The following is a 72,089-nucleotide window of genomic DNA, read 5'->3' on the forward strand; positions in this document are numbered from 1 at the left end:
TTTAGCTCTGCTGCTCAGTAAGCGTTCGTAGTTTCCTATCTCTCAGTTGCCTATGAGAGAGGTTCCTCTGACATTTGTCCGAAAAGTTGAGGTTCCAGCTGACACCGCAGCAGGTACTGCTGCTTACGACATTCCTGCACATTATGTATCACAGTTTGTTCACATCCCGTTCTCAAAACAGGAAGTGAACACCATCAGACAATCCATCCCAGATATTAGATAGAATCCAACAGGGTTCTATAAAGAGATAGAATCTGTCTTACAGTCGTCAGCGATACAGATTTGTTATTTCCTGTGCTCCTATTCATTGATTTTTGGAAACAAATTAGGACTGTAGATGATGCAGTAGGTTTAGGGGACACATGGGATAATATGGTTAGACAAGATAGAGATAGACCAGCTCGTGAGAGACCGCCACAGGTAATACTGACTTTCCCTGATAGAATAGTGACAAAACTAAAAGCCATAATCCCTGAGAGAAGGCTTGTCTGGGACAAACTTACTGCTTGTGTCCAAGGAAAGTCTGAGGGTGCTACCAAATTCTTTAATCAGTTTGAACAAGTGTTTTCAGATTTCAGTGGACAAGATTTGAGCACAGAGTCTGGAAAACGACTATTTGTAGACAAATTTGTGCGTGGATTGCTACATGACATCCAGTCGTAAATTATGACCTCTGAGAGCGCTTGGCAAGCTAAGTCTTAGTCTGAAGTATTGCATATGGCTCAGTATTATGAAAACCAAGTCAATAATGAAAAAAGAGAGGATCGAAAAGAGAAAGGGAGACCTGAAAACTAAAGTTCTATTGCAACAGATTGTTAGAGGTCCTAGAGGGGGTAGTACACAGTTTATGGGACAGTATGCTCCACAGGGTAATGTACCGTTGGGTCCTGTACATGCGAACCAATGTACCTATTGCAAACAAGAGGGTCATTGGCGAGCACAATGCCCGATCCTCCAACAGAGGTTAAATAATACATTTGGTACCATGGGTAGACGATCCAGAGGCCGCCCTGTGTCAGAGGGTCCTGGTAGAAGGCAGTTTTCTCAGAATTCACAACCCTTTTCACGAGACATTCAGTCACCGAGTGTGGATAATAGAAACATTTTTGATCATCCTTCTACTGCATATCTCTCTGAAGACCATCCCTTTGATAATATATTGTTTCGCTAGGATTGCCCGAAGCAGGGTTTGGAACCAACACCTATTGCCGTTAATCAGAAAGGTCCCTACATTGAAATGATAGTGGGAAATAGGAAACATCTATTCTTGCTAGATACAGGAGCACAGAAGTGTTCCATTGACCATTCAGGGGTTCCAAACATTCCACTGTCAGGGCAAACTAATGTTTCTGTAGGGTTTTCTGATACACCAGTGGTTAGTCCGGTTTCTTCGCCGGGACCAATTTACACTGGGTCCATTCATGGATCACTGTCCGTTTCTTTTGACAATGAACTGTGGAGAGAATTTGTTGGGGTTGAATCTGTTGAAAGAATTAAATGCTGTAATTCATTGTTCTTCGGACGGAGTGCATTTGACGATTTCACCACAGCAACTTTCTGCCTCACTGTTCCTGACTAGACCTTTGCCACCAAAATTTAGTGATGTTCCGGAGTGTTTATGGGCGATTGATGACAATGATGTCAGTGTTCTACAAATTGAGCCTGTTAAAATCATTTTTAAACACGGAGTAAAGTTGCCACGTATTCCTCATTATAAGTCTCCGATTTTGTACACCGTGGGGTAATTGAAGAAATTGCAGGTAGTTTGTGCAATAGTGCAATAGTCTGATTTTGCCTGTGTTTAAGAAAGGAGATAATGCAATTCCTTTTCGTTTTCTCATTGATTTATGTGCTATTAATAAGATTGTTGCTCCACAATTTCCTATTGTGCCTGATGTAACAATGATATTAACTATGATCCCAGCTTCTTCTACTCATTTTAGTGTCATAGATCTTAAGAATGCTTTTTTTAGCATTCCTATACACAAGAATAGCAGATACCTCTTCGCGTTCACCTTAGGGGTACGCTCGTAAAGTCAGAGCATTTATAGAAGGGCTTTGAAAGAGCAGCTTGATACACTCGAGTTGCCTACCACTTGTACATTGCTTCAAAATGTGGATGATCTTCTTTTAGCTACTGACTCAGAGAGTGCCTGTAAGGAGGGCACCGTGTTGTTGCTTATTCACCTAGCAAAACATGGACATAAAGCTTCACTGAAAACTTTTCAATATTGTCGACAGGAGGTCGCCTATTTAGGCTATCTCCTGTCAAAGGAGGGAAGAAGGTTGACGCCTGAACGGATTAAAATCATTTCTAGCATGTCTGTCCCAAATACACAGAAGGAAGTCAGAGCCTTGATAGGAATGGCTTCTTACTGTAGGCAGTGGATGCCCAATTTTTCGCTAGTGATTAAACCAATGTTGGCTTTGACAAAGAAGGCCATTTCTTTGCCATTGCCGTGGAAATTGGAACACCTGAAAGCGTTTGATCTGTTCAAGATTGCACTGTGTTCAGCACCAGTTTTGGGCACACCAAATTATGAAAAGGCCTTTGAGTTGTATGTGCATGAACGTTAATGAATTGCAGTCTGTTCAAGTACATAGTAACCGGGTTAAATCCCTGAGATAAAGATAGTTCTTATTATCTTAACATTAGTTGTTGTCTCATTTTGAGCTGTTTGGTAGCATTGCTTCTTATTTGTTTTTGTCATGCCATATCGACTTTAGTAACTTGCGCTGACTGGGCTGTCTATAGTTGCCTGTCTGAATACGTATCAACGCTCTTTACGAGCAATGTGCAGACTATCTGCTTTTCATACCACGTAACTGCAAAGAACAATCGCAGTATGAAAAAGAATGTGATTTGCTTTCGTCAAGATTTAAACAAAGAGGATACAAAATAAAACACATCAACCAAGCATTGGACAAAGCGTCAGCGATGAAGCAGTCAGAAATCCTATACAAAAAACAAGTTAGAGAACCACAATCTGAAAATGTCAGTTTCATCACATCATAATGCTATGACCACTCCAAGATCAGACAGATATTAAACCGAAACTGGCATCTTTTACAACTTGACCGACACCTAACAGCTTTTACGTACTCGAACAGACTGTAATTCATTCAGTATAGCATAGCAAGTAAACAGGTAACATTTATTTCAAAAATAGCAAATGGTGTTGCGTTTACAGAAAACATTTGTTTTTTATATATATGTTTTTTTTGTATTCTTCAAACCCAGTTTTAATTTAAGGTTAGTGGGACACGCCCTTGTTGACACATACCATATACAGTCAAGTAATACACAAATCATCATTAGCAATTGAAATTGACTAACAACATATATGGTGTCGATCTAAATGTAACAATCATGTTGAGAAATTTTGTAAGCTAGCTATCTCCAATGCGAGTTACAAACATGTGAATAATTAAGATATAAGATTGCAAAAATGTTTGAAATGACCAATAATCAGAAATAACATTTAATATTCATGATTATTATTTTTTCTTTGTGCATATCTCTTTCCAAAAAATCCTCCCCGTCACCCATCCTTTGTTTTCTCCGAATTGTGATATTAACAATATATTATTATTTTCAGTTGGCTTAATACGAAACAAAAATGTTTATCATTTATTTACACTTTGATTATTTAACATGTTTATTTTGCTATGTTTAATGTGACCAATGATCTAATAGCACTGGTTTGAAAAAGGCACTTCAGTGTTGCCGAAACACGTGTTACCAGAATGGCACATGTAAATAAAACTCAATCTTGAAGATACTGTGTGACTTAAGTTGGCGCATTTGTACGAAGGAGAGTTCCAACACTATTAGATTTGAGGAAGTCCTCCTTCCAGTCCTTCCATTGTGGCATGAAGATGGCAGGACCCGGGATGTTGGCCATCACTTGGAGAAATGCTGCAGGAGAAGCCATCTGTAACCACAATTCACTACAGCCAATGTCCGCAAAAAACCCACAAGCATGTGAACTCTCCAACACTCTGCAAACTCCAAATCTCCACTTCCCCACTCGGTTGTCCCTGAGCTTCTGCGCTCCCAGCACCACCATCCCAGTTGCCAGGCAACGTCTCCAACGTGCAAAGAGGAAGGCACGCTCAGTGCAAGCCAACATCATGGGCAGTAACCCCGGTCGCTAGGTGACCAAATGCATGAGGTTACGTGCAGCGGCTCACAAATATCCTGTTGCTGAAGCTGTGGCTTTTCTTTCCACGCTCTAGAGTCTTCAGCCTACATTCAAGCAGCAACATTCCAGCCTGTCAGGGGAGCAATATTAGCCCACATGCTTCAAAGCTATATAACAATCTGCATGTATTTTCTATTAAAATCAGTCAACGTGCTCAGTTTAAAAAAAAAGCCTTGTGCCCTCCTGGACCGCCTTTAACCTCCCCTAGATGGGCCTCCCCTAGATGGGCCTCCCCTAGATGGGCCAGCACCACAGTTTGAAGACCACTCAATGTTCACACTCAGTGTGTCCTGTTCCTTGTGTGTAGTGAGTTTAGTTTCACTTATGAAATTGTTCCCCATCCAAGGAGAAAAATTGCTGATATTTCACACAATGTTAACAGGGGAGTGGTGTACGAGAATGAACAAAAAGCTTGCAAGGTGAGCCCCAAGTGGTTTGGAAAGCAAAGATCGGTATCAAGACCCAAGACATAGAAGTTTGTTGGGAAAAATTATTAAAAGGACAGCATCTGCTTTTTCACCTGCTCATATGACAATTACAGCCCTTTTTAATAAGGTGAAATCCTGGATGTCCAACGTTGACAGGAGGCAGGTTATATGCTACGTATCCTTTAATGAAGACACCAGAATCACACAGGTAACCAGGTATAGTTGGTTATAAAGAGGACAGAGGCACCAGACATCCACAGAGTGAGGAGGACAGCTGATCTGAAACGCACACACACAGAACACTTCTGAAGGACAATGCAGCAGCTAGATACCCAAGGTTCCAATCACCCACTTGCAGACAGGGAGGACAGGACATAAAACAACCTCCTTATTTACACTTTCAAGAAGGAATAAATCTGAACAACATAACATTCTCGGGAAAGGCACAACCTGCTAAGTGTTCAAGATGTAACATGTTTCAGGATGATGCAGTGTTCGTTGTGTGGCTCTCTTGAGTGTTCAGCAGCAGTGCCGCATTCAAGGTGCTGATTGAATGTTGTCCAGATCTCCTATGTTTGTTACATAAAATAACTGTATAGTCACTAACAAGGTTTATGGGGGTCAATGTTGTTATAACATATTAATAAAGCTGACTATGTTATCATGACAACGTATCTGCACATAGGAGATGCAATGGTGCTGCCTTTGATCCCAGATGTGGCTAGTTACATTGTGTCATGTGACTGCTCTTTTCAACATATCTGTGATTCAGTCATTTGAAAACGGTCATGCGTAGCCATTTCTGCTAGTTTGAAGGTTGCTTACTTTAATCAATTTCAAATGCTTACATCTTGTGTCACCGCTTTAGCTTCACTTTCTACGCTCTCTGAGAATGTCCAATATGCTGATTCAATGTGTAATTAATAATCTTTGATATTTGGTTTAAGGAAAGTTTTATCATTGGATAAGAGGACTAGCGTGTGTTCTCTTTGGGGTGGTGCCTCCACCTTAAGACATTGGAGCTCATTTTCAAGTGTTGTAACGTAAATGGAAAGGGTAAAAGCCATGCATAAGACTTCTATGCATTAAAATTACCCCACACCTCATTCATTTGTGTGGTGGAAAGTAGTTCTGAATCTGTGAGTAACTTTGGATGTAAAGGAGAAGTGCTTGAAGTGAACTGGCCACCGACAATTCTGAAAGATTGAGAGAGATATAGCCCCAAAGAGTTTGTTTTATGTAGGGGATTTCCACCTTGTGCTCACTACCATGATGAAAAGGATGCCCCAGTAAATGTGAGGTCCAAATAAATGTGTGCATGCAAAGAACATTTTGCAGCAGAATAAAAGCGAATCCCACAAACTGAGACCATTGCTGAGGCCTTTTAATTGAATATAGAGGCTGACTGGTTGCTGCTAGGGACATGCCCAAAAATGTGTGGAGGTTTGAACTGTGCCAAATGTAAAAGACAAGGCCCAGAACTTTGGAGTGCAGCCACATGTAATGGCTTGTCTCCCAAGCACAGAGAAAGGACATTGGGGGTTAACAGTGCCTGATTTGCGTTTACTGAGTGCATGCAATATTAGTTAGTTTGGCTAAAATATTATGAAATATGATGAAAATAAATGAAGCATCATTTAAAGTCCTATATTATCCTGACATGCACGTACTTCACTCTGAATACCACTGTAATTTTTACATTGACCTGAAACATTGCCATGACATATTTCTTGATGCAGCTTGTTGATTTGAACTAACAACAAATTCCCCTTCCTAAAAGCAAACCCCAGTTCAGGAATTCACAACACCAAACATGAGGCCACACAAGCTCTGGTCTATCCTGCTGAAAGGGTTTTACACATTCAGTTTATGGACACTGACATATGGCTGGCCTAATGGTACAGCTTCATAGAAACCTGTCACAAATGTCATGCACATGCCCCTTATAAAATCCATTAGATGAAGTAATGTGATACTTTATCTGATTTCCATGCAAAATAAACCTTGCCTTGACATGTATTCCTGTCAGGATGGAGAGAATGCAGGGGATGCATCAACTGTAACCTCTCTGGGCCAAAGTTAGTGTTTCTTAATTTAGAAACTGAATAGAAAGCAAATGGATGGCATTTGAAATAAAAAGTGTGATCATTAAAAAAAAAAAAATTGTGACAGAAGCTTTTAGAAACATGAGTCTAAATGCAACACATACATAGAAAATAAAGTGTCTAACCCATGTAAAACTTTCCTTTGGTGTAATGGACACATTTGGAAATAAATAAGAAAAAGGATTATCTTTTAAAATATTTAACACACAGCAATGTTCTACATCTTCAAGGGTGCATTCTGATATAAAGATTATAGTGAACCAAGATCCAATAAACATGCACTTTCAGATCCAGAGTTATTTGACATCAATGCTTCTCCATAACATGAGAAGTGAAATCCATGTCTCTCCTTTGCAGTCATGGGAGTGAAAGCCACACCTCAGTCATAAGCTCAGGGGATGAGACAAAGATATAAAAGAGTATGGACACAGAATTGAGGGATATATATTGGGAGAGTAATATTGAAGAATATTCTTGATACCATCGGAAATGGAGATGGCCGGAGAGCAGAGCTGAAACCATTACGATAACTATCCTATGCAAGCTGGAGAAGGAAGCCCTTCTAGAGGGAGACTGATTGTCAGACTTGCAGCTGAGATTCCACAAAATGAAAAAAACAAGTTTGAAATGTAAATAGAACCCTAAGATAACTCCAAATGGTCCCTATAAACTGTCCATTTTAAATATGGAAATAGAGGGCTGGCGATTAAAGGGAATCCCAAATGTGACAAAGACCCAGATGCAGTGTTCGTTAAAATGCGCTGTGTCTCCTAGTTACAATGAGTATAAAGTGAGATGTAATTTCCATAAAATATGCATTTTGCATTCAGAGGTACAACTGAAAGAAAATTATATTTTGTTGCAACTTAAATGCAGAAGTATTTCGATCAAATTAAGCACCATTAAATAAAATGATTGGCTCAGGCAGGCATGAAAATACACAGTTCACAACTCTAAGAGTCTAGTGAATGGCGAAACATATTTTTTGTCTTGGACCTCCTTGCAACAGCTCTCTTTAACACACATTCAACATCTTTATATCATATGTGCAAATGGTCTTATTTTCTCAAATTCCTTTGCACTACTACTTATGCTAGGACAATTTCTTATTCAGACAAGCTATTTCTTGGGCAATCTATCGTGCAATGAATCTTATTGATTTATTATGCTTGTGGTTTTAGTCACAGAAAGATCTTTTTTGTCAGTCTTTTATAGCTTGTGATACCGACTGATAGTCTTCGAATTGCTTTATCATTGGTGATTTTCACTTAGTCATCCATTCTTTCATCATTCACACTGCACCCTACATGTTTTATTCCTCATCTCAACTCTCATACTATTAGCCAGGAAATTCTGCAGGGGAAAATACAACACAAAAAATTGCTTCCAATTAATGCTTGTCCTCAATATTGGCCTGTCCCTTCTATTTCGACTCTGGGTCAAACTCTGGATGATGGTCTGCGAAAAACAAGTTAAAAAGACGGTTCATTTAGTAACCAGTCTTTAAATGTGGTTAAACTTGCACATACTTCATACACCTTAATTGTATTTCAGATGGGTTGATTAGTCCCTATCACATTCCTATTTCCTATCTTACATCCTTCTCATCTTGTTTAGCAACCTGTCACACTATGATATAGTCATGACTCTCTCTTATGATCCCCAATTAAACCTGAGGAATCTATTCATTAACAATCTCTTTGTCATATTTACCTCTGGGGTGTCTCGGGGTGAATCTCCCTTTCCACTCTTATTCATGCCGGTTCTTAGTATGGGATGTGGCGTCTTATGGTTTCAGATCTCTTTCTATTACCACATTCCTGTTTGCCTGTGTTTTTATAAGGAGAAAGGGTATCACATACTGTTCTATTCAAATATTAATAGAAACAATCAGTTTATTTTTCTTTTCCGTTATTTTCCCTTACCTTGTTTATGATCGATCCTTAAACATGGTATTTACATCTGGTTGTTATATTCGCACCCGTTTTGTTTTTCTTTTTTTTATAATTTTTCTATTGTGTTAGCCCTTTGATAATTCTTCGGTTCTTCTGCGGATAGTATATTGACACCCTGTTAAGGCGAAATATTTCAATTTTAGTTTTTTACCCAAAAAACTTGACTACTCCTCATCTAGTCACTAGTATCTTGACATGCTTTCTCTCTTCTCTCTTCTTTCTTCTCTCTTACCTCCACTGGGTATGTTTGTCGTTTTCATCCGTCTCCTGGTCAGTTTCTCATGTTCGAGAGTTTCTGCTCCTGAATTCTGTTTTCTCACCAGGTTCTGTCCCTTGTTTTGTCGTCCGCGTCCTCAGTATTGCGTTTCTGAGTTAATGTCTTTCGCGAGGAACCACATTGGGGAAAATAAGTCCTTACGTCCGTCAGCGTTCTCTTTCCGCATTCGCCTTTACTGCTTACTGCAATCCGTCTTCCCAACCTACACAGGCCAGAGTGGAGTCATGACACACTAATGGCTGTGATATCATGCAAACATTGCTGCCGGTCTAGTCATAAATGATATGTGTGTGAAAACAAAAATTAGCACAGATAATTCATCCTAGTCTCAGAACATTGTGCAAAGTGTTAAAGCCATGAAGTCCCTTATCATGAAGTACATAGGCAGACGTATGTGTAATGTGGCAGAGAAAGGGTGATTTAACATTGTACATTTTACTGCAGAAAGTTACATTTCCATACCAATCGTTTTAGAGCTGAATGCAAATTAATTGGAATAGTTTGAAAACAACACATATATGTAAATTGTAGGCTGCATATGCACGTGTTCAGAGAAAGTGGTAAATACATATTCTGAGAAGATTGCACACACATGCGTTCAGATACTACAAATCCAATGAGAGCATTATTTTCTGTATCGAAGCCTGTAGGAGTCATAGACAAGTTCGACATTGCCTACATTTAAATGACCTACACATTGCCAATACATGCGCAATACATTCACAATCCCATACTTATACAGGGGAGCTAAGCTGAATGACTCTATGTTTCTAAATATCAATTGTTCAAGTACATTTTTTTCTCATACCATATTTCTCTTGATACTGGAAAAAAAATAGTATTTTTGAAGAGTTTGAAATTCACATGTGTCCATAAGTGCATCTGCTTGCCGAAAAGCATCAATGTTATAATGTTGATGAAATATTTTGTCTAATTAGAAGCCGTCATAGAAATAGAGGCATGAAAAACCAGTAGTGAGATTCATGTTGATGGGGCAAATTCCATTTGCTTGACTAAGTCTTTACAAATACATAACATTGTAGGGATGTCCTTGGTATAAAGCTGGAGGCTACCTTTGGTTAAACTGGCATTATCACATTTCCAGCTTTGAGAGAAATACTGTTTTTCTTGCCCAGAATAATGATGTCCGAGTGTGTGTCAGGGGGCATGAAACTTATTTTGCCACTTTATCTGACCGTATAAATCAATAAATAAAATCTATGAAATATTTATACAGATTATAAATAACGATACTGCCTTTTCTGTCTGCCATGCAAATACTCCAGCATTTATGCCAGCATTGATTTTCATGCTTGCACAAATACTGTGGATTCCTATTGAATGTGTCTGTTTTTAACAGTACAAACCTGGCAGGTTCCATATGAATCGATTGTAAATGCTGGCTGCCATGCACAGAGGGCAGGTGTCATTTCCTGAACTTTCAGAGAGGAGTACAGAATGGTGCAACAAAGGGGGATTTGCCACCATTTTACACTCCACTTTTGCATTTGGACATTTTAAGGAAGGCATTGTATCAAACAGTGAAGACAGACACACGTAATCACAGTTAAAGGGTGTTTATTGAACTTCAATGGGTTGGTTGTATGCTTATCTAAACCTAAATCTAAGGATGTTAGCCAGCTACGACCATCAAATAGTAATAACACAGTCCTAGTGGAGTATTTGCCAAAATAAAAGGGCCTATACTAATAAACTGATTGTCAATCCTTACTTCGAAATACAAATGCTGTGGGACAACAATGTATGCAAAAAGAAAAGTGTTAACAAAAATGATATGTCAGGATAGTTGAGCAGTTCCTTTCCCCATGTTTTCAGCACGGGACAAGGCGGCACGCTTGAGCTTCACACACCGTCTGGCTTCTGTGACATGAGGATATAGTGCAAATCATAGGTATCAGGGCCTTCTGTGCCAAAGTCTCTTTCCAAATAAAAGTTCTGTTATTGTAGAGTGCCTGATGTAACAAAACAAACACAAAAGTTCCTTTCTTGTCAGGATTTTCACGTTCAGAATTCACATTCACAATTTGTCTCTTTTATTTGGGCTCGGACCCCTTAAACACAATGTTGACAATGAGTCTCCCTTGTTCGGGCTCAGACTCCTTATTTCACATTCACAATTGTTCTCCCTTATTTGGTCTCAGACTCCTTGTTTCACATTCACAATTGGTCTCCCTCACTGGGCTCGGACCCCTTATTCACAATGTTCACAATAGGTCTCCCTCGGACCAGGGCTCAGAGTCATGCAATGATTCTTAGACCTGCAATCCTACTGTTTCACTGTGGAACACCGAAAAGGTATAGATCAGGGGAATTTTGATTTCCTTTGCAGGTTTTGCTTTGAAACAGATGCAGCTATGTCGCATAGGGGTCGGGTATGTGAGAAACCAGGTGTCTCACCTGCTATCCCCCGGGGAGCTGTCATCCAGGTGGCCAGGACACGGCCATCGCTTCTGTATTCCGTTCCTGTGGGTGGACTAATGCAGGAGGAACACCTGCGTGAGGGGTCTTCAGGGAGTGGGACACCGGATGGTGAGATCCGGTATCCCCTTCCCTTGAAAACCTTTACCCTATTGTACAAGGTAGGATACTTAGAAATGAAACCATCCTTTCACAACAGGAACACTTCCTCACGAACATCTCACTATGAGAGAAAATGGACTAACACCCAAGCCGTAAACCTGATATGTCCCAATAAAATGATCAGGCAGGGTCAGGCAATTACTGACCATCACACACATCTGACTTCAATTACACTTCCCCACACAGATAAAAGGCAGAGCACGAGAGCACACTCTGTGAGAGGCAAAGCACATGAGGAAACAGCAGTTCCAAGATGGCAGTTTAACATAACTAGAAAGACGCCAAAACAGAATGGGATTGCAAGGAGGGAAGTGCCACTTTGAGACAAGTTTATTTTCAGAGGTAGGTAAGAGGACTAATACCATTTGTCCTACTGAAAAGGATGATACATTTACCTTCTTGTCATAGGTGTACTTCTGTTGGGCTTCAGCTTTTTCTATGAGTGTAGACTAGATTCTGAACAAGTTTCATATGCTCTCGCATTCGGGTAGCTGTATTGTTAGAGGGTAATAGGTGCCTCTTCCCTCTCTTCCCATGTCTCCTGGAGATTGTTTAAGACATCTGTTGGTTCTCTAGCGTAAAGTAGTACAAAAGGAGAGAAGCTGGTGGATGCCCCAGGGGTATTTCTTACTGCAAATAGGGCTCAGGGGATGATGCTATCCAGTCCTTTCCATCCTTATCAACCAATTTTCTCAAAATCATCTTAAGGGTTTTGCTAAATCTCTCTACCAATCTGTCTGTTTGGGTGTGGTAAACTGAGGTTCTTAAGGAGGAAATATGCAGTAATTCCTTAACCTCACTTATGAGTTTGCTCATAAAATTGGATCCCTGATCCGTTAGAATTTCCTTTGGGAAACCAACCCTAGAAAAGAATGGTAGAGTTTTACATTTTTTTTTAGTTGTATTTGTTTGCATGGTGAACTCCTCTGGGTATTAGGTAGCGTAATCCATGATTACGAGAACATACTTATTACCCAGTCAAGAGGTTTACAAATTCCAATGATATCCATCCCAATTCAGGAGAAAGGGACTTGTATGATTGGTAAGGGGTTTAGAGGGGCAGGTAAGGGAATATGTGCGCTGATTTTCTGACCTAGTTCACATGTCTGGATAAAGTTTTTCATGTCAGCTTGGATACCTGGCCAGACGAATTTCCCACTGATGTGAGCTTGAGTTTTAGACTGTCCTAAATGTCCCCCTGTCAAATGAGAATGTGCAATCTCTAACATGATCTTATGGTAGGTTTTGGGGATTACTAATTGAGTTTTACTTAGGCCTTCTCTGGAGGTTTCCTTTCTATATAGTAATCCGTGTTTCAGGAAGAAAAATGGTCTTCCTTTTTCTAATCCTGCTCCCTCAGGAATCACTTATAAGAAAGCCCCTGCGAGTGATGGATCATTTCACTTGGTGAAGGCTAGATCTGGAAGGTTGGTAGGTTCTATTTTCCCCTTTTGCCTCCGTCATGGGTGGTTCATCAGCCTCTCCAAAGCCTAAGCTACATCTAACAGATTTTTCTGGTTCACTGTCTTCCTTAAAACAAGGAAATATAACCTGCTCAAGAATTCCCTGTGCAATTGTATTCCCACAATGTTTTTCAAATGAAGTTTCCCCATGGTTCTGTAGGAGAACCTTTATGTCTTCCTGAAAGTCGGAATCTATGGTATCTGCTAGGACATCCAGACCCAGGGTAGGCCAGATTCTGGGGCCAATCTTATGTAACACCCCTCAGGGGGTTATTAGGAATAAGTCTGTGGGAATCATCTCTCTGTTCCCTGAAGGGATAGTAGCCTCTCTGCTGTTACAGAATATCAAAGCCTATGGATTCTTTTGTGGCGGTATGGGGATCTGAGGCTCTGTGACTATGTTTCTGGAATTGTAAGGTCCCCCATGTGTCTCAATTGAGTCGCCTCCCACTCCTGACACCTCATGTAAGGAAGGCATGGTATCAAACAGTGCAGACAGACACAAGTCAGTTCAATGGTGTTTATTTAACTTCAATGGGTTGGTTGAACACCTATCTAAACCTAAATCTAAGAATCTGAGCAGCTACAACCAACACATAATAATAACGCAGTCCTAGTGGAGTCTTTGTCAAAATAAAAGGGCCTATACTAATACACCTATTGCCAATCCTTATTCTAAATACAAATGGTGTGGGACAACAATGTATGCAAACAGAGAAGTGTTCAATAAATGATATGTCAGGATAGTTGAACAGTTAGCTTCCTTTCCCCATGTTTTCACCACGGGACAAGGCAGCGTGCTCCTGCTTTGCATGCCCTCCGGCTTCTCAAACACGAGGATATAGTGCAAATCATAGGTGTCAGGGCCTTCTATGCCAAAGTCTCTTTCCAAATAAAAGGTCTCTTATTTTAGAGGGCCTGATGTAACAAAAAAAACACCAAAGTTCCTTTCTTGTCAGGATTTTCCCATTCACAATTGGTCTCCCTCATTTGGGCTTGGACTCTTTATTTCACATTCCCAATTGGTCTCCCTTGTTCAGGCTTGGACCCCTTGTTTCATATTCACAATTGGTCTCCCCAGTTCGGGCTCAGACCCCTTGTTTCACATTCACAATTGGGTTCCCTGGTTCGGGCTCAGACTCCTTATTCACAGTGTTCACAGTGGGTCTCTCACATTTGGGCTCGGACCTCTTTGTTTCACAAATTGAAGACTTTCAATTGTCCAAAGGGTTTTGCTTAAACCATAGCAGGTCCAGTTAGATTCACTTTATTCTTTATTCTCGATTTTTTACTTTCTTTTCTGCCACTTCTTGGCTGGATACCTCACAGAGACCTTTGATTGAGTACACTTGTGGTGCCGGACCACTCTGTTACTGGTATTTTATCTTTTTTCCTTCATGTTCAAACATTCACCAGCAATTAAGCTTTCCTTGTGTCTTTCATCACACGTGTTATTCACAGTTCATACGTGTGCTGTTTATACAATGTTGCCGCTTGCATCCTTGACTTCAACACAAACCGGTCTTTGATTGGTCTCCCCAATTCACCAGCTGTGTTGATATCTTTTCGCTGCTTTGTATTTGTAGCCAAGGATGGTACCAAGGCATGTTTTGCTCCTCCCCGACTCCCTGAGCCATGTAAGAGGGCCCCGGGTATCTCTGACACACAATGCAGGATCCTTCAGTCTGGTTTCCTGGCCTTACACTCTATAATCTGAAGGATTTAAAAAAGTCACGGTTTCTTGCTGGAAAGGCCAAGTGTATCTCCCTCCTTGAACATACTTCTAGGTTTGCTGTCTTTCTCCCCTCATTCGGCTGCCATCCAGAAAACACTATTTCTTTGTGTGCTCTTGTGCTCTGTCTTTTTTATCCGTGTGGGGAAGTTTCATGGAAGTCAGGTGTGAGGGGTTACCAGTAATTGCCTGGCCTTGCTTGACCTTAGTAGTGGAACATTTCAGCATTTCAGGTACAATGCTCGGATGTGAGTCTGTTTTCTCCCAGAGCAGGCTGTCCGTGTGAAAGTGTTCATGAAGGGAATGGGGGTGGGGGTTAAAAATCCCAAGTACCCTACCGGGTAGGATGGGGTGAAGGTGTTACCTGGAAGGGGATACCGCATCTCGCCATCAGGTGTCCCACTCCCACTCACCGAAGACCCCTCACCCAGGTATTCCACCCGCACTGGTCCACCCCCAGGGTCTGGATCCAAAGGCGATGATCTTGCCCTTGCCACCTGAGAAAGAGATCCCTGGGGGCTAGCCGGTGAGACACCTTCTGGTTTCTCACAGCATGCAAATGTTGAAAATTACCTGGAGGGGACCTGCTTACACAAAAGTGCCAAAAGATAAGGTTTCTTCCACATAAGCTGCACAGACTTGCAAAATGAGCACCACTGTGTTTTCTAAAGGTTCCTACGTATTTGCCACTTTTATGGTTTATTATTGTTCATCTTCTAAGTGTTATGCCACCCGAATTATACACAACTGTCCAAAGGCTGTCCAAATGTTGCCAAGTTCCTTTCTACAATTTAGGGTGTGGTGCTTACTTAGCCTGCCAGTGGTGCACTGCTGAAACTACAAATGTGACTTGTAACCAGGGTCTGGTAGTAAGCTGTGTGCTCTGTAAGGTCCTACAGTTCTAGAAGTAATAAGGGTTTAGCATTGCTATATTGGGGCAAACTTCAATGTCCCCCAATTTCCCAAAATGTTGCCCATCTTCCACGACTTACCATTTAGTAGTAGCTTAACTTGTGCAGTAGTAACCACTGTCAGGGTGGACTTTAGATTCACCGTGCTCTGTTTTTTGCTCTAGACGGGACATATGTGTAAGCGTGACGTGAATTAACAAAAAACAAATGAACAGGGTCACTGAACCCAATGCATACACTTCTATTAGTTATCACATGATGTTTTACTTTTTCCAAAAGATTTAATATACAACATAAATTGTATCTAAATTAAAACATAATTTCAGGACACTCATCAATTCATAAAAAGTATCTACAAATGAAAAATTGGTGTTCACCCAAGAAAAATACCTTGGATCACAATACAGGACATATACATAATCTGTGAAGGATAAGGTAGGGACAAATGTACAAATTCAGTGCGATGTAGTTAATTACACAACTTGAACAGTGTATAAGTTAGACACTGGGACAAAGAGTCAAATTGTTGACACAATTGTGTTTTGGCCATGTCTAGCTGTACTATGTAGCTGCTGTTATATAGGCCTTCATCAGGATGATAGTAATTGTGGTGGGAGGGTCCTGTTCACTCTGTCGAAGAATAAACAGAGACATGTGTGTCAGGAGTGCATGCAGGTTTACAGAGAACATTGTATTATTTATAAAGAGCAATTCATGCTTTTATTAAATTTTAAAAAAAACGAAATATCTCACTACTGAGATCCAACCATGGGTAGAACAGGTCCGTAACCAGGAGCCCTCTTTTCTGATAGCGTGACGTGACTGGCAGATATTTGTATGTAGGTGTGTTTACAAAGGAAGTGTGTGTTGTGTCTTGAATGCGTTCCCTGAGTGACTGAGATAATAGTGTGTCTCTTTTGTCGGATTCCTACATTACGTTCATTTCAGCCGTTTGAAAGCGCCACGTTCGACAAATCGGAGAGAATAGTCTCCTGATAAGACTGTCTACTGAAGCAGCGCAGTCTGCAATCTGATATCAGCACGTGCCTAACATTTGGACAGGGCACCTCTTTTAAATGTCACTGTGCTGCTTAGTAAGCATTTGCCAAAGTGTTTCCCTGAAAATGTACCGAATGACTGAGCCAGTTTTGATGTTCTAGTTATATCAACCCAAAGGCACATCATTTTTGCAACCGAGAACCCAACACGTCTTGTGGAAGAGCACAAGACGACATTGGGGTTTGGTGACCCTTTTTTCCAGCATTATTTAACAATACATAATCCAGCTGTGGAGACAGAAGGTGACAGGTGTGCTATTTATAACCTTTCGCATTTCGCAGTTCATAATATTTTGCAGATCATCATACTATCCTAGGGTGACCAGACGTCCGGATTTTTCCGGGACAGTCTGGGGAAATCACCTGACGTCCCGAGGTCCCGGGAGTTTTTTTTTATTTTATAAACCCCGTCTGGGTTTCGGCTATTGTCCTTTTGTTTGCCGGGACCCAATATCAAAATCCGGAAATCCCAGCGCAACTCTTTTTGCACGAATGTGGGCAGGAAATGCTTTTTTCATGCCCCCATTTCCTCCCCCTTCCCCTCCCGGCACTCTCCTCCAATGAGAGGAGTGTGCATGTTAGCACACCCCCTCCCCGCCCCCCGCAACAGGCCAGCGACATAGAAGTAGCACTAAAGTTGTATGTTTATTTACTTTAGTCCTAATTCTATTTCGATGGCCCGTCCGGGTTTTAAAAAAAAAATCTGGTCACCCTATACTATCCAGAATAGGATTGTTTTCCAGCTTGTGGCTATATGTGCAACTTTGCAGGCTACCAGTGCTGAGAACTTAATGTGGATTCAACTTCATGGACACCGGTACATTCGAATGAAGCAACAGATTATAGGAGAAGCATGTTGATATGTTGAGGTGAACTATGACTTGCCTACAAATTGGCAATGTCAAACTACACCACGTGTACATGTAATAGTAGAGCAGTGAAGACCCCAGAGAAAAGCAAGCAGGCCAATGATCTGCAGGTGGTGGGCCTGGCTGACTCCCGAAATGGCACCGGCACATGAATAGATGTAACCTCGCCATGTCTTCTGGAAGGTCATTCCTCTGCAGGCCCAGCTCCAGCAGGGGGGCCAGGAGGCCAGGCCCCCCAGAGCCAGACCATGTCAGTGGTGTTATACATCACTGGTAGCCGAGGGAGTGGGGGGTGGATGTCCCTCTAAACATTTAGCAGCCACCTCAGAGCCATCATTCTGAGAGGCTGAATTGCAGGAGGCCTGGCCGGGATTTGTTGTCTTGCCCTAGACAATGATTTATGCCCCACAGCAATAAACGTACAAATGACCAGGGAGATGGACACCTCCAAGTGATGTAACACACTTATTCAAACAGGCTACCTACAACTATTTCCTGAAACCTAAAATCACAATTTCCGTTTCTGTAATTTAAAGTATGTTTATTTTTGGGGGGAATATGGTGTTTTTTCACATCATGCTTAATAAAATGGTTAACTATATCAAACAATAAATGACAGATAAAGTTTCTTGAACACAGATTCTGCAGAAGGTGCGTCAACTGACTGGTGGCCCTTACAAATTACATTCAAAGTATATATTATGCTGCATTAACTACTTGAGTATAAGTGAAAAGGTAAGGTTGGTAGTAACAAAAATGTAATTCTGGAGGATAGAGTGCAGTAAAATCAAAAAGTGATAAATGCAAGGCTTTGAATTAAACATTACCACTACCGTTGCTCTTTGCAACATTCCATGCCACAATTCTGTACTATATCTGTGAGATTAGAGAAGGGGATAAGCCGTTAGCAAATTACTTTTGGTGCTGCCACCAAAAGGTGCAGTTCAATCTCAATTGCTAGGCCGTGTTCTGTCTGCACTGGAATTCAAGCAAACACATAATTTTATAGGCCCTGTGGTCTAGCAGTTTAGGAAGAGCTTCTAACATTAGTGACAGGGCCAAGGCTGATATGCAAACAATGGTATGGAAGGCTAGCCAGAGCAATGACAGAGGTTCTAATTAATTCATAGACTTTTTACCTATTAGGTACAACCAGAACGCATGCTGTGGAACACAGATAGGTGTCTAGTCATTTACACACCTAACAACTAGCCATGGCTATGTCAATGCAACACCACCAAAACCTAACTTTTCTAGAACTCTTTGAGCAAGCTCTATCACAAAGTAACACCAAACATGATGCTGTATAGGGCCTACCAGTGTTATATCTAGGAATTCCTTTGAGTATTTAATTACTTAATTGCCACTGTAAATTAGCTACTGGTGTAGTAAAATTCGATTAATGTGCGTCTTCAACCAGTTAATTTTATAAGCAATATATTTGTCAATGCCTCTGTGACTTGCACTGACGTCCTGTCTTAAACAAGCAATCACAAAGTTAGCAGTTTTGGTTTGCGTATAGGTATTGGCAGACATTTGACAGGCAATGCCATCATTTGCCCAGTTACAGGCACCATTTTCCAGCTGTTCCCATCTCATGGCCAGGTGGTACCCTTATGGCAGTGCCCGGCGAGTGCCTAATTAAAAGCCCAAGCTTTGTCTTTGCCAATGCATGTTGGTTTCCGTTTCTCTCCCTAAATCAATGGGCCTCATTCCGAGTTTGGAGGTATAAATCTGCCATAAGCGGCATGCCGGTATGAATGTGTCCGAGTAGCCCTGATGCTGCAAACAGTGGCTGATTACGAGTCCACGTGCACGCGCGCACCGGCATGAAGTACTGCCATGCTGGTAATGTCCCACAAACCCCCTGATAGCGACATCATGAAATGTGCTGATACTTCCTCCTCCATCGACATCCCCTAAATAACGGTACCACTAATACCATTAGCGTTTTTACTGGAACCGGAAGTAATGTCATCACGCAGGAACGGGAAGTGCACTGGCAGCAATCTTCAAAAAAACAATCCATTGCAATCCTCTGCAGACAGGACCTGTGCAGGCAAAATCCCAAACACTCCTGGAAGAAGATGTCCACAGCTACACAATAAGCCGCAGCTCGCTTGCATAAACTGAGATTTAGCGATCAGAAGCTAAGTATGTTATCCGACACGCTAGTGGAGCAGGCCAACATAGTATTGTGTGCTGACCTGAGGCGTCCAGCACAGCTAAGAAAAAAACAGATATGGGAGGATGTAGCGAGGAAGGTGAGTGTGGTTGGCACCACCGCACTCAACGTCAGGGACTGCAAGAAGTGGTGGGACGACCTGCGAGTACACAATATGTTGTTGGCCAATCGCAGCCAGGGGCTGGCAACAGGTGGCGGTGCACACTCCCCCATAAAGTTAACAAGGTGGGAAGAGACCTGCAGCTCGACAATTGATATGGAGGCCATCGAAGGAGTAGGCGGAGCAGAGTATGGAGTCCCATCATGAGTGACCCTTTGCACACAACACAAGTCCCCACGAACACCTGACATCCAAAGCACAATGTTGTCCAACAAATGTGAATCTGATGAGAGCCACTACATGGCCCATCATACACACATTCACATATCCCGGTCTAGATGCTGGTCCCACCACTGTCCCATCAAAATGCATGCTGCACGCCGCTCCTATACCTAATACACAACCGATACACAGATTAACAGCACATGTCACACAGCACGCAAGCCACAACACACCTGTAGGCCACACAGCAGACACCATGCACAGTCCCGGACACCAGCCAAAATGTCCAGGGGTCAGGACGATGGCACCGGGCCATCCACATCCAGGGGCTCAAGGATGATCCAAGTGCCACACAAGGCACACACCAGTGCCCAACCAGCTGCACAGCCCCCAACACATGACCAGAAAACACCTGCCCCTGCACCCCTGGAGACACATGTCTCACAGGATGAGCCCACATCTGTGGAGTACGAGCATGGCAGCTCACAGTTGGCAGCCACTAGTTCTGTTGGGGAGGCAGGTGCATCCGCACCACATAGTGTCGATGAGGATGATGGGCATGTAGAGTACATCCATGATGGGAGCATCTTGTCGGGGAATGTTGTAGGAATGCCCAGCCTGCAGGACACCCCACAGGTCACCCCACAGGGCACCCCTCAGCATGAGCCTGAAGGCGAGTGCAGACATGAAGAGTGGGCTCCATCAGAGGACAGCCCCGTATTGGCCACATCAACACCAGCCAATGAACCATCACCTCCACCGCAATATGGGACCTCGATGGACGTTTGTCAAGGATGGAGGGCCGCCAACAGGAAATGCATGAACTTGTAAAGCAATGTTGCTGATGGGGAGGCAACACGCCGTGCCATGAGGGACAACACTGTGGACATCATCAGGCCGTTAACAGAACACCATGGAGCAGCAGCGTCCAGTGGCATCTGAGCCACAGTCATCAACCTCGTCGACTGCCACGCCTGCCAGCTCCATGCAGACCAGCTCTGTGTGCAGGTTCCTGCGCAGCATGCAGTGCACTGACACACAACCCACTCCTCCGAGGAGGGGGCAGCAGTAGCAGGGGTATCCTGCACGTGTTCACTGGCAGTGCATCTGGACACATGTTGTGCACTTGATGTGTGGGGGTGTTGGGGCGGAAGGGGGAGAGGGGAAGCTGGAGGGGCTGTGTGGGGGTGTTGCGGGGGGAGGGGACAGAGGGGAAGGGGGAGAGTGGAGGGGGTTTGTGGGGGTGTAGGGGGAAGGGGAGGGTGAAGTGGGTGTGTGGGGATGTTAGGGGGGAGGGGGAAGGGGGAGGCTGGAGGCTGGAGGGGGTGTGTGGGGGTATTAGGGGGGAGGGTGGAGGGGAGAGAGGGTCTGTTGGGGGTGGAGGGTGCATTCATGTTCTAAATACCATCTGCACAGTACACCTGTTGTGTTAAAAAAATCACATGACTGGACATTGCTTCTTCAGCGTGTGTCAATTTAGTGAATGACAGTGTACAGTGCAAAATCATCCCCAAACCCAGTGCCCATATTTCCCCTGTCAGGGTGCCCAGGGTTCCACATCCATGTCACCCTCTGCAGCCTAGTGCATCAGAAACTATGGTTTATCAATGATTGGCGCACAGCACATACCTCATGTGCGTCGCGGCCTGGTCATTGTGCTACATATTTTCCTTCCTCATCTTCTTCTTCACCTGGTGGTGGCTGGTCCATGTCAGGTGGCAGAGGAACGTTCTGCCAGATGCACATGTTGTGCAGCATGGCACATACCATGATGATCTTGCCCACCTTCTCAGGACCGTAAATGAGTGTGCCACCCGACCTGCTGAGGCAGCTAAACCGTGCCTTCAGCAGGCCAAAGGTCTGCTCTATGACCACACAAGTGCATGTATGGGGACAATTGTAGTCCTCTTTGTGCTGTTCTATGGATTGCTAACAGGGGTGAGGAGCCACGGCTTCAGGGGATAGCCAGCATCACCTGCATGGGAGCACAATAAGGTATGTGTAAGGGTATTTCTTCTGTTCCATTTGTGCTCAGCCTGTACATTGTTCATGCTCATGTGCAGTATAGCATGAATGGCAGCGATTGACTTCATATCTGCGCAACTATCTGCCCTGTACACAACTTGGCACTCCATGGTGCTGGTCTTGCGTGATGTACACGACTTAGGGGCCTTGACATTGGAATCATCAACCACCCAGATGGAGTGACAAGGTCCATGATGTAGTCACATGTGCGGGTTGTGTGGCAGGGGATGAGGCCAAATGCATGTTGGGCAATGTTTGATGCATTAGGCTAATGCCCAACGTGATACAGCTTGTTTAGTCTATCATGCTTATGGATAATTGTTGACACCATGCACACGTCCCTCGACGTCTTCACACCAGTCACAATGGCACAATATGATTGTTGGTAGGGTCCCCAAGTGTAGAGATGGGTCCCTTGGATGTTGCAGGATATCGACTTGTATGCTGGTACTCATGTGCTGTGGTTGATTCCCCCATATTTCGCACCCATGTAAGTGTTGTTCAATACTTAATGGCTCTAATTTGAGGCATCCTTGTCACATGTGTTTTCTCATTTGTATTCATCTGCACATGTTGCCATGGTGTTATGCAGTGTTACTGTCGGTGAGGGGCACTGACAGGGGATTTCCCTGAGGGGGAAATCATACTGCACACTCATGGAAGCATGACCTGCAAGGTGCTTCGATGCGGTCATGTGTATTCAGCTTTGTGACTCCATGATGGTGCATTGTGATGCTGTGGGTACAGGCGGGTGATGTGCAGAGGACAGATTCAGGGCTGTGTACTGATTGTGAGTCTGACATTTACACATTGGTGTGCGGGCCAAATATGTCGGCCTACATTTTCTGTGTCATGCATCTTATTTGTATGATTATAGGCACGTTGTTTGTCAGCATGGACAGTATCCAGACACCCCATTGAGGACACCCCCATGGCCCAGAGGGCAGACAGGTTGCATATGAATGCCACCCCTCTCCCCACGACACACTCCCATGGCCCAGAGGGCAGATAGGTTGCATATGCATGTCCCCCCTCCCACGATACACTCCCATGGCCCAGAGGGCAGACTCATGCAGCAGCCACGCACGTTGTGCAGCATCTCCTTCCATATAGCGGGGTAGCAAGGAGTTCCGCAGCACCTTTGCATCATGCGTGGACCCTGGGTATCTGGCAAAGCAATGTGTTATCATCTTTCTGGTATCAAACACCATCTGCACATTGATGGAGTGGTATAGCTTCTGATTGCGGTACACCACCTCCACGGCATGCAGGACTACCAACTCCACGTGGGTGCAGTCGAGGGCATTAATGACATTGGGCATGCCTGCCAGTGGATGAAATGCTATTTTGGTGTCATTCACTTCCTGTTCTGTCCATGGTAGGGATATATGGGCCCTTGCGTGCTTTAGGAGTGCATCCAGCACTTGGTTTAGCACACCGGAGAAACATGGCTGCGAGATGCCATGCAGCTGCCCCACTGTGTGCTGGTAGGTGCCTGTGGCCAGGAAGTGGAGCACAGACACCACCTTCAGCAGAGGGGGGATGGTGGTGCGGATGTTGAACAGGCTGAGCAAGTCTTCATGTATTAGATCCACTATGGTGGTGATGGTGTCCTGTCCAGGCGGTACAGTGTGTGGATCTGTGCTGGCGTTAAATTGAATGGACTGGCCCTTATGCGAGGGATTGGTGGCTGACTGCAGGGAATCACTGCCTGCACTGGTGGGATTTGCTGGGGTGGTCTCACCCTCCTTCTCCTCCTGCGTCTCCTCTGTAATCCCTGCTGTACTGCCTGCTCATGGACTAGCAGTGCAGGCATGTCCTCCAGCTCCAGTATCGTGATTGCAAGTGGAATCATTTTGGTCTTGGAAGCGGTGTGGTGTGTTTGTGTGCTCCTTTTGCGCAGGGCCAGGCTCCATTGCCTCCACCTGTGTTGATTGTTCGCACCTGTGGCAGTTTGAAACACAGCAGTTTGCTATGTACGGGTGATCCACGATGCCGGTATTGCCGGCATCATGGTGGCCCTTCTTACCGGCTTATGGATGCCAGTATGTGCATGTCCGTGCGACTCGTAATGTCGTCTTCCTTGTGGCATGTCAGTGTTACTGGCACGGTGCCCAGGCACAAGTGTGCACACCAATATGGTAGTGCACGGCCAGAGCGGGTCCCTGTCGATGCCGGTAGTACCAGCTTCTAGGGTCGTAATACACTGGTCCGGTAATGGATGCCGGTATTGCCTTACTGGTACCATTATTACCAGGGTGCCAACCTTGTAATGAGGCCCAATGTGTATGCCCAGATGTGGGGGTCTTGCTTGCTACGCCTAGGGAATCAAGCTGCACCGCACTGAGCAGGTCCAACAAGGCCCTACCTGAAAATGATAAGGTTAAGTTGCCAAGTTTCAGATCTTCTCATGCATACTTACCAGTGGGGCTCCGACCTAAATAGAATGTATCTTTGGAAGCCTAGTCTACTCTGCCAGAACGTTTCATGATTCAAACTGATACATACTGACTTGATAACCTCATTCTGTTTGAGTAACATTACAGAGTTTGCATGCAAACAGAATATGTCATGTGTGTTGTGGGATTTGTTTGTAAAGTATGATGTAAATCCTGGGTGCTGGGTGTTTAGGCAGTGCCGGAAATGAAGCATGAACACCAATAAAATAAAAAAAAGAAGAGTGTTTTCTATAATGTTGCTGGCAAAGTATAAAAGGTGTACATCTTTTATAACCAAAAAGCAATATTTAAATATTTTCTACAGCGTGCAATCAGAGGTGGATTTAACTTTTGGACAAGAGACACGTGCCAATGTGCCCCCTGCTCTACTCGCTCTCCTCAAATACAAACAGCAGGGCTGATCAGGCACTACCAGTGAGATCTTATCTTGTTAACATGTCTCAGAGACTGATTATTTACAACAGGAAGTGATTAGAGATGAGAAAAGGTAAAATGGCAGGGACCATTGATGTGGCACTTTAAAAAAATATATATATCTGGGGTATTAAGAAACTCTTTAAGTGTGATTGTTGGGTGATTAGTAAGTAAGGGGATATAGAACAAACTGTGTGAAACAATAACCTTGTCATGCATGTCATTTCACTTTGTGTCTGCATGAGATTTTTTGTACATTCTCATTAATTTCTACGCTGGAGCTTGTAGGCTTCCATTCAGGATGGGGAAAATAAAGCTACAGTCATAGGGGATCATTTTCCAGGACAAGCGGAGTGGAAGAAGTGGTGCTAAAAGCATTTAGCTCCACATTTTATGAGTTGCAGGATTTTGTATGATTTGACAGGTGAAGTTGTAGAGCAGATTGGACTTAACAAGATCCCCCTGCCAAATCCAATTGATATTCCACCAGCATGTATTTTTACATTGGTGGAAAACCAATAGATTCCTATGGGATCTGCCTGATTTTTACACCTGGTAAAAGCATGAGAGTCCAAAGGAATCCATTGTGGATGGCTCCCAGAATCGTTAATTTTGGAAGTGATTTACACATTTCCAGACACATAGTGGTAAAGTAAAGAGGAAAGGTGATTTTCGCCTGTGTTTTGCTCTTTACTTTTCTAGTACTTGATGGAAACAATTAAAATTAATGAATGTCCCCTTTTGCAAAAAATGGCAAACAGGAGAATTCTGATCTGTGCAATTTAGGATTCGAAACAAAATGCCCCCTTAATCTTTTCATCAACATGTTTCTACAATGAAGAATACATTGTCAGGTTGGCTTATCATGTGATTTGTGCATTTTAAAGTAATCTGTATCCATTTTAGTATTGTTTTAGGTATTCAAAGCCAAACCTCGACACATAGGTGTACCAACTTGAGCTCAGAAGATGTGTGGTCAAGTATCTAAATTTCAGGCTAAGCTCAAATGATGGCTTTACCACTTGACCAAAGTGTGTGATCCTGGGCATATTCTTTTATTTCACTATGCCTTACCTGTTAAAATTAGGTGCCCCGAGAAGTGATTCAAGTTCGCATTATAAGCTATTCCAAAAAGTCTCACTCATGGTTTAATAGATGGGCAGCACAAGCATTAGAACACACACACATCTAACTTTGAAAATATCCGGGCAACATTTATTGAACACAATTGTGTCATTCAATACCTAATCAAAGTAAACACATCAAACAAAGAGTCATCATGGACAATTGTATATTATAACCAGTATTTAAACTTGTTTGTACCAGACAACAATGTACACCAGGTGCGATACCAGGAGGCTGCAAACCCCTCAACCAGCAATGTCTGCCTCCTGATGCAGCCTTTACAGCCCTAGCACTCCCTTGCACTCTCAACTCAATCTCAATTAAAATGTGGAGCAGAAATGCAACAAAAAAGAACACTTTGTGTTTAAAAGATAATTTTGGACATGAACCATTGATGGGAGACATTCAGAATGGGAGTTCTGTAGGGGTTCATTTGGAAAAGATGGGGGGTTGTGGAATGGGTGGGAGAAGGGAGGATTGTACACATGTGTATGTTATTGGAGGATATGTTGTTGTGCTCAAAATATTGTTAAGATCAACAAGACTACCTGTATTGTTTGGACATGGTATGTTTTGTTCTTAAAATTAAAAGAAGTTTGAAAAAAATTTGATTTTGTAGGAAACAAAATCTCCTATTCCTTGCTTCAGTATTCTGGGTGGGTGGTTTATCTTTCACAACAAGTTGGAGGGACCTTAAGGATCTCCTCCGGGGCCTGCTGGGAGTAGCCACATTGTTCAGGAAGGTATTGTTGGGGAGACACCATCTGGCATGGTCCAAATACAGGAGGCATCACCCTCAATTTCCCAAGCCAGGCCAGGAAAGGCATACTCGGTGCTGGTGTGAACAGGTGGAAGGGGAGGTAAATGGGAACAGTGGTTAGGGGAGCTGAACGAAGGTGACTGGACGGTGAAAGGTGAAGGAGGACCAAATATAACAGGAAGAGGAGAGCAGATGGGAAGAGAAGATAGGTAGATTAATGTTGGAACACTATTTTCCTTGCTTCTCTTTTGCTATGTACTGTTTTTTATAGAGCGGTGCAAATGTATGTTTGCAGATCTGGGAAGACATTTTTTGCTGGATGACGGATCTGGGAAATCTGGATCAACGACAGCACTTTGTTTACAGTACTCCTAGACCTACCCCTAATGGAATGTGGGCCCCCCTGATCACAACCGTGGCCCACCCAGATGAAAAATCCTGCAGCAGGGCCTGTTCCTCTGCCACAATCCTTGCTCCTATTCAAAGTGATACCTGTATTTGTACTAAATATGTTTTTGATAAAATGTGCTGGCAGTGTGTGTGTGTGGGTGTGTGAGAGTGTGTGTGTGTGTGTGTGTGCGCACGCGCGAGAGAGAGAGAGAGAGAGAGCAGAGGAGGACATCTTGTAGGTAATGGCATATGTGGAATTTCTTTGCTGTGCTTACTCACATATTGGGTCTCTTTTCTGCATAATGCCTTGGTTTGGGTGCACGCAGTTCTTCTATTCCTCTGCACAGAGGATGAAATTAAAGGGAACATTAATGAGACTATCAAATCAGAGCCACCTGTTATTTTCCTTCTCTGTGATGCTCACTTATTTTTATTTTGGAATCGTCCTCCACACTCTCCCTCTCTCTGTTGTCTCATCTTTATTTAGAATTGTTCTCATATTGCCCCTTTCTTCATTCATTGTTTTATGTGCCACCCCACCCCCAGTCCCTCACATTGTCATCTATGTTTCCAATTCTGCACATTGTGATGTCTTGGGATTCCATTCCAATAAATCAATCAATCAATCAAATCAACTGCATTCGGCAGTTAAAAGCCATCAAAGGTCATAAAACAATTATAACTACAAATAGGAATAAAATACAGAATAACAATCATGATCAGACATGTTTTAAAAATATTTAAAAAAATAAAGCTACATGTCAAAGAACAAATGTGCTTTTAAAAATAGGGAGAGTGTGCTTGCAGCCCTAGTACCATCCTTAGACTCACATCAGAACAGGAGATCGTAAATTCATTATTCTATGATATTAATCAGTCAGTTGCCCTAAGACACAGTGTTCTTAGACATAGCCAAGCCTGATGGACACATTTGGCTACACAAACCACTGTGGAGCAATCTGTAGCGCTTTTGCAAAATTCCAATGCATCCTGCAACATACGTATGTCTGCTTCCCTGAGAAGCGGTCCCAAATACCGTACTGCCATTGGTTTCAGAACATCACATAGTATCAAAAAATGCACAGGCGTCGCCTCGGATAAACCACAAAGACGGAACACACCCGACCGTTCCAGGGTCCATGACTTTGTAAAACATGTGTAGAGGAGGTCCCAAATAAAGCCTGCACTCCAATCGCCCATATTGCAGTACCAGGAACGTTCACACCAAGATATGTAATGTATGATGAGCAAATGAACCAGCAGAGAGCCGCAGTAGGGCTTTGTCCAGTACCTATCAGAAGAACAGTACCTATTGAAGTACCAATACCAAGGAAACCATGGACAGTAAAGTATCCATTGAGAAAACCATATCAACAAATGAAACGTAATGAAGATCGCCTGAGTACAGTCCCTGAAGAAACCAAAAAGTTCTTAATGGAAGATGAATGGTGACGTCACAAGAACCTAAACCTGACTCACATGTAGAAGAAATGACGAGCAGAGAATGACATAAAGGGACAAAACATTATGAAGAAGGATATCGTGAACTTGGAGTGTGAAGGTCATGTCAAATGAAAGAAGCTTAAGCTGTAAGCATGCCAAAGATATTTGACCAGTTTACACGTGTACATACACTTGGAACCGCAAGAAAGCTAAGAGAATCGTGCGGCTTGCTATGCTTAGTAGAGGGATAGTGCGGCAAGTGCCATACACATATCTACTGCAAATAAAGCACATTATATGGAGTATACTTCCACTTTGCACAAAAAGCAGAATCAACAAAATTACTAAGGCCATTCGAGAAAGGTTTCACAGTCAACGAAATCAGGAGCTGAGCAGCAGAAACGAAACTCAGCAGAGGCAACTCGTGCCTAAGGAACCAAGGTCGTATCCATCAAAATGAATCAGCAGTAGCTACAATTAACTGAAGCAAGGACCAGAATATACTGCTTTGAAGGGGCAAGATAAGAAGGTGAAGGCAGGTGGTGGGTGAACATAAAATCAAATACACAAATTGTTGAGGAAAAGGTAAATCCACGGTGTCTGAATCACATGACCAGCTGAACGAACAGAAGGCCCCCACACCCACGCATGGCCGTGAGCCAGGAGAAGATATCGAGGCAGAAGATGCCAAGAAGAAGTCTCAAGGCCAACCACTGTGAAATAATTGACACATAGCCACTAAAGTAATGATTGATTGGAAGAAGGCCGGGTGAATTGAGGGGCACCCTGCATCTGGCCGACCATTCAGCGAGCTTCTAAGCAAAGTGAAAAAGTATGCATGGGGTTGGTGCCAACCCAATCACAGTGGATCAAGTAATCTAAGGACCTATAGTTAGTAGAACCAATGGGATGTCGTACTTTAATTGACGTCTGCAGTAGTCATTTTATTAAGGAAGGGCTTAGATGCCCACCTGACAGTGTTGTCCCAATCCCCTCACTCCGTTACCATATACAAATATAGTACCTATAGTAAAGTTACCTTTTCTTTTATGAAGTTCATTAGAGTTGAAGCGAGAAGGAAAATCATGCCATTGCTGATATTCATAACTCCCCGTTTTTGTACTTGTCATTAATCAGACTCCCTTTGCCAAACTGTTGAGTAGTACTTATCGATTGGTGTCGGAGTAATAAATCTGCACCACCATCCATCTCACGGGTGCCGCTATCTTGTCTTAAAGTACTTCTGAGCAAACCCCGACTTTATGCGCCGGTTGGGGGTCTCGGAGCACAATTGTTAGCAGAGATTGATGGTTATCGATTATTGATTAGAATAAGACACCCATTGACCGTCGACATAAAGTAACTCTAGGTCCTCGGCAATATCACGAGTCCTTGGCCATTCGGCTGAGTAGACTGTGAAGCTCCCCGTAGACAGTGGTGGAATAAAAATAGAAATCTGCAGAACAAGGTCTGAAGGGACCCGTGTTACTCACATAACACCTTCCCACTCCTACGGTCAGCTGAGCGGGAGAAAAGCTAGAGAAGGCAGTGACGGAGGCAGTGATCCCAAGGATCCAGAGAGGAAACATGCGAACGGTGAGTGAAAAAGACTAATGCTTTGGCATGCAGAACAAGTAAGGGAAAAGGTAACAGAGGCACCTGAGAAAAGAGAGAGGGTACCGGGGGGGACACCCGAGAAGAGAGAGGATCTGCATATTCCTACGCTTTTTATACAAGCGGCTAGAAGAAACTTGTATCCAGAGTCCCAAATAAAATGGAACGAATAGGCCAACACAGCGATTAAAGGCGCAGTGAAAGGGATAAGTTTAAACTCCATGTTGGGGTAATTTTAGAGGCAGAGATACATGTTACCAGCTGGAGTTCGTCTAGTCTGTTAACGTCTGTTTTATGTGTTGATTGTTGTGACGTCATAGGATGAAAAGTTTTCCTTTGAGGAACTAGCATAAAAACGGTGCGATTAGATATCTGGCAGGTTGTAGAAGGTAACCTGATGTTTATTGAGTAAAATAGAAGAGATAACATTTTGTGGAAAAATCCGGTTTGGAGCTTGCAGTGATTGGTGCTCACTCATATTGTTGAAATTGTTTTAGCCACATGAAGCTTTGACAAGTATTATATAAGGGTAAATAGAACAGATTTGAGCATGGAGGACATAACTCTATTAGCATACCTGTGCAAACAGTTGACGAAACATGCACCTAAGCTAAAAAAATACAGTGCGGAGTGGGTTAAGGGAACCGCCCACAAAATGTTTATGCCTTGGCCACAGGGCGGGTCATAATCTAAAGCAGTTTTGCAACATATGACGACATACTTGCACGCCACAAACATGAGATAAAAGTTAGACAAACGCCTAGCTAGTCTAGAATTGTGGAAAATGTATCAACAAGACAAGGAAGAGGACCCGCCATCAGACTGGATACTTAATGTATGCACAGAGGGGGTGAGACGCCCACAGCGTCACACGCCCTATCTGAAATGTAAATTGAAAACAATAAGGAAGAAGGGTTATACCCGCTCAGGGAACTTAAAGCAGCAACAGGGTATAGCAACCCAGCGTATGAGTCAACTACGCAAAGTACTGATGAAAATCAATATAAGTATAGAGATAATATCACCTCCAAAGTCCCATGGAACAAGGAGAGATGCGACGACGAGAGATGAGACCAGACACAGGCAAGTACATCTCCTGACAAGGTGAGAGAAGGTAAAAGATGTAAAAGAAGAGAGGATATAACTGATGAGATAGCACTCGCACAAACAAATGGATGGAAGGGCAGATTTTATTGAAACTCGATGGCAAAGGCATTGATGACGCAAAACGAAAGGAGAGATTAGACGATGTACAGAGGAAGGAGAAGGAAAAAGGAAAAGGATTAAGAGATGAGAGAATAAGGAAAAAAGATAGACAGAGACGAGAACAGTTATATCGTGAAGAGCAAGAAAGGCATCTCGATCGTAAACAGAGAGCAGCCAATGATCAGGACAGACAGGAGCAGCAAAGATTAGAGGAAGAACAAAGAATACGAGAAAAAAGAATAAAGATACGAAGGGATGAGGAAATCGAAAGGGCAAATGAGCAAAGAGACGCAAAGAAAGAGGAAGAAGATAGGGTCAGAGAAGAGGCGAGGAAGTGCAGAGAATTTGATGACGATGTAGAACATAAGCAAAGACAGGGGGCACCTGATCTTGAATATCTGGAAAGAGAGGTTAAAAAACCTGATCCAGTGGTAGAATGGGAGGACATAGGAGGACATAGAATACTATTCAGTACCAGGAACGTCTAGGGCACATATTGAGGATGACTTTGACACCAGAATCATCGGAAAGATGATTGATAGAATATATGATGAAATGGGGCTAGAACAAGTAACCCAAGGGGAGGGGGAAGATGAGCTCCTGGAGAGCACTCAGTTTTACGACCCTGAGGATGTTTCCCAAATTAGTAGGAATATAGAACTGTCCCTAGATTGGAAATAAGCAAGAACAAAGATGACGCAAGAAGTTGCATGAGTTGGGGGCAGACAATGTCTGACACAGAAAGAGAGGAGCGTGAAGAAAAGGAGAAAGAGAGAAAATGCGAAAGGCAATTCTCAAGGGGAAAAGGGATAAGATGGTCAGACACTAGTGAGTCTGCACCAAGGGCATCAGATTGAGATACACCGTCAGACTTACACAGCGAAGTATCTCACGGTCAGAGGGGGGTGTCTCCACCACCCTATGTGGGCCGGTTTAGGACATTGCCAGGCAGGCAATGATGCAGGAATATTACCCCTGCGATAGACATGAGAACAATGAGAGAAGAGAGAGAGGGCTATGCATCCCAATTTCCATTGCTCGATAAAGGAGGTGCAAGACCACAATATATTCCATGGCCTCACATGGATCGAGAAAACCTGAAAAACAAGCTTCCAATGTTGACATTGGGAGCCAGAAAATGGACATACGAGCTAGAAAAAATGATGGGAGGGAACACGTTAGCTATAGGAGATATCAAGGGTCTCTTAATTGCCATACTTGGTGAGAGAGCAAGCGATGTGTGGACTCGGGCAGGCTACCATGGTGTGACAACAGTTAATACCACACATGACGGAGCTCCATTTAACAATTGCAGATTTGCATTTTGGAAACCACTGCGAGTGCTATACCCAGATACTTCCGACATGGGAGCTACCATGACACATAAAATTAAGGAGAAGATCAGAAGATCTGTTACTTTACATACAGAATTTTCAAGACGCGTGGTTTCTCGAGATTCGTGAATCTTGGGGAAAATCTATACCCGTGTTCTACCATATATTGTGCCAAGGGCTGCCAGGGCCATTACAGAAACAGCTCAAGAAATTGGTAGGAATCGAGGCCAAGCCATGGTCAGAAATACAGTTGATCATCACACACTATTGCAGGCTTCTGCAAGAAAAGAATCACAAAAAAGAAGCTGCATGAAAGGGTGAAGAGGCAAAATAAGTGCAGAAGAAATTATCAAAATATGCTCTTGAAGGAGCAATGATAACTAGCGCAGACAGCTCGAGCATGCAACATGCCAATTATCCACAGCAGAATAATCAGTTTTAATGGGTTTTACCCCGGGGGAAGAGGATTTAGAGGAATAGTGTGGCATAGTAATCAGGGAGGTTTCCAAAATAATCAAGGAGGTTTTCAAAATATGCCAAAATGGCAATCAAGATATGTCAAATGGGCAAGTAATTCGACCACCGCCAGTATGTTGGTTGTGTGGGATGACAGTGCATTTAGCGCACACATGCAGAAATCAAGGCATGATGCAAAATGGCCAAGGAATAGGATCAGGCATGGTGAATCCACCTGCATTTGTACAGCAGGGAGTTGCACAGAATCACATGGTGCAACAGCAAACGCCAGGAACACAGCAAAGCCCACAACCTCAAAATGTAGTGAGTTTTCCACAAGGACAGTCCCAATAGTCAATGATGCAACTATCACAGACAGTGAGTACAGGACAGGTTGCGAACCCTGGAGTAAGGGGTAACACTGGTAATGGGGGAAGTCCATTCGCACAAAGTGGGACAAACCTATATATGGACTAGGACAGCTCACTGGGAACCGTGATGTGTTCTATCCTATCAGTGACACCAGACCCTCACTGGGCACCAAGGAGGGCTGTCGTTATAGGGGATAAAATATATTACTTCCTCGTTGACACGGGTGCAACTCATTTGTGTATATGTGAAGGCAAGTTTTCCTTGTCCAGCGATGCCATAAATATTCAGAGTTTCACAAGAGCTGCAAGTCGTGTTCCTTTTACAAACGCACTTCCAGTCTCTATAGGAGAATGTGAAATGAATGTGCCTCTATTATGTTCACGACAAACCCTGGTAAACATTTTGGGTCGAGATCTAATGACAAGGTTAAATATGACAATCTCGTTCAGGGAGGAGGGCATAGTATGTTCAACTCCTGGAATGCATTATTCAAACGTATGCAAAATTATTGGAGCGTACGCAGCACGCACAGCAATGAGGGCTGTACCAATAGAGCACAAAATATTCACATACGGAATACGTGTGCTAATGGCAGGGCTGCCAGGCCTTACGGACAAAATCATGAGGATTCCAGGTGAATTTCCATTCAGGCCAAGAATACCTATGCATGAGGAAAAGGGAAAAGTATTTTTTGTTGGTGATAAACACAACTGCAGTACGAGGGAAAATGGCTTTGATTGATGGTTATGACGATGAAGGCCGACAATGGTGAACAGTAATGGCAATTGAAGAAGGATACCGATTGACTGACGTCATGGATGACAATCTATTTGATGAGCAAGCAGATATGGGAGAGACGGTAGTTGAAGTGAGCCTTACCTATTGGGTGAGAATGATCAAAAGAGAAGTGCCTCAGATAATGATGTTAGCACGGAACCGTCCCGAATATTTTGATGACGACATGGCCCAAGTGCCTTTCTCAGTATGGACTACAGGCCCCTATGATGGTAGGCTTATTCAAAGGAGTCGGAGAGGCTGAAAATCAAACTGAAGCCAGGAGCAATTTTACCAAAAGCACGGCAATACCCCATGTCCGGGGAGGCAGATGAAGGGATTTTTAAGACAATTTCGGCTATGATGGAGCAAGGCATCTTAGTGACATCAGAGTCGTCATGCAATACCACGGTTTACCCTATCATAAAATCAAAGGGAGAATCTTGGAGAATATTTCCAGATCTAAGGCTGATAAATGATATTATTGGGGTGAGTTCCTTTTAGTCCTGAACCCGGCTACAATTCTATGTAATATACCTGTTGAGGCAAAATATTTCACGGTGATTGACTTGAAAAATGCATTTTTCTCAATCCCGTTGCACCGTGACTCACAAGATCTGACATCATTCACGTTCAGACAGATGTGTCTAAAAAGCACGAGGCTACCCCATGGGTTTTGTGAGTCTCCTTCTATCTGCAACAGAGTCCTGCAGATGGACATGAGCACTATTGCATTAGACAGTGTTGTCCTGCAATATGTGGATGACATCTAAATTTGCAGCACGACAGAGGAAACATGCAGACACAATTCTGTTCAGCTATTGACTATACTGGCTGAGTAAGGATATAAGGTTGACAAAGAAAAGCTACAATATTGTCAACAAGAGGTGCAATACATAGGTCAGCTGATCTCTCACGAGGGCAAAAAAGTTACCCTAGAAACAGCTGAAGCCATACTAAACACAGCCGAGCCACACACGGTAAAGCAAATGCAGGGTTTTTAAGGCCTGTGCAATTATGTCCAGGCTTCGACTACAGCTCTTACTCCAGTACTTTGGTTCAGGCCCTAGAGAAGGCACAAGTGACAAAGGAAAAGATTGAATGGTCTGAGATCATGGAGGAAGGATTTGCTGAACTCAAAAAAACAATTTGCACAGCACCACTTTTAGGAATCCCCAATTATGTACAGGAATTTTACCTGTTCTGAAACACAAATGGCAGCGCTATGAGAGCAATACTCACACAGAGAACCACATTGGGGTACAAGCCCTTGGAATACTACAGTGGAAATTTGGACCCAGTAATGAGAGGCCATTTCCTGTGTGAATGAAGTTTAGCTACCACAGCGTTCACCATTGACAAAGCTACTACCATTTTAATGGGATGCTCCATGACTTTGTACATCAAGCACTTGCTATTTGCTATTCTAGAGAAAGCAAAGGGCACACTGACATCTCAGAGAGCTTCTGCTTATGAAGTGATCATATCAAATCCATCAATTAAAATTGTCCTATGTAAGATAGTGAACCCCGTTATGTTCATAGCAGAGTCAGTCACTGAAGGAGAACCAATACATGACTGTGCAAATTATGAAGAATTTTATGATGAAATTCCCAGAGTGAAAGAAAATGCATTAGCAGAAGGAGAAAGTGTCTTCATTGATGGTTCTTCGAGAATCAATCAAAGCGATGGGCAAAGATATACAGGCGTCACTGTAATGAAACACACCGCTAATGGAGAATTTTGAGTACTCCTTAGTGCACAAATACCATCTCATTGTTCAGCACAAGCTGCAGAATTATTGGCGTTAATACTCGTGATTGAGAATCACATGGACCAGGAAGTAACGGTGTACAATGACTCCGCCTATGTGACGTCAACCATGCACGCAGGCCTAGCACGCTGGAAAAGGAGGGGTTACCTCCAAGAAGACGGCATGCCAGTGCAACATGCAGCCTTATTGGACAGGCTGATGAAGCCACTACAGCTCCCAGAGGGCATAGCATTCATGAAATGCGCCGCCCTGTAAGTGATTTCAATCCAGCACTTCAACTATGTCAATGCCTAGTATGAGATGCCCAATGGAAACCCTTATTTATATATTTTTATGTCAAAAGTTTGTTTAATTCTGGATGATGTACCCTTATATAACGACCCTCTCTTTGAATTCCCCCGGTCTCACTGAACCAAGAAATAGGTTTGTTTTGCAAATTAAAAGATTTATTTGAAGAATTGAACAATATATATATCACACTTTTATGAATATGAATAATATCTGAATATCACACTTATGAATATGAACAATGATCAACAATGGGTAATATTACAATATCAACAATCTCTTTAATCAATTAGGAGTAGGAATAGGAAGAATAATCCAGCAGAGAATACTTTGCATGGGTTCAGGAAATGGCAATGATAGGAAGAAATGCAACACAGAAATAAAACTTGAGATGACTTCAATCAAAAGACAATATGATCACTCTTTCCCCTGTTACTACTCACTCCCCCACTTTCCAATATGAAGAGCTGGAATGAGGGCCCAAAGGTATCGGGAATAACGATCAACAATTTCAGTTTCAATCCCACTTCCCCCAGCAAGCTTAGAGAGAACAGGTGTGATTTTAAACAGGTCAATTGCGTTTTAGATGTGGTGTGAATTGAATGGGAAAATGCTAAAAATGATTTTAATTCGCTAAATTGAATTCAGAACAAGTGAGAGTTGCTTTGGATAAGTTCAGGGAAACACTAGCAATGATTGTAGAATGATTAGCAGAAGTTGAAAGCAAGAAATAGCTATTTTTACATGGGGTGAAATTGAGCCAAATGCAAAACCGCGGCATCTTTTCGGAAAGACTATAAGGAATTAGAATGTCTTTTAAGGTTTGTTTGCAAGCTGAGCATGTTACCTTCAAAATGACATTTAATGTTCATTTGTAGGACGTACGGTTCAGAAGTTACAGAGGATTTTGAGAAGGTAGATTTTTCAGAAACAGAGCCAAGATTCAAAATGAAAGATTGCCCTTTAAAGATTTGGAACCAATATGGATTTATACTATGGGGCATGTTCCTAGCACACCCACACTAGCTACAATATTAAAAACATTTGTGGTTCAGTCTCAGAACATCGCACAGCTTCCAGATTAGTTTTAAACTGTGAGCACATTTTTCATTTGAATAATCTCTATGTTTCATATTTTTGTCAGTTTGGTACAATATTTTAGAAGTATTTTCCTTAAACATATATTTAATCCAATGTCAAATCCACATTTTCAGTCTGAAAAGCTGGGCTGAGTCAGAGGGTCACATGGCTCGTCTTCCTGCCAGAGTAGTTGTTGTCAGTCACACCCAAATTAGCATTCCTGTTCAGTTCAAGGAACCCATTGTTTCTTGCTCAGGGCAGCAGAGGAAATCTCCTCCCTTTCTGATTAACATGCCAATGCGAATGAACAAGGTGTGAGATTCTCAGATAAGAAAGCCTCTTGGGAGTTTTAGCTAAATCAGGTTAACTTTTGGTCAATTGTAACATAGTTCCTTGTGAAAAAATGACATTTATACATTTGAAATAAGCAAACATATATTTAATTCCAGTCTTTTTCAACATGAAAATCAAATGTGTGGCACTCTATATGGCATTTTGATGGAAATCCCTTCTTTGACATGTTTAGCTTTGAAAACACAATTTTCTCACGTCAGATTTAGAGATCGCCAGTGCCTGTCGGAGGCGAGTAACAGTACTGCACCCATTTATGACAGATTTCTTTCCAGCAAGTATCTTTAAAAGTAGATTTTGTCCTGATAACATATGATTCTTGCTGACATTGTACTTATGTTGATTCTTGCAGTAGAATGATGTGGAACACCCAATAAGGAGGTTGGATCTTTTAGGTGGTTTGTGAGCCATGATTTTTGCAATTTTGATAACCAGGGAAAAACGGATTTTTAAAATAGCTCTGTGTTTCTTTTTCAATGATTTTGCTCTGTGGGCAGCCAAATGATGGGGTTTGGCAGTGGTCTCCGGTGTTACCACTGACATAGGCAAAAGTGGATAGCGGCCTATTTTTCTGATTTTTACTGCGCACTTTCTGGTGATTTTTAGCGAGCAGCATGCTTTCCGGCTGCCATTCTGGTGTTTCTGCTGCAAGCAATGCACAGTAATGTTGCAGGGCTTGGACTAGTGGGTTGAAACATCCCACAAACCCCCTTCTTGCGATTTTGCATTGACCGTCCATCAATGGGACTTCGCAAGACTGGGATGTCAGCCTACTCTCTTCTGATTTCACCAATGGCAAAGTTCATCATCTTTTCCTCCATCAGGGGTGATCGATCAGTTCTCCTTGCCAGTCCTGATGGGAGTATTGAGCGATACGCTGTGCCCCTCGGATCTTTGCTCCCGGTCCCCGGGTAGTCGTCCTTGGTTTCTGTCTCCATGGTTTATCTCTCTTCTAGGATGACAAAGCAAAAACATAAAGACATTTCCCCACCACTATTATTGTAGTGGGGTGGACACAGACATTTTGATAATCAGGACATATTTTTATTATTATATTTTATAGACTATGTATGGAATATTTAGAGTTGGAATTTTATGGAGCTGGAGTGGCCCCCACTGGAGTGGCCCCCTCAGGGGTTCCAGAAGACTCCTCCAGTTTCTGCAGAGTGTGCCTAGGATGGCAACACTTTACTTGATTAATATGGACCCACTTATCTTCCCCCTCTGCCAAACTACCTTTGGGGATGTGGATCTTGTAGGCGACTGGTGAGATTTTGTCTACAATTTTCAAAAGGACCCCTCCAGGTAGGCAGACATTTTTCCTGTTTGGCCTGGTTCCTTTGGAAATTGTATAAGTAGACTTGTCTCCTACATTGTATTCCTTTCTGGTAGTGTTAAAGTCATAGTGGGTCTTCATACTGTCGGCTGATCTCTCTAGATTTCGCTGAGCATGGGCAAAAGCATGTTGAAGGTGTTTTCTTAGATTTTCAACATATAAAACTTACCAATTATTAGATCCCCTTTTTGAGCCGTAATCAAATCAGCATCTGTGGTCTCCTTACTCCATTGTGCAGTTGAGAGGTCATTGTGAGCATTTGTCTGGGACCTAATGATAGCAGTGACCTGGAGTTCCCCCAACAGGAACTCAATGTCAATTAGATCCCCTTGGTTGGCCCCGGTTTTGGCCAGCTGATCAGCTAAGTCATTTCCAGTTTTGTCTGGTCCCTCTACATTGGAATGACACTTGATCTTTTTCCAGTAGATGGTCATCCCATTCGAAGTGACCAGATGATCAATGTTTTTAATTAATTTCCCATGTTTCAAGGGTTTGTTATAAGAACATAACATGCCTCTGGTTTTCCAATTTACCAGGTGCTTCAGGAACCCGTTCCGTACATAATCCGAATCAGTGATTATGACCAGTTTGTGGAGTTGATGTTAGACAGCAGTGAGGATGGCTTGATGCACAGCCATCAACTCTGCCACTCTACTATTTCGGGGACCAATCTTGTACCCAGCGGAGGGTTCTGGGGACTCATTCACCCATGCCTTCCCTACGCCGGCCAAGAGTTCTTTTTCCCCGTTGTTGTCAACATGGTAAGAGCATCCATCCACATACACAGTGGGCATTCCCTCACACTTATCTTCTTCAAAGACTTTGTGTGGGGAATTGAGGTATGCCTCCATGTTGTCCTTGATTTTTAAACTCTCGTCGTCAAGACAGTTTTCTCTGGCACAATCATGCAAGTCAGCCAGAACTTGCGCCAGGGGACTCTTCTTGTTTTGGCCATATCTGACCTCCACAGGAAAGACTTGCATTGACAGAATCCAGGAAGTAATGTAGGAACTACATTTCCGGCCCGGATTCTGTCACTTTGGAGATATTGCAGAAGCTGGTGTGGAGTCTCCACTATGATGTGTTCCCCCAGGATAAACAGGCGGTAATTCTTCAATGCCCACACCATTGCCAGGAGTGCCTTCTCACAATTGTTGAGTTTTTCCTCCACAATGGATAAAGTTTTACTCGCATAGGAGATTACTTAATTGACCTTGTCATGCTTTTGGTATAATACTGCAGTCAGGCATGTATTTGAGAACCCTGTCTCCAATAAGAACATCTTTTTTCTGAGAGGGTAAGCTAGGCAAGGCGCTTGTGAGAGGCTTCTTTTGAGTTGTCTTACTGCCTCGGCTTGTTCTGGATCCCATTCCCACTTGACCCCCCCATTCAAAAGATGAATCAGGGGCCTTGTGATCTCTGCGTAGCCCTCAATGAACTTTCTACTGTAATTAGTCAGTCCAAGGAGGCTCCTTAGTTCCCGCAGAGTCGTGGGGTCTTTTAGTTTCTGGAGTGCTTCCACTTTCTTTTCCTGGCGACAGAGACCCTGAGGAGTAATCTCATGCCCCAAGAAATTGACACGCGTTCTACACCACTGTGCCTTTTGAAAGGAAAGTTTTGCTCCGGCGGCCCTCAACTGTGTCAGAACATAACAGATCTCCGCTATGTGTTCCTCCACAGTTGAGCTTTTGATGAGAACATCATCTACATAGGCCAGGTTACCCCTCCCACCCAGGTCAGGCATGGCCTTATGTAGAAAAATGTTGAACTCATTGCCAGAGTTGATGTATCCAAAGGGAGTCCGAGTCCATGTGTACTGCTGGCCCCCAAAGGTAAAAGCCAGCTTGTATTGGTCCTCCCTACTGACAGGCACAGTCCAGTATCCATTGGTCAGGTCTATGCCTGTGACCCCTGGATCTGGGCCAGCCCTTGGTCAATGTAGGGAAGAGGCCATCGGGAAGTATGGACCCGTTTGTTGTGCTCCCTAAGGTCAGTGCACAGTCTCCACTGGCCGTTTGGCTTCAATATCCCCAGCACCGGATTATTGAAGGTGCTGTGGACTGGACGGATTATCCCACGGGACTCAAGGTTCTTAATTATTTTAGTAAGGGACTCCATTGATGCGAGAGGCAAACGATATTGCTTCACAAACACTGGAGTCATGCCTGGGTCTGTGGGAATTGTTGTTGTGTGGATGTCAGTGTGACCACAGTCATATGAGTCCACCACAAAGAGATCTTGAAAATCCAAGAAAACTTGTTTCAACTTTTGCTTCTGCTCCAGAGTCTCACAGTCATCAGCTAGGTTGACTCTCTCTTCAACCATCTGCCTGAAGCCTGGAAAGAATTCTGGTTTCGCTATCTCAGCGGCCTCCTCCAGCTGGGTGAAGTCCCTGGTCAAAGTGCTGATTTGGACTGGTGGCTTCAGGTGGGAAAGGCAGCCTTCATGGACCTGGAAAATCACCTCATCCCTCCTGAAGTCACAAGTCACATCTTCCTTACCATAAGGGCAGGAAGTGTACACCAAAAAGTTCTCCCATGCCGGGTAAAGATCCTGTCTGGTGTTGTGTTGTCATCACTGTCACTGTCAAAACAGTCCTTGGGGATTGGTCCTAACAGTTCATTGCCTAAATCAATGGAAACATGTCGGTCATCAACCGCCATTCCAATAATGGTGCCTGCGGCTAGAGTGATACTCTTTAAGTCGCTGTTATCCACCACTATTGGAATGGTGTCATGTTCTATGTTGACTAATGGTTTTGGGTTTACCCCCAACCCTTTCTGTTGGAGAGCAGCATTTAGATGAATATAAGCATCAGGGTTTTTCAATTTCTGTCCTCTTTTAACTTTCACTTCCAGGGAGAATTGTGGGGTCCTTTCTGGGACGGTGACTTCCTCTCCAATCTGAATTTCAACTGCAAAAGAAAGCAATTGAGCTGACCTAAATGCTTTCTTTGGGTCATCAAAGCCCATGGGATTATCTGCTAATTGGGACCAAGCTTTGAAGTTTATTAGGTCCAAACTAATGGCAAAGCGATTGAGAATATCACTGCCTAAGTAAAAGGCGGCATTGAAGTCTCGCACGACCCAACAATTATGGACTATGCTCTTGTTGCCTATGGAGATTTTGAGCATACTCCTGCTTGGCAGGAGATGTTTAGAGTTGGGTGTTTCCAGATCCATTTCCCATTTGTCTATCAGTCTAAATGTGGGAATGGCTGGATCTTTTGGGAGTTGGCGGAACATGGCTTCGCTGATGAAGATCTTACCGTTGTTCACACACACTCGGTGAGAACAGAGTCCTTCCCTTCATTTAACTGAACAGGGATGAACAACTGCTCTCCAATATGCTGAACATCAGCCAGGCTCTGAGCTGATTTCACATATTTCTGGACTATAGGAGTGGGAATGTCTGATTGTGGATTGGTAAAGAAGTTCAGAATGTTTCCTTCCAGTGTGGAATGCCACCTTAGACTGGAAGGAAGGTTTATTTTCAGAAATAGAGAGGACCCCCCATCACCAGTCTGTTGTCCTACTGCTATTACTGTCACATATGGAATTTGGTTGTTCTGGAAGTGAAATTCTACTTGGTCAGATTTTTGTTCAACCACTTGGCATGTGCTGTTTAAACTAACATGGTTGACGCTCTGTTTCAATTGTATTGGTCGGCTAGTCTGGGTCCAGAGGACCTTGTTTACACAGTCTATTAGGGGTGACAACCTTCTCAGGGGTAATTCCCTAGTAAACAAGGGGTGCCCTCTGGAGTCACAACTATGACCGGGTGCCTCACCTTGTGTCGCCCAATTTTAATGTCCAAATCCGCAGTTCCCTCAAAGTGAATTTCCTTCCAGTCAAAGTTCTGAAGTTGTCCAGCAAGAGAGGTGAGAGGAATTTGGTATTTCTCCCCCCTTCCTGAATTCAGTTCATCTAAGGCCTTTTTCGACAGAAGGGTAGCTTGGGATCCAGTGTCCACCACTTTTTAGTTTTGGAGAGAAGAGATTTGGGCAGAATTCTGTGGGGAGCCTAGGGAATCTCAAAGAAAAGGTGGCAACTAGAGGTGGGAGAAGTTTTGAGTTCCCCTGGTCTGGTTATGGGCCACCCTCCCCTTCTTGGAGGCAGTCACCAAGATGGGTTTGAACCAGGGGATTTTGATGCTGTTGGTTCTGGGATTGCATAATGGGTGGCGCTAGCTCAGTCCCCACATCTAGCCAGTCTGGATTTGAATCCTTTGGGACCCATTTTTCCTTGGGAGTTCCCCCATCTCTGAAGGAGAAGATCCTTTTCCCAGGATCCTCTGAGGACCCCTCTCCTTCAATTTGGAAGATCTGTACCTCCTCCACAAAATGGGTCTGTTTGGATCCTTTGTTTCTCCTACCCACCCTCTGCTCCTTGGGTGGCAGGCTTTCAGGGGCAGGAGATTTTGTTTCTGGTTCCTGGGTTTCCAGGGGCTCTTTGCAAGTGGGGAAGGAAGCTTCCTCCAAGGCTTTACACCTCCCTTCCCCTTGTGCCTCCTCCCTGGGAACCGGTGGTTTGTCGGGGTGCTGCCCCCGTCATTGTTCTGGAGCACCAAGTCCAGATTTGGAGGCATTCTGTGCCGGCATGCCCATTTGAGGGTTCTGCTGAGCCCTCAGCATGTGACCCAGATCCTGTGCCATATTTTGGACCTGGAGCTCTAGCTGTGAAACCCGCTCAGGCTGATACGGGGTTCTGTGTTCTCCCCTGGGCTGATCCCGGGATGGGTAGCTATCCCTTCTCTGGTAATACCCCGGGTTGGGAAGATTTGGGTACCCCTCCACCCTTGGCCTCCCCTCTCCCTGATTAGGTTGTCTGGGCTCAGGAAATTGGGGGAAGCAGGATGGATGATTTTGGGGTTGAAAGTTTTGTGGATACCTGCGGAAGAAGTTCTGTCCAGGATTTGGGGAGTTTCTGCCCTCCTGGGGGAAGTTAGGAGGGAAGTTCCCTGGGTTAGGTGCCTGGTTGGATCCCCCCCTTGGGCTGGAGAAGTCCACACATAACCCAGGATGGGTCTCTTCCCCTTGTAGCGGGGACTTACATAGTAAGGGGAGTGAGAGATCCCGTTGGTGGGACTACCTTCTTGGCTCCCTGTCTGTGACTGGCCCGAGGGCCTTCTGGGTTTAGGATTATTCTGTTGTGCAGGCAAGTTTTTAGGCCACCCCCATCTCCAAATCTAAAATGGGGGCAACCTTTACCTCTGCCACCTTAGCAGCAGCAGGGGGGTTGGTTGTTTTGGGGCTTTTTTGAGTATTCTTTTTGTCTATGGGCTTTTGCATCTCTTAGATCCGGGTGGCCTGCTCAATGACCCAGTCTAGTGATCTTTTCTCATGAAAATCTCTCACTAGTTGGCTCATGATGTACTTTGATAGAGCGTGGAAAAAAGTATTAACACATTTTCTGCTGTCCGTGCGCACCCTTCTGGTAGTCTGCGCAAAGGCACGCTTTAGTTCCTGCACAAATTCTTGTGGGGCCTGCTCTTCCCCACATTGCAAGTTGTAGGCTGCCTTGTGAGCCTCTTGGGGATTTCTGTGTACAGAAAAATGCTTCAAGATGGCTGTCCTATATGTGGACCATCTAGAATGATTTTGGTCCTCCAGCCCCGCAAAGAAATTGGAGTATTCTGGTGAGAATGTCCATTTCACATACTGGATGCAGCTACTACTGTCTTTCAAATGGAACGTTTCCATCATCTGCTCAAAGAGCTCTAAGTGCTCCCAAACAAAATACTTAGTGTTCTTATGATAAGGCGTGATGATGCTCCTTATTGCCTTGATTTGTTTTAAGGGGGCTTAAGCAAGGCCCTTTTTGCCTTATTGGCCTTCTTGGTTCGGGTAACCCTGGTCCACTCGTCCTCTGACTCAGAGGCACTGCTCTCAGAGATGCCCGTCTGGTCTTCTGGGATCTCCTGGATTCTGCGAACCTGGGAATGGCTGGCAGAATGTGGGGACCTAGTCTCCTGTGTCCTGGGGCGCTCAGAGGAGTCTTCAGATTCCTCCTTGCTCCCAGGATTCGGTGGGTCCCCCCCCACTGTCCTAACTGGGTAGAGGTCTTTAGGATGCCCTTAGTGGCCTACTCTCCTGGAGTTCCCCACTACATTTCACTGTACTTGGGTACACATACCCAGATGCCTGCCCATACATTCCTGGGAGGTGCTGGTCTATGAGTCCCATACTTCTGAATGGATAGTTATCTGCCATCCCCGTGGCCCTGGGCTCATGTGCGCAGTGGACACGGGGGCAGCAGAGTCCAGGGACTGGGAGAGATGAAGGCCTCTGGTACTAGGGTTCCTGAGGTTATACTCAGGTGTTTCCCTTTCCCAGCGAACCTCGTCTCTATCAGCCCCTGCTCCCTGTTGCCATGCAAGAACCTGAGCTTTCTGTTCCTCAATCAAGGCCTTACTAGTCTCTATCAGTCTCTCTTGCATGGCTATCTGTCTGAGGAGCCTATCATTGTTCTCACAGAGAGCCTCATTTTCTCTTTTTGCTTCCTGGTTTGTTTTTGAGGACTGGGCCAGTCTTTGCTGCAGGAGGGTTACCTCCTGAGTCCTGTCCATACTGGCCTGTTCCTTACTTGTGAGAGCCTCTTCCACGCTCCTGGTGTGCTCTGACAAGTTTTGATGCTCTTTTTGGAGGTCACCCAGTCCCTGGAGGGACAGGTGATTTTCTTCCAGTTTCCCTTTTAAGTGACAGACTTCCTGGCCTAAGGTGTCCCTTTCCTGAGTAAGAGCCTGCCTCTGTGCCGCCAGGTCGTCCCTATGCCTTTGAAGGGCTCCAGCGTTCTGGCGCTCTTCATCAAACTCTGCCTGGGTATCCAGGTCTTTCAAAATCAATGTACTGCTCTCTGCCTTCTCTCTTTCTAGGAGGCTTTGCAGGGTGACTATCTGCTCTGCGCATGCCCTGTTGAAATCCAGTTGTTGCTCCAGCTTTTTCTGGCTCTGCAGTAGGGAGTCCAAACCTTCTTGGTACTCCTTCTGCAAGGCCAGAATTCGGGTATCCTGGTCTGCCTTTTCCCATTGCAGGATACCCATGTCCTCTTTTATTTAAATTAAATACTGTCTGCTTTCATTTTCTGACTCCTGGCTCCTCTGCAGCCTCTGCTCAGAAGAGTCCAGATCAGATTGGGCCTTTTCTAATGCCACCAGTTGCCTACTTGCCAGATCTTGGCCTTCAGCGTTTTGATCCTGTATGGCTCCAATAGACAAATATAGATATGCCGCTATCTTGGCAATCTTGTTGTGCTCGTCCTTGGCCTTAGGAGCCTTATATAGTTTGCTCAGGGCCACATGTAAGGGACCCTGGTCTCTCCATATATCTAACCCAGTTGCAGTGATCTGTTGTGTGATTGCCAGCAACCACACATTCTGGTCCTGCTCAGTCCACTCACTTCTCACAAATAACTTATGTAAAAGGTGTTCTGTAGCTATCTTGATGTCTACCAATGCCGCCATTTTGGAAATATTAATTTCTTTCCTGACTTACAGAAGTTTTTTATTTTATGTTTGCAAAACAGACAGTTTCCTTCGAGCGTTCCCTTTTGAGGGGCGCTTTTACAGCGTAACACAGCGTGCCAGCCCAAAAGGATTTATGTATCCTATTCGTTAGAACACTGTATTAAGCTGCACAAGTGGTAGATCTAATCCAGAAATCCTGGCCAAAAGCACCCAATCTGTAAGTGATTTCAATCCAGCACTCCAACTAGGTCAATGCCAAGTATGGGATGCCCAATGGAAACCCTTATTTATATATTTTTATGTCAAATGTTTGTTTAATTCTGGATGATGTACCCTTATGTAACGCCACTCTCTTTGAATTCCCCCGGTCTCACTGAACCAAGAAATAGGTTTGTTTTGCAAATTAAAAGATTTATTTGAAGAATTGAACAATATATATATCACCCTTTTATGAATTTGAATAATATCTGAATATCACACTTATGAATATGAACAATGATCAGCAATGGGTAATATTGCAATATCAACAATCTCTTTAATCAATTAGGAGTAGGAATAGGAAGAATAATCAAGCAGATAATACTTTGCATTGGTTCAAGAAATGGCAATGATAGAAAGAAATGCAACACAGATATAAAACTTGAGATGACTTCAATCAAAAGACAATATGATCACTCGTTCCCTTGTTACTACTCACTACCCCACTTTGCAATATGAAGAGATGGAATGAGGGCCCACAGGTATCAGGAATAACAATCAACAATTTCAGTTTCAATCCCACTTCCCCCAGCAAGCTTAGAGAGAACAGGTATGCTTTTAAACAGGTCAATTGCTTTTTAGATGTGGTGTGAATTGAATGGGAAAATGCTAAAAATGATTTTAATTCGCTAAATTGAATTCAGAACAAGTGAGAGTTGCTTTGGATAAGTTCAGGGGAACACTAGCAATGATTGTAGAATGATTAGCAGATGGAAAACGAAATACAGAAGTTGAAAGCAACAAATAGCTATTTTTACATGGGGTAAAAATGAGCCAAATGCGAAATCGCGGCAACTTTTTCGCGTGCGGGAAACGCGATTACGGAAAAACTATAAGGAATTGGAATGTCGTTTTGGGTTCATTTGAACGCTGAGGATGTTAGCTTCAAAATGACATTCAAACATTTGTTTCTAGGACGTACGGTTCAGATGTTACAGACGTTTTTGTGAAGGTACATTTTTCAGAAACAGAGTCAAGATTCAAAATGAAAGATTGCCCTTTAAAGATTTGGAACCAATATGGACTTATACTAAGGGGCTATGAAAGTACAAGATACCCAACGGGACAACCACCAGACCAGGGCGCCTTCCGCTCTGATTGTTGTGCGCCAGGACACTTGACTTTCTTCAGAAAACATCAGCGCACAGATGCTTATCACTACAATTATCACAGACTATACAATGAGAAGGATTCAGGATGGACACAAGATTCTATAATGCAGTTCTGGATAGGTTGAAATGGATAGAATAGGATTACTTGAAACTAAGAGATGACTATGGACAGTTCTATACTAAATACTCACTCCTATGGTTTGGAATGGAATGGGCCCGTCAAAGATCTGGTCAAAGGTATGGACTTCACTCGCCACCGGACAGGCCCAGGGCACCTGGACTCTGCTCTCAGCAAGGCTTTCTGGTCTGTGTGGTCTCTTGGACTGGGTCTGACGGGTTGGTTCTGGGTACAGCTCTGCTCTATGGATCTGGATCTTGGTTCTAGCATGAGGTTCTTAGCTAGAACAGCAAAACAGTTCAGCCAGGCTGTTGGATTTTGTGCTGCCCCTTGGAAGTTTAGGGGTAAAAATCAGGTTTGGAAGGTTTTTAAAGGTCTGCTGAAAAGGGTTCAGCTTTTTGGATTGGACCTTTCTGCTTCACAGTTCTAGAATCTAGTTCTAGAGTCTTGAGTCTGGTTCTTCCTGCAGGGTGCTTCGCCAGGAAATCAGTTGATGAGTGGAAAGTGTGTGTGTTTCTGGGTCCTCAACAGTCCCTATTTATCCATTTTCCAAAGTGAGTGGGGAGGCTGATTATCTATGCCCAACCCTCTAAGGATCTGATAGGTCAGAGAATTCCCTGTCCCCTGATTTGAGAAGGGAACAGTGTGTCATCATGTGTCAGAGTGATGCTGCCATTTACAATCTAGAGAAGAACCTCCCCTTTGCTTTTACTTAGAAAATCTATTTTTCCCAAAAAACATATTTCCAACATGCACAACTTGTGAATAATACATAATTACATGACAAATTGCTTAACATACATTCCTGTTCAACTCTCATTTTACTGCGAGCTTCAGTTAAAAAATGACAGTTTTTTCGCGCTTTGGTGGGTTACACATTTTTGGATCTGTACAATTTTTTACATATACATGCACATACCATCTGGTCATACTTCCGTAATTGTTCATGTTCCTAGCACAACCACACTAGCTACAAAAAACATTTCTGGTTCAGTCTCAGAACATCGCACAGATTCCAGATTAGTTTTAAACTGTGACCACATTTTTCATTTTAATAATCTCTAAGTTTCATATTTTTGTAAGTTTGGTACAATATTTTAGAAGTATTTTCCTTAAATATATATTTATTCCAGTGTCAAATCCACATTTTCAGTCTGGCCCACCTCCAAACCTGGGCTGAGTCAGAGGGTCACATGGCTTGTCTTCCTGCCAGAGTAGTTGTTGTCAGTCAAACTCGAATTAGCATTCCTTTTCAGTTCAAGGAACCCATTGTTTATTGCTCAGGGCAGCAGAGGAAATCTCCTCCCCATCTGATTAACATGCCAATGTGAAATCCTCTCCTTTTGGTGGGAATGAACAAGGTGTGAGATTCTCAGGGAAAGAAAGCCTCTTGGGAGTTTTAGCTAAATCAGGTTACCTTTTGGTCAATTGTAACATAGTTCATTATGAAAAAATGACATTTATAAATTTGAAATAAGCAAACATATCTTTAATTCCAGTCTTTTTCAACATGAAAATCAAATGTGTGGCACTCTATATGGCATTTTGATGGAAATCCCTTCTTTGACATGTTTAGCTTTAAAAACACAAGTTTCTCCTGTCAGATTTAGAGATTGCCAGCGCCTGTTGGAGAGAGTAACGGTACTGCACCCATTTTTGACAGATTTCTTTCCATCAAGTATCTTTAAAAGTGGATTTTGTCCTGATAACATATGATTCTTGCTGACATTGTATTTAGGTGGATTCTTCCAGTAGAATGATGTGGAACACCCAACAAGGAGGTTGGATCTTTTAGGTGGATTGTGAGCCATGGTTTTTGCAATTTTGATAACCAGGGAAAAAGAGATTTTTAAAATAGCTCTGTGTTTCTTTTACAATGATTTTGCTCTTTGGGCAGCCAAATGATGGGTTTTGGCAGTGGTCTCCGGTGTTACCACTGACATAGGCAAAAGTGGATGGCGGCCTATTTTTCAGATTTTTACTGTGCACTTTCTGGTGATTTCTAGCAAGCAGCATGCTTTCCGGCGGCCATTCTGATGTTTCTGCTGCAAGCAATGCACAGTAATGTTGCAGGGCTTGGACTAGTGGGTTGAAACATCCCACAGCCCACACAAAAGGCACAGATTTTATCTCACGCGGAGCAGCAGACATGGAAACCAAATGCATGGCATCCAAGAGTGAGACGACCATGGAAGTGGAAGTGACCCACACAAATGAGAGAATTATGGTTACACAGGTTTCACCTGAAGGCTATAATAATCTGGGACAAACACAGTTGATAGAACTCCAAGGGGAGGCACTAAAGGAAGAAAAAAAAGTATGGAAACAGCGAGAGTGTTCTTTAAACCCCTCCGAAAGCTTGTGGTGACAAGATAGCGCTGGTAAACCAGCAATGCCTACTACCCTGTTAAACATAGTGCTGGAGCAAATACAATATCCTGCACACATGTCAAAAGAGAATCTAGTGGCAACGCTTGCAGAAGACTGGTTCATACCCAACTTAACCGAGCATGTTGTTTTTTTTATAATGAACTGTATCATCTGCCTACAATTCACAGCTGGGCACACATTAAAAGTAATGAGAGGAGTCATCAAAAGACCAAACGGGCCTTTTCAGCACTTGCATGTCGTTTACGTCGACATGATTCAAGTATGTAACGGGTACAGACACCTAATTATTGCAGTGTGTTCATTCTCTAGATGGATAGAAGCAGGTCCATGTACACACCCAGACTCTACCTGTGCGGCCATATTTTTAGTAAGAGAGGTATTTCCCAGGTGGGGTATATGTGAAGTCATGAGATCAGATAACGGGATCCATTTTGTAAATGAGGTTTACAAACACATTAGCTTGCTGCTTGGTATAAAGCACAAGGTCTCGTTGGCGTACCACCCACAAGGTAACAGAATATGTGAGAAGCTCAACGGCCTATTAAAGGAGAGGATAGCCAAGTTGAAGCTTATTCTAAGAAAGGGATGGTTGCACTGCCTTCCTTTGGCACTCTATGCACTCAGGAATCAACTCGGTTCTGACCATCATCTTACGCTGCACAGAATAGCTAAAGGAAGAAGAATGCACACTCCCCTGACCCCCGAGACAGAGCTAGATGTGATGCCCAGTCAACAAGAGAAATCTTAGGGTCTGAAATGCAAATTACCCGCATTGCATGACATCTTGCCTTACTGTAATTTCAGACCAGCTGCAGCAACGATGAAAAGGGTGTAGGGCAGCATGGAAGACAGAAGGAGATACTACTTCAGACACAGCTCAAGGACTTTGTGTTCCATCCATTTTTCCTGGAGATACCGTCCTCATAAAGAACCATACGAGAAAAAGGTGGGACGAACCAAGGTTTAATGGTCCCTTTACAGTGGAAGACTGCACCACCTCTGCAGTGAAACTACAAGGAATAAGAGCTTGGATCTTCCTGGGTGTCATCAAACCATATATCGGAGAGGGCCCCCTGCCTGCACCCCAGTACGGGGAGACTACGTACGACGGGGAAGAACTACTGCACGTGCAGATGAGATCCATAACGAGGAAGACGGACGCATAACCAGCAGCAAAGCAAAGACAAAGAACTTTGTGCAAAAGTTGTGGTTTTACTTTGGACATTCCTCTGATCAAAAAAAAAAAAAAAAGGATAAGGACATAAAAACGGACACTCTGTGCATCCTAGTTGAAGGGTGAAGAAGAAAATTGCATTTAAAAACCACAACATAGCCTGCCGAATTTAAACTTAAGACTGAGGCAAACTGAAGCCTTAATAAGGAAAAGAGAACATGCAAAATTTTGATCGAGGACACACTGCTTGGAAGAAAAAGCAGTAGCCTAACTCTTTCTGCACAATAACATTGTTCAGAATCACCTATGGTGTTCCACAGTAGCCACATCACAAAAGATCTAGTGTTAAGATCATACCCATCACTGGTGGGGAGGCTCACAAGTGTCACTGACTTTCTTCAAGCTCCTGAAACCAAAAAGACTATAAGGAGATTGCTTACTGTGATTGTCAAGGAGTTCCTCCTGCTTCCTGAGTGCAGCGAGGAAAAGCCCAATGTCCCAAGTGGAGAAGGAAGTGAATGAGCTTATCAACGTATTATTTTTTTGCCTAATCGAAGAGTGTCCAGAACTTGTCGGGAGAATGACAGACGTATTGATTTTTCTTCGAGATCCAGCGAATACAGAACGTCTGAGCATAATTCTAAATAGTATAGTCATTCAAGTTGCTCTCCACGCAAACGGAAAGTGCAGACACTGTTAACAATGAAATGAAAGTTTTCAGTCCTGAACCTTGGCAAGACAGGACAAATGCCCCTGTCACCAGAAGACAGCAGATTGGCGAGTAATGTCTTTTTCTGTCTAATCGAGGATTTTCCAGAGCTTGTGGGGAGACCGATCGATGTTGATGTCCTCACATACATCAGAGACCCAGCAAATTCAGCACAGATGGGCATGCTCCTGCATGGAATTGTGATGCAAATCGAACTTTCTAACCATCAGCTGAACTATTTGAGAAGATTTTAAACTTTCCACCGAGGGACAGATCGAGAGAGCAGTATCAAAGATTTTATTTGTTTTATTTTTCTTTTATTTTTTGTACCGACAAGGACATAGCATGTCTTCGGGAATTAAGCAGATCAGAGGCATAGACTGGGAGCTGATACATTTTGAACATGCACAGTAAAGAGACTTGTTGAATTATTGCTTGATTTTGACACTCTCCATAGCCTTAACAGGAAAACTGTATCCAGAACTAATAGACAATTCCAGAAGTCTGACAAGGAGAGACAATCGCTTAAGTTCCACAGCTCACAAATGGAACAAACAAGATCCAAAGACAATATTGTTTAGAATTTGTGTTAAAAGTTAACACATTTTACATATGATTGAGATAGGGGCCCAGAACAGTACTTTAGTCCTCCTGCAGGAGGAGAGACGGTCACAGTTCCCCGGACGTAAATGCTGCCGCCTAACCTACAGGGGCATAATGTATTTGTGTATTATATTCATCATCATTTTACTTTTTTATTGGTGCACAAAGCTTTCCAATTCCAGTGCACCCACCTAATGATGCATGCATGAAACCTACGAAAGTACCCAGACCTTACATAGTTATGCCAGTCCCTTGAAGATCTGATGGTGGAATGGATGAACTTGAGATGGATGTGCTTAGCAATGACACACACACACTTGCGGTAACAAGCAAATCGAAAAGCCGGAGACAGGGTCGACAGAATATGAATGGAGAAAGGTTACTGACAGCCAAACGCATACAAACATTGAATGCACATACACCAGGCCTAATGTCAATGACTGCAGATCCACAATCCCAAGCAGTAGAGAAGAAAAGACTGTCTACTATGGTAAATCTCATGACAAGTAAAGTAAAGAGCCAAAATGAAGGAAGCAGATGTCGTGGAAAGACCAGAAGAATTGGAAAGAACACCAACAGAAACAGCTGCATCAGAAACTCTTGATCCAACACCAAGAAAGACAAGAGCAAACTCGTAGAAAATCTCTGCACAAGCACAACTGATAGTATGGCCATTCATAGCCAGAGAAGGGAAAAGACTACAGCAGCTGAAGAATGAACCCAGGGAGACAACATTGCCAAGCATATATGTTCCAGTAAAAGGGACAAGTAAAAGTTCCACAGCCATACACTGAACCCAAGCCAGAGTGGATGCAGACATTTCTAACCAGAAAGAAAAAGATATATGAGGACAAATAAAGAACTGCCAGACTTTTGTCTACTCAAATGGCACAGATGATGAGGCCTGCACCATCGACTGGGATACCTGAGAATCTACCAGTAAGAAAGAGACATATAGATGCATTCAGGGATGTAGTTATAGCGAACTACATGAAAACTTTAAGAATCAAGAGAAGCATGCACAGAGACAACAACAAACTAAACTATTACTTGGACAGCACAGCACATCTGGGAAACAACATTTGGTACCAACGCATGATGGATGTTGGAAGATGAAGTTCAGAAGGTGCATGCTTTGTGTGTGCACTCCTACCGTACAGCATGGGGAAGTCCAAGATCTTTGTAGCTGTAGAAATCGATGTCCAGACAGCACACTGTCTTTCACATGTAGCAATGTGCAAAACTAGAGGCCAGTTCATGGGTAGTGATACCTCACTGAAATGGGCAACTGAAAAAACTGATCCTGATGAAGATGATTATGTTCAAGACATAACGACAAGAGACAGAGCTCATACTAGGAATCATTTGATCAGGTACGAGAAACCTGGAGTGAAAGGAGCAGGGATTTAATGGGAAATTAATCAGAAGCTAAATGTCCAAGGAAAACTGTAAAAAGAGGCTCGAAGTTGGAAGAACAGAGGCCAAATGCAGATTTGGGGAACAGTGCTTTCACAAGATGGATGGGAAAAAGGGGTAGTGATTTGCAGGGCATGGATTGTCCTCAGAGCCTGCAAGGAAGCAATTGAAAATTCACAAAGGATATGCAAGCCATTATGGCCAAAGCTTGCAAAACTGCTGACATGGGTCAAAGACAGAGGAGGACCTTTGCAGATAATAATACCACTGGAAAACTCAAAATTCTGCTTCAGGAATAATAGCACAAGGAAGATGAGAGAGAATCAGAACTGTGGACGTATCTTTGATGCCCCAGGAATGGGGCATGGACCTGAAGTAATTGTGGATCATTACTGGGCATGTGGATCCAAAGCATACATCAGATTGCTGAGAAACTGGGGAGGCATATGCACAATAGTGAAAGTCCATGTTCCAGCTTTGGTGATTCCGAAAAGTGACCTGAATATTGACAGTTTCCCAAAAGCAGATGTGCACCTAAGGAAGACGAAATCTGTGGAACTGTTGACCCAACTGAAGAGGGAAAATTACTTTTCTGCCAAATCTGAAGAAGCTTTTCATGCAATTCTATATGAACACAGATTGTTTAGCCTCACCTCATCAGTGTTTGCAACCATCTTCATGACCAGATTTCAAGTTGGAGCAAATACTAAATGGTTGCAGATGGGAGTTACTGCAGACCATCAACACAACCATAAAAGGATTCAACGCAATCAAGGAGGAGTTAAGAGCAGTCCGGCTGATGACCCTCCAGAATAGATATATACTTGACACGATCACAGCCATGGGTGGAGGAGTTTGTGCAAAAATCGGAGAAACATGTTGCACATTTATACCTTCTCACGATGAAGAAAATAGAACTCTAACAGAAGCCATAGGTATGCTGACAAAACTACAGAATCAGATGATTGATGAAACTGACAAAGTTGATGATGACAGTTGGTTTGGATCACTGTTCTCATGGGTTCCACAATGGATGCAGATGCATTCAAGTTCCTGGGAGCCCTGTTAGTGTTGATACTGCTAGATTCTGTGTTATCAAGATAATAATATCCCAGTGCCAGAAAACTGCGAAGAAAGACATAGGCCCTCATTACGACCCTGGCGGAAATCGAAAAACGATGGCGGAAATGCAATACCGCCATCGAATAGCGCTCGGTGCGATCATGACCCGTCACCGCAAAGTACGATGCCATCAGCGACACCGTAGTGAACGCCAACGCTAACTGCACCAAGTACGCGCACGCGCACGCGCGCCATGCCAAACCGCAATTACCACCATGGCGCAACGGTACGCGAATTCTGACCCTAGCGGACATGTACCTAACGCCACCAAGCACGGCGGAAAGTACCATTCCGCCATGGTGAGAAGTACGGCATCGCGAACCAACCGTAAACGGCCCTACTGAGTGCCTGTACATCACTCCCTGGCCACATTGCACAACTCCTCATAGGTGCAATGAAGTCACACAATGCAACCAGTGAAATGTACATGTCACCCATGCCTGCCAACGAACAAATGAACCTCAAGAGGGGCCAATGGGAGCTGCAGGGCACAGATGGCACGAATACAGAAGCTACACAAATGGACATGACCTCAGTCTCCCTCCAAGAAACGCACGCAAACACAGGCACCTGTGACCAGCCATATTCTGATAATCACATCATTCCACCAATCCACCTGGCTGACCGGCATCTGTTACACAAAAGCTAATCCCCCGCCCCTGAGCATGACACCATGAATACAGTCATATTGGCAGCCCTAATCCCTGACCTCACTGGGCTCCGTAGGCAAACGCGCCCAGCACAGTACCACGCAACTATACCCCGAAGCTGGAACCCAATGCAGATCTCCTCACAATACATCGCTCCCCAAATAGGAATATGCCACATCACTTGCAAAGAACAACGCTACACGGTTCATATCAGAATAGAAATTTAATGCACAACAAATTCACCAAGCCCATACAGCCATTAGGCCATGAACCCCAAAATATAATTCACCATTGTGGGCTGCATCCGCAATAAATGACCAGCTACTTCTTGTGTGACGCCCTGTTCCCTCATGGTACACAGGGCCTACATTCTCGTACGAAAAGGCAACATGGAAGCGCCTCGAACCGCAGGCCCGTCCCATTAGGGAGGCACTAGTCCAGCTGAAAGGCCGAAATGTTGCTCCTAGCCACTAGTACTGCGTAAGGGCATGTGGCCCATTGGCGATCGTCCCATAAGATCGTAATGGTGCTCCACTGATTAACACGAAGCAGCAGGTGTCGGGAGTAAAATCCATCTGCAGGAGTGGCATACAGATGGCAGTGGCAAAAGGGGAGGAGATACCTGTCACCCAAATGAAATGAAAAAGAATAGTATGGGCATCAGAACTGCATTTGAATTACTCACTTCAATGATCACACCAAATCCACAGCCATATGCATGCTAGCCCACTCCAAGGGATCATCACCACCCAAAAACCACTTGCGAATCATAACTATCTATATCGAGGTGAAAACACTATTACAAACGAGTGTTACTGTGCATGCGTCTGTCAAAACAGAATCCATCAGATGGGATTAGTAACGTGCATAGACACAAGTGTCTGAAGGCGCGTCGAGACAGGGAGGGTTCAACAAGGCCAGATAGACGATGGTCCCACTATGGCAGCCCTGCATCACATATCGCAGGGGAGGTGGATATATTCCAAGAAGCCCCGTACATGGCAAACTCTGCATGAAATCATTTGTCCATGCATCCACACATCATTCCCTCATCCCGTAATGAAAACGCCTGATTTCATACTCACATAACATGTGAAATTTCCATTGAGTCTGTGCGTTATGCAGCCTGCTAAATCCACTGTTCTCCAGCCCGTAATTCCAGTGTTGTGAAGTAACATGTATTTGTGAACGTCCGGCCTTATCGCCCACTTCGCTATTGCGCATCCCATACTATTCATATCAATCATTGCATTCTCGCCATGGCCCCTGTCCCAAGGACATTGAACAATAGAACGTTATATTTGCAGTCAGACCTGTGGGCATCTCCTCGCCGCTAGCTGAAAACCGAAAGCGCTGTCCTTCGAATTCCTCATTTGCAACATCACGTCGAAAAGGCATCTGTGGCCGCTTGAAATCACAAATTAATCCATCTAGTGCGGCTGTGTGTGAAAATGGCAACTGCCTTCACTCACAAATGGAACGCCCCGCCCGTCGGTGAACCTCGGTACAGTGTTGCATGAGGGTCCACCGTAACTCGAGTACTACGTTCCACTGACCCTTCACAAGTCTGTTCGCGACTGCAAAGATAGTATGTGAACCAATGGGACCATAGCAGAATGAACATATCAACCAATATCACACTGCCATCGGGAACAAATACATGATTGTAATAGCAAGATGCCATTCGCCGAATTGCAGCGTTGTGTGCGGGACGTGCTCGCCCAAAGGGGATTGCAGCTTGCACAGGTGGAATGAATCACCACAGGTGGAGGCTATACAGCCTGAAAACACATAAATTGCACACCCAACCCCCTCACACAACCACACCCACTCCGAAATGCTACCGGCAGGACTAGCGATGTTGGCCCTGGGGGACCTGATAGCACTGCAAGTACTCCAACTTCAAGAAGAAGACGAACCCCAACTACTACAACAACCGGCCGCACGGAGGAGACGCAGGAGGAGGAGGAGGGCAAGGCAGGGCCAGCAAGGGCCGCCAGCACAGCCACTACCACCACGCAGGCAGCCCGCAATCCCACGCCTCCGAGCACATCCGTTCGACCTCACTGATGAGCAGATCCACACCCTCTACCGTTTGGACCGGGACACCATAACCGCCATTGTGGACATGACACAGGCTGACCTTGCCAGCATGATAGATAGCCCAACCGCCATCCCACCCCTACTGAAGGTGGTGTCTGTACTCCACTTCCTGGCCACAGGCACCTACCAGCACACAGTCGGACAGTTGCATGGCATTTCACAGCCACTGTTCTCACGGACACTATTGCAAGTGCTCGATGCCCTCCTGAGGCACGCAGACGACTACATCTCTCTACCGCGCTCGGAGCAGGAAATTACGAACACAAAAGTGGGATTCCATGCACTTGGCGGCATACCGGGTTGCATTGGTGCCATCGACTGCACCCATGTGGAATTGGTCGTCCCACATGCCATGGAGGCCCAGTACCGCAACCGAAAACAATTTCATTCTCTGAATGTACAAATGGTGTGTGACTCCAACAGGATCATTACACATTGTTGTGCCCGATTCCCTGGATCAACCCATGATTCTATGGTCTTGAGGAACTCTACAATACCACGCTACATGGAGCGACACGCAGGGAACAGATCCTGGCTACTCGGTGAGTCTCATTTCAAGCATGATAATGTGGGGTATGTGATGCGCCAATGACCTGGCAGGAAGGGGGGGGGTGCGTACGTAGCAATGGCATTCCTCAAACATCCTTTATTGTCCACATACAGGTGATGCCGGGTATCCACTGAAGAGATGGCTCCTTACACCTCTCCGGAACCCACGGGACCAGCATGAGGAGGACTACAACCATGCCCACTCACGTACCCGTGTAGTCATAGAACAGGCATTCGGCCTACTGAAGACTCGTTTCCGCTGCCTCAGCAGGTCTGGCGGGGCACTCCTGTACCGCCATGAGAAGGTTGCAAAGATGGTCATGGCATGTGTCATGCTACACAACATGTGCGTACGTAGAAATGTGCCCATGCCCCCTGACGCAGAACTGCATGCACCTGAAGATGGTCATGATGAGGGTGGGGATGTGGCAGCACCTCAAGGAGTCTGCGAGGCACAGGAGGGCCGTGACATTCGTCAGCATATCATAGATGCATGCTTCTAGCACTCACGCCTGGTGGCTGATACATGGACACGGGACTTGTGGCACTGTGTGTGTCCGGAACATGCACAATATGGACTGTACGCCTATAATGGCTTTGTACACAAAGATCAATGTCCACACATCTCATTGGATGATCGTGCATTGTTTATGGCATATGTGAAATCATGTTACACACCCCATCGACCCGCCACCCAAGTGAGCCCAACACACCCCCTCCACCCTCTTACCTCCCCCCCGAACACCAGTGTCCAGAGATGCTCATTGTCAGTGGGCAGTCGCTATTGCAAGCCCCCTCTCCGGGTATCAGGGGCACCCCTGCCTGTGGAGCGCAGGTTCCTCCCTGATCTACGTTGGGGGCTGCCTTGGACGGAACTTGCAACGGATGATGTCTCTGCCTGCTCACGTCCATGCATGTCCCTAAGGGTTTGTGAGAGCTCAGTGAGCACACGGCGCACAGCGGCAAGTTCGGCACATACGTCTTTGGACGTCGCATGCAGTTCCCCCCTCAGGCTCTCGGTGCTTCTCTCCATTTGTACTCTCAGGCTCTCGGTGCTTCTCTCCATTTCTACTCTCAGGCTCTCGGTGCTACTCTCCATTTGTGCCCTTAGTGTCTCTGTACTTCTCTCCATTTCTGTCCTAAGTGTCTCAGTTGATGTTTCTATGGCTGCCTTAGTACCCCCACATTCATCGGCATGGTCCTTGAGGAGCGTGGCCAGTTGCTGCTGTTGCACGATTACCTGGTCGAGGGACTGTTGCCTCTGCTGGGCCATGGCCATTTGCGGTGGTGTCACAGAGGGGCTGGTCACCTCATGTTGCCTTGCCACAGGGCTTGTGGGGGATGGCCAGTCGTCGTCTTGTGGGTGCCCCTGCGTGGTTTCTTCATGGTGTACGGGATGGAACAGACAGGGGGATTGAGACAGGTCATGGATGGATCTGACTTCGACATCCCCGTTTTCTGTGTCGGAGCATGCTGCCATTAATGCAGTGTCACCTATGGTGCTGCTGCCACCATAAGCAGTGCCTACTGTGGCATCCATTGGGGGGACCTGTGGTGGTGCTGTTGTGGGCATGCTGGGTGCTGGGGTGCCTGTTGGAGTTCCCTCCTGTGTGCTGCCACTTGATTTGTGCTGCTGCCGTGTCTTGATGCGTGCAGCTGAGGTGGAGGGTCTTTGGCCGTTGGTCTTGGCCCTCTTTGCAGGTGTGCTGGTAGGGGTGTCCTGGAGCTCGTCATTTGAATCGGACCCTGTGGTGGAGTAAAAGAGGGCGAGCGTTATTGATGGGTCTGTAGGAATTGGAATGGCAATGTATCACATGCATTGGGGTGGTACCTGAGGGTGATTTGGGTTGGGGCCTTGGAGGTGGTTTCTTTTTTGTGTGGAGTGAGGGTGCAGTTGTTTTGCGGCCTGCAGTTAGGGTGTGCCTGCTGCACGTGTAGAGGGTGTTTTTAGGATTTTTAATTATTTATGTATTTAATGTGAGTTTTAAAGTGTGCTATCGGGCCTATGTATGTGGACGTTCTCCTGGACATGTGTTACTGTTGCACTATGTGGACAGGTGGTACTTCACATGATTGGACATTGTGGTTTTAGCATTGTTTTATTTGGGACACCTACCTGATTCTTCGGATGTCTGCACTCCTTTCTCCATCCCTCCGACTCCCTCTATACTCTCCATTCCAATGGTGGAGGCACAGATTTCTTCCAAGGGGGTCAGCTTGATGGGTGATTCCGATCCTCCCCCGGTAGCTGTGGCAATGTTGCGGTTGGCAGAAAGTATGCTACGGACGCGGATCCGCAGGTCGTCCCATCGCTTTCTGCATTGCTGTGGGTTGCGGGGTGCGGTCCCCACCGCACTTACCCGCTGTGCCACCAGGGCCCATATGGCCTTCTTGTTCGCAAGTGCCGTCCTGGTCATTTGCGTGGAGAAGACGACGGCAGCATTCTCCTGGAGGGTCTCTGTGAGCACGGTGAGTTCCTCACGGGAGAAGTGGACCTGCCGCTTGCGGTCGCACGCTTTCTTCGCTACTTTTCCCATTTTTCTTGGTTTCACTAGGGTGGATGTCGGGTTGGGATGTGTCTCAGGGTAGTATTTTTAATGGTTGTGTGGAAATAGTGTTTTTATAGGTGTACGGCGTGATGTTTCCCGTTCCGGGACCATGTTTTTACTTCCGTTTCCGTATATTTACGGTCACCGTACTTTCCGATTGCCGCTCATTGCGTTGACCGCTAAGATGGGTGGCGGTATTGCACCTAGGGCGCCGTACGGCGGCGGTGTGGGCCGTTTTGGGGTCATTTCCGCCATCGCGGACTTTGCACTTCCGCCATGGCGTGGTGCTCGTGCCCGATGGGTCGGAATGAGCCGCACTTTGCTCCGTCGTGCAATGGCGGAAACGCTATTTCCGCTATGGCGGTCCGGTCGGTTGCTTTCCGCCAGGGTCGTAATGAGGGCCATAGGGATGAAGATCATGATTGATGGCATGATTGATGTTGAGCCAGGATGGAAGCCCAAAGACCTGACTGACAAAGAAATAAGAGACTTTGTAAAAGCCAGCATTCATGCACCAGACAGAACAAGGTTTCTATGTCCCAAGAAGCATAGAGATTATGTGGGAAGATGGATTTACTGCAGCCCAAATGGACGGTGTCAACTGATGTCATGGAATAAGACGAACAAGTGAGAACAGCAGGAAGTCTAAAAGGAGTCATAAAAATATGGACTCCAAAGGAATATTTCTTCAGACCATCATGTACAGACACAGAAGATGAAGAAAGAATGGACCCAGGTGATGAAGTGAAGGTGAATGCAGAGGAGCCAAAGAAGATAGATCCAAAGAAGGAGGTGAAAGTGGTTGATGAATCGCCCAGAGGGGGGAGTCTAGAGGAGGTCCCAAATAAAGCCTGCACTCCAATCGCCCATTTTGAAGTACCAGGAATGTTCACACCAAGATATGTCACATATGATGAGCAAATAAACCAGAGCCGCAGTAGGGCTCTGTCCAGTACCTATCAGAAGAACAGCACCTATTGAAGTACCAATGCCAAGGAAACCATGGACAGTAAGGTATCCATTGAGAAAACCATATCAACAAATGAAACAGAATGAAGATCTCCTGAGTACAGTCCCTGAAGAAACCAAAAAGGTCTTAATAGAAGACGAATGGTGACATCACAAGAACCTAAACCTGACTCACATGTAGAAGAAATGACAACCAGAGAATGATATAAAGAGACGAAACGCCATGAACAAGGACATCATGAACTTAGAGTGTGAAGACAATGTCAAATGAAAGAAGCTTAAGCTGTAAGCATGGCAAAGATATTTGACCAGTTTACATGTGTACATATGCTTGGAACCTCAAGAAAACTCAGAAAATCGTGTGGCTTGCTATGCTTAGTAGAGGGATAGTGGGGCAAGCACCATATACATATTTACCTCAAATAAAGAACTTTATATGAAGTATACTTCCACTTTGCACAAAAAGCAGAATCAACAAAATTACGAAGGCCATTTGAGAAAGGTTTCACAGTCAATGAATTCAGGAGCTGAGCAGCAGAAATGAAACTCAGCAGAGGCAACTTGTACCTAAGGAACCAAGGTCGTATTCATCAAAATGAACAAGCAGTAACTACAATTAACTGAAGCAAGGACCAGAATATACTGCTTTGAAGGGGCAAGATAAGAAGGCGAGGGCAGGTGGTGGGTGAACATACAATTAAATACACAAATTGTTGAGGAAAAGGCAAATCCACCATGTCTGAATCACATGACCTGCTGAACAGAAGCAAGACCCAAACACCAACGCATGGCTGTGAGCCAGGAGAAGATATCAAAGCAGAAGATGCAGTCTTGAGGCCAACCACTGCGAAATAATTGACACATAGCCTCTAAAGTAATGATTGATTTGAGGAAGGTCTGGTGAGTTGAGGGGCACCCTGCACCTGGCCGACCATTCTGCGTGCTGCTAAGCAAAGTGAAAATGTATGCATGGAATTGGTGCCAACCCAATCACAGTGGCCCAAGTAATCTAGGGTCCTATAGTTAGTAAACCAATGGGATGTTGTACTTTTAGTGACGTCTGCAGTAGTCATTTTTTAAGGAAGGGCTTAGATGCCCACCTGACAGTGTTTTCCCAATCCCCTCACTCCGTTACCATATACATATATAGTACCTATAGTATTTTACCTTTTCCTAACCAATAGAATTGCATGTCAACTTTTGAATGTTAAACGTCAAGGATGATGAGTTTTTAGTATAAATGTTAGGATTTTTATGAAGCTCATTGGAGTTGAAGCGAGAAGTAAGATCGCACCATTGCTAATATTCATAACTCCCTGTTTTTTGTACTTCTCATTAAACAGACGCCCTTTGCCAAATCATTGAGTTCTCCTTATTGATTGGTGTTGGAGTAATAAATCTGCACCTCCATCCACCTCACGGGTGCCGCTATTTTGTGTTAAGGTGCTTCTGAGCAAACCACAACTCTATGGGCCAGTTGGGGGTCTCGGAGCACACATGTGATATGAAGTGATATATAGGGCCGTTGCATACGATGGACCTATACAATCTAAATACTCCTCAAGCCCAAAGTTCAATTTGCATGCCAGATAACCAGGCCATAGTTTCTATATTCTAGCAGCTTCTATCATTTTCTCTCCTAGCTATTTCAGGAGAGGAAATCTTTAGCCTGCTAGAGGCTTCTCTGACAACAATGTCAGGATCTCAACTTCGTCCAGATCAAAAAATATTCTTTTTACGTGGGCAACCCATGGACAATTTTTCCCCCGGTTATACTTAAAAGATGCTTTAGACCATCACAGTGTTTTCCAAGCCCCTCTGTACTCCATAAACAGATCCACTGTCGGGCGGGAATCAGAGTGGCATGGTCCCCAATTGTGCAAACATCAAGTTCAAGATCAATCAGCGCATGGGGCAATCATGAAGGAACCGGAACCAAATCTTTCAGATATTTATTTTCCATTTTTTCCAGGCTTGCTTTTAAGAATCCCCCAAAGTTCTGCTCCATAAAGTGAAGCTGGTCTGGCTTGTCTACGACATAGTTCTAGAACTGGCGATATAGAGCTTCGGCCATGTCTCACAAAACAAATCCTGTATGCTCCGCTGTGTTTCCCTAAAGCAGTACATGCCTTATCCAATGGCATGGCTCAGATGCCTTTTTCATTAAATCTAATTCCAAGATAAACATATGAAACACTTGTTCTAACTAATTTCCGGTCACAATGATGTCCGTTTTTACTATATTTAGAAAACTGGGGGCTAAAAACCAGTAACTTGGTTTTCCCAGTATTCAAACAGAGCTTTAGTTCATCAGACTTTTTCACAAAAATGTCCAGGTTTTGTATTAAGCCTTGCTTGGAAGTGCATAAGAGTACTGCATCGTCGCCATAAAACAGCATGAGGTACTTATCCATCCCCATTTTGGTTGGCAATATAAACAGTCATGCAACAATGCAGGGATGATCTCCTCTATATGAATGCAAAATAAGAGGGGGGCAAGGACACATCCTTGCCTCATGCCCTTTAATACATCAAAGGTATCTTTGACTTAACCTGCCAGACCATATTTCACTACTGCTTTATTATTGCAGTAGAATGCCATTATTGTAGAGATCAGAAGGTCTGGGACATTCATTTTCCTCAAGACTTGCCAAAGTATTCCACTGGAAAAACAGGCAATCTTGAGGGCAATGAAAACAGCATATAGCATTGTCCCAGTAATTATAAAGCTTTGATCCATAGTGCTTTTCTGTTTTTGGAAACCAGCCTGAAGATCACTGATGGCACTGTTTTCCTTAGCCCAGGTTTGCATCAATCTTTCCTCTGCCATCGAATAGTGAGCTATGCCTATAATTTGCCGGCTACTCTCTAAAACCCTTTTTTAAATTTTGTAGGCACTAATCCAAGACGACGGCTCTGAGTTGAGCTGTTTATCTGCCCTCTGCAACTCATCCAGAACAGGACTGCCAGAATTATCCTTGACCTCAAGCCAAGGGACCGTATCTTTCCAGCCCTGAAATGTCTCTACTGGCTCTTGGTGGCTACAAGAATCAAGTTCAAGACCCTGTGCATTGTCTGCAAGGCTTTCTGGGGACAGGGCCCTCACTATATCCAATGCTCTCTTCCAAAATACCTTCCTTCTCGAGCCCTTCGCTCAGTTACATCCAACTCTCTAAGGGTTAGACGGTTCTTCAGGCAGAGAGTGTGGGGTAGATCTCACTCCTCTGCATGTGTCTCCCTCTGGAATGCTCTCCCTGCTCCTCTAAAACTTGAGCCAGACCACCTAAAGTTCCAGAAGCAGCTCAAAACGTTCCTCTTCTCCTATGCTTTTTCTGTCTCCCTCCTCTGCTTACCTACCTGGCTACTGTACTGACTGATTGTTTGGCTACCCTCAGAGTCTCACTGGGTACCAGGCTCTTTCTTGATCAGTCACCCTTGCACTGCCTCCCGGCCTACCACACACTTAGGAGCTGTAACTGTAACCCTACAGTCCCTTGTTCTGCTTGCACTACCCAGAGCCGTGCTGCCCTGGCTCCACTTACTCAGAGCATTGCTGCCCTGTTTTCTCCTCCCCTCTCCCTTGCACTTACCCCCTCCCTTTCCACTTGCACTTCTTGTTCCTGCACTTGCACAATCTGAATGGCACAAGGCCTAGTAAGATCGTTTGTCTTATTCTCCCTCTGTCTTTCCTCCGTTGTCTTGTCACGCCTAGATAGAAACACTTGTGTACAGGAACATTATAAATGAGTTTTATTGTATCATATAATGACTGCATATAACAACCTACACAGTACAGGTGCCCAAATGCAAGGCTCATCTTTGAAAAGATCCATAGGGACCCTGTCTGGCGCGGGGGCCTTGCCATTCTTCTGGGAGCAGAATGCAATGTGCACATCCCACACACTCCCCTGGAAGGTATCCTGCTCCCTAGGAAGCTCAGTGGACTCTTGGCCGCTGCACTTAATAGTGCGCAAGTTAACCCCGAAGAGTCATTCTATAGACTCAAAAAGTTCTCCAAGCAACTGCAGTAATAAAACAGTTAAAAGAAGTGTCCTCATTTGCATCCTTCACCACAACCAATTTCTAATAAGCTGCGATGTCACCTTCCCCAAAAGCCTTGGTCAGACAGGACCTTTTATATTTGACATGCTCTTTCTTCTTTTGGCAAATAAGCTTTTTGTAGGCAGGCCTACACCGACAGAGAACAAACTTTTCAGCAGTGGAACCAACATCAATGCATGATAGTAACTGTTTCTTAGCACTCCAGCATTCCAAACCATATCGACTGGGCTTTTTCAGCACTCCCTTTTTAATTCTAGATGGCTCGCTTGTGAAAAAAGAAAAGAGTTTTCCAGTAAGATTTTCATATTCAGTTAGAATATCCTCATTGTATATTCCTTCTCCACCAATCGTATCCAAAGCACCCAAAATGGCCTCATATATTTTTGGTATCAGAACAGTTTTTCGTGCATGCCCTGTCACATAATGGGACCCACCCCGGATTCAATTGGGGGTTGTAACCATTGATCAAAATTAAAAATACAGCGATCACAGACTACATTTGGAAGGGTTTCAAAATGGCTACCTTTATGCCGATCACTAGCCAGAACCAAAATATAATCAATGGCTGATGAATCATTTACACCCATATATGTCAGACCAGATAGTTGGTCGCTGGAGAAACGGCCATTGCAAGCTCTTAATTCTAGGCTGTAAAGGGTACGAGTAATATCTAGGGTGAAAAAATGTACCCTCCTTGGCTTGTCAGCCACCAGGGGTGGGATGTCCCAGGCAGTATTCTGGTCATCCCACATACCTTCCAGCTCACTAAAGGTTCCAATTGCAGGTTTACATCACCTGCCAACCATATGTAGGTCTTCAGCTGCTCGGAGCATTCCCAAGTCATTACCAAATCCAAATCCTTTCAATTATAGTTGACCAAAATGGCAGAACAGGCCTATTAAATACGTTAAAAAGAAGAATGCATTCACCTCTCAGTGTTCATGCCACCAAGTGTTGGAATTCGCCCAAACCTGCCCGCCAAGAGACAATATCCAACTTCAAAGTGTCAAGATTAGAAGGCCCCCACTTGACATTTCTTTGGACCCTCTATTAGCAAAAATCTAGAATGATTGGTAACCTTGTAACCTCACCACCTTGCTAGAACTGATATAATATTGTTTCGTCTTCATTGTATGTGTTGGCCTATGCCCAGTCGCTTTGCGAGGAAATCCGTATTACAAGGTCGTGACCTCAAGTGAATCAAGCCTCCATTTTAGGTTAGAGCCGCCATTTTAGTTTATCGTACACAGTCACCCTGTGGTCTAAAATGGCTGTCTCGTGTGCTCTTGTTCTTGCTTTAACCTCTCCAACCTCTGTGGGGGAGTTAATGTCCAACGTGCCTTCAGGCTACATGTTAGGGTCATGTAGACCTTGTCCTTCGTTGACCTCGGGATCAGGGGATTACTTGAATCAGCATTGTAAAGCTACAAGTATACAAGAACAATACCACTATCCAAATACGACATGCGAAACATTTGTTTGATCTGTATTAAAGCAATGTGTAAAGAGTGTAACGTTAAACTAAAGAATAATAGTGTGTTAGTAAATATGTTGAAAAGTAAACCGCATGCACGAGATATGTAAATTAGGAAACGAACCTGGCGCGACCCAAGCCCAGTATATAATTAACTTGTAAGAGGCTGGACATCATTATAACAAACTGTATAAATAGACTCATGTCCAGCTAGCAAATCCTGCTCACTGCTCACATTGAACCCTGCTGGTGGTCTCTGTGATGTATTGACGGTCAAATAGCTATTTGTGTACTTTGTTCAATACTGTTCAGTTTTGTAATATAGATTCTGGGAATCTTTACAAGCCCGTGTCGGTGTATTTTCCTTTGCATGGTGTAAAAGCCTTAATATTGTATTTTTTCTGATTCCACAACCTCATCAGTCCAAGTCTCTTGTAGCACAATTACATGCTAGCCTCTCACGAAATCTTTCCACTGAGGGTCTACTAGGTACTTGGATACCCCAGCAATATTTCATGAAAGTAACTTAAATTCTTGACTCATAAGAACAGGTAACTCATGACTTGGACAGTCTATCTCTTCCAGGCAACCGTTTGTTGACTGCACCTCTGTTGTTACTATATCTGTGGTTTCCTGATGACTAACCACATCTTTCACTCCCTGTGCGGCTGGCAAAGCCAAGAGTTCCTGTCCCCACTTTGCAGTTCCCCCAAGTTCAAAACCATTCAGGACATGCATTCTGACCACAATTGACAAACCTATAGGTGGATAAGTACGGAGATCGATGCCCAAGAACCTGTCTACCAAAACACAAGAGCAAAGAAAAACCTGGATGCAGTCATGCTCGCTGCTGGGCATAGGGAGACGCTTATAATTCACACCACCTTCAAGAAACAAACTAATTCCTTAGCATCTTCCACTGCATATACTTACAAATTGATCCGAGCATGTAGACCATTCCTAACTGAGACTAGCTGCATTACACTAGCTAACACACTTATCATCTCTAAGCTGGATTACTGTAATGCTCTATATGCAGGATCTAACAAGTACATTCTTCATAAACTCCAAACTCTCCAAAATAACGCCATTAGAGCAGCTCTAAGTATTCCTAATAGAGCTCATATCTCCACCTCCAGAAAACATATCCATTGGCTAAAAATCAAAGACAGGATTGCCCTCAAAACCCTCTCTCTCACCTCTAAATGTCTTAACAACATAGCTCCCCCTACTTGGCAAACAGAGTCAACAAGAGAATCTCTAACCATCCCAAAAGAATACCCAATGCCTATACCTTAGTGGTGCCCAGATACAAAAAAAGTACAGTTGGCGGCTCCAGTTTTCAAGTCATAGCTGCTCAAACCTGGCACAGACTCCCTCTAGATCTCAGATTGGACCAACCTTACCCTAGCTTCAGGCGTAAAGTCCTCACTTGGATACGATCCAATGCCACTTAGCTCAACTTCCCCACCGCCCACCTGCTCTAGAGACTCCTGATGATTGTAACTAGATTAACTGGTTTCTGATCAACTAGCTTTACCTGTATTTTCACACTTAGCTTGTACGTGTATCTTGCTTCTAATTTGAACTGCATAACTGTATTTTCTTGTAACCAAGGTCTCAAATATCCTTGTACTGTCTGCGCCCAGCTACCCTTTGGGTTTGGTTTTGCGCTATACCAAATAAACAAACAAACAAACAAACAAACAAACAAACAAACAATGTCCTCCCTAATTATAGACAAACAGCCCTTGGCATATCTAAACCAATGGGCACATTTTATTTTTTAAATCCAGATCTTCCTGAGCACCCACGCCTAAATTCAGAACATCAACCATTACAAAACAGGGCACCTTACCATCATTCAGCCTACGAACTTCAACACTTCTGTAACCAGTAGCTGATGGAAAACTCCCACCCTCTGATTGTTTAGGAGTTGTCCTTTTCAGTGTGACCCTTAAAATCCAGTGCTGCCCAGTTGAGAGTAATAGGGGGGAGACATTAATGGAAAAATGTGACTGTGAGCTAGGCAGGCTAACCGTACAAGGTACTGTTGGTTTAACATTAGTGCCGGAATTAGGAACACTCATCTTCCAATCGCGCCCAACCAGTGCAACATTGGCAGAACATTTAAATTTGCTGTGGTCTAGGTTTCCATTTTTTTTAACATGGGGATTACCATCAGGACTCAATTTACCACTAAAATTTGGGGCGACAATGGTACAAGCATGCTTCACTTTCGGTGTCAGGGCAGCAACACTAACCTTGATTTACCTAATCTCACACGCCAATTCCTGCAGACTGGTCCCGATACTACTGATGATAAGATTTTTAATGTCTTTGAAACGTTCCTTCATATGAGGTCCTAAATAATACAATTTCTTACCCAAAAGCACATCATGCTCATCTAGACCAGGGGTGCAGGATATAGCAACAGGGTCACATTTTGGCCAACAGTTTCTGCTGCCATCTGAGACCTTGTACTTCCATTAGGGTGCCTAGATTTGACACCTTTGTTTTTATTCTTATATTGGACTTTCTTCTTGCATTGGGCCTCATTACAAGTGTGGCAATCCGTAAACAATGTGCCGGTAATTCTGATTACCGGCACTCTTTCCGGATCGCAGCACTACGAGATAGAATGCCAGTAACAACGATGCCAGTAACAACTTACCCTGTGCTACCGTTGCTGGTTGCACAGTGAACTGAAACAGCAGGACCCTCTGGTAGCAGTGCCGGAAAAACCAGCACCAAAGAAATAAGGCAGAATTACGACAGCAGTTTTCCCAGAAACAACCCCATTACAATGACGGTGCCACTGGGAAAATCGTTCCAGAAGCACTGGCACCGCACAGCAGGTGGTAACCAGGTCCAGGTGTGGAGGAACAGGCCACAGGTTCACTCAATGTACACAGATGCAAACAATGAGCACAGGGACTGCTGAAAAGGACGACACCACACACACTAACACAACCATGCTGCCTCTCATTGCAGTAGTCATGGACCTGGAGGTGCTGCATGCAGGAGTACAGCTATATGAGCAGGAGTTGCATCAGTGGCAACAGGATGACAGGCAGTAGAGGAGGAGGAGGATGAGAAGGAGAATGCAGATAAACAATGGCATGCAAGTTGCGCCCCCGAAGGTGTGTACCCATACCCCGCACAAGGGCCATACTGTGGGCCCTGATGAACAGGCAGACCCACACACCATGCAGCCTAAACAGGGAGACCATCCTGGAACTTGAGGAGCTCATCCATGACGACATTAAGAGCATCATAGGCATACGTACTGCCATAACCCCCTGTTGAAGGTGTCGTCAGTGCTGCACTTTCTTGCCATAGGCAAATTGAAACACTCAGTGGGCGAGCTGTATGGCATCTCGCAGCCAGCATTTTCAACTGTGCTGGTGCAGGTCCAAGATGGCCCCTGTGCCATATGTCCAAGCACATCACCCTACCTACCACACAGGCACAGTTCAACGCCACCAAGGTCCACTTCCAGGTCCTTCTGGGCATATCTAATGTATTGGGAGCAATGAACTGCACACATATAGAGCTTGTGGCTGCCGATGACACAGAGGAGGTATAGAGAAACCAAAAGCTGCACTACGCATTGAATGTGCAGGTCATCTGTGATGCAGACCTGCCAATCACCCACTGCTGCACCCGCTTCCCGGGATCAACCCATGACTCCATGGTCCTGCGGGATAACACCCTGCTTGCGTGCATGGCACGTTATGGGGGACAGCAGACCTGGCTGTAGGGTGAGTGAAAGCATCAACACACACACACCTCTTTGCATGTGCACCAGAGCACCCACCACCACCAACCCATCCTCAGAGTCACCCTACACATGGCCTGGCCAGCATTGCCTGTCACAGGGTGCATCAAGGTACATTAGGGCCTGCAAGTACACAGACCCAGATGCATGCGTCACTCACTCACATCCCAATATGTATGCATTGCTCAGTCACTTAAATTTAATGGCCCTCCATGTGTCCCATTCCATGCAGGTGATTCTGGTTATACTTTACTACCATGGCTGATGACCCCT

This window comes from Ambystoma mexicanum, chromosome 10 (assembly GCF_040938575.1).
Source record: "Ambystoma mexicanum isolate Mex_15411 chromosome 10, UKY_AmexF1_1, whole genome shotgun sequence".
Lineage (NCBI taxonomy): Eukaryota > Metazoa > Chordata > Amphibia > Caudata > Ambystomatidae > Ambystoma > Ambystoma mexicanum.